General features: G+C 39.2%; 1 protein-coding gene and 1 pseudogene across 2 annotated transcripts; one reads left to right on the forward strand and one right to left on the reverse strand.

The window, feature by feature from the left end:
• The first annotated feature begins 11,226 nt into the window (after positions 1-11,226).
• PELI1 (pellino E3 ubiquitin protein ligase 1) lies at positions 11,227-60,674 on the forward strand. The gene is made up of 7 exons (XM_080926586.1): positions 11,227-11,597; positions 46,449-46,588; positions 50,283-50,412; positions 54,321-54,422; positions 57,348-57,545; positions 57,638-57,826; positions 58,331-60,674. The coding sequence occupies exons 2-7, from the start codon at positions 46,518-46,520 to the stop codon at positions 58,895-58,897; spliced, it is 1,257 nt and encodes a 418-aa protein (XP_080782712.1). The 5' UTR covers positions 11,227-11,597; positions 46,449-46,517; the 3' UTR covers positions 58,898-60,674.
• LOC308434590 (large ribosomal subunit protein uL23-like) lies at positions 51,905-53,702 on the reverse strand (annotated as a pseudogene). The gene is made up of 3 exons: positions 53,691-53,702; positions 52,406-52,889; positions 51,905-51,932 (listed from the first exon to the last, which is right to left on the reverse strand). The product of its transcript is annotated as a large ribosomal subunit protein uL23-like (transcript).
• Positions 60,675-60,948: the final 274 nt, after the last annotated feature.

Genomic DNA, 60,948 nt, shown 5'->3' on the forward strand with positions numbered 1-60,948 from the left:
GTCCTGTTTGACTACTGGGTAGATGGTCTCCAGGCATTTAACATTTTTTACCTTATAGAACTAGAGATAACCTATCTTTTCCTCTCATGTTTTTCTTATTATGGGATTTGGCTCCATTTTCTCTGTTGCACTTACAAAGATAGGTTTAAAGGTTTTTCTCTCAGGCAACCAGTTTGCCAGCATTATCATCATGTACAAGTGTTTGCCTTCTACTCACAAGTGGCCAATGTGTCAACAGCCCGGTCTAAAACTCACCCTGTTATCAGTAAAAGTTCCCAGTGGTTACATTTATAAAGCTTAACACCTTCCTTGTTGTAAAGTATTTGTGTTGCACATTCCATTTCTTTGTGTCCACATATCATCTGTTTGTCTTCATCCATTAGCGCAAATCTAATCCCCCAGTTGAATCACTTATTAGATTTGGAAATGGAGAGGGAAAAAAATGAGGGTGAGTAGTTGTGCGTCTCATCAAATTGTTTGAGACGGTGCGATGATCTCATTAAATGGGATGCATTTGTGGCTGTGTTGAACAATTAAATCTAGAAATTGCATAAACAGAAGTTTGGCTGAGCTGCAGGTTATGAAAGAGCTTACGCTGTGCGTTGTATCAGTCTCATTGCTCAACAGGACAAGGTTCTCACTGTACTGCTCTGATTACTGATCGAGCCTGACTATGCCCACTGATTCTCACATCACCAGGGTTCTAACAGTAGTTTCTGTGTCGCATATAAGAAATGGGTGCATATACCACCTCCTCTCATTATCTCCTTCCCTTGGGCATTTCCCCCAAACTACCTACAAGGCTGTTGGAGGCACAGACTCTTGTTAGGGGTGGTTGACCAGGATTTAGGTGTGGCCAGCTAGAGACCTGGAAATTCAAAGGCTTTCCCACAGAGTAGATAAGAGCTTGGGGAAGAGGGTATTCTTGGCAAGATCAGAACATCCCAGAAGGCATTTGGCATTTGCTCAATGATTACAACACAGTAGACATTTTTTTTTTTTCCCAAAGGGTGAGAGGCAACAGTGACTACCAGGTAAGGACCATTTCCAAGTCTCAGATCTGATCTTACATTTAACGTTACACATAATCTTACTTGTCTAGCCCTTTGTTACTCTTGAAGCCATGCATAGGATCTGTCTTCAGAAGAACTAGACATGTTCTGATTTGACTTAAGTACTGCCTGTTTGTCCATAACTCCTAGCCCAGTCTAATCACACAGTTGAATAATCTGTTGGAATCTGGAGTGAAGAGTAAGAGAGTCCGTAGATCGCCATAGAGAAAAACCAAACAACACAGATTGTCGGCAATAGCCAGAAAATAGTCTCCAAAGCCATGTATAACTCAGTTGCAACAATGAAACTGAATTAGTCAAAGTTCTGAAATGACGTGTTTCTATTTTACAGCAACACTGATACTCTAAACAGAACAAGGTTTTAGCTGAATTGCCTTTTATCCTTATTGATCAGTAAGACTACTCGTGATTGATGGGGTTTTCTTTGATTTTATCTTCTGAGAGGTGGGCATTGTTTATCACAACTTTCTTAAATATTGTTGAAGTAACAATGTGGGCATCTGTTTACAGTGATCATCTGGGATACATGGTTTTCTTTGGGAGAGTTTGCTTTTCAGCACCTTTTCAGTTAACTCTTTTCAATGTCTCTACATAGTCTCTGGAATTCTCACTGCAGAGAAAAACAAACAAACAACAAAACCACGCAGTGAAAGATCTCCAGTGAGAACAGGATACCCAGGTTATTGCTCAGAGTGTGCTGCTGAGGTTGTCAGGACCGGGCAATGCTGTAGGAGGGGATTCTGGTGGATTCTCACAGGCTATGTCTCAGCATGGGGTATAGCTGCTGTGAGTAGAGACCCAGAAGCTTCTGCTAAGATGTTTTCAGTCCAACAAGTACCTCTGACTGGACCTTAAGGGTGAAAGCGAAACAAAAGTCTATTGATACACTTGCTGTTGCTGTTGCCTAAAATAATAATAGATCTAATTCAGAGAGATGATACACGTGGGAGGAGATGAAAATGCTAAGTGTTCTGACATCACCACTGCACATTGTGTAATAGTCAAAGTATTGCTCCATATCCAATAAATACATATGATGTGCTGTGTGTGTGTGTGTGTGTGTGTGTGTGTGTGTGTGTGTGTGGCCAGTGGACAACTTCAGGTGTCTTCCCTCAGGCATTAGCCATTTTTCTTCTTGTGACAAGAGCACTCACTGGCCTGGAACTTGCCAATTAGGCTAGGATGGAAGGACAGGCAGCCTCAGAAGCTGCCCACCTCTTCAGTACCAAGATTGCAAGGCTGGGCCACCACAAGTGGCTTTTTTTTTTTTCCAAAATTAGGGGTTCTGGGGATCAAATTCAAGTCCTTGTGCTCAGGGTAAAAAAGGCACTTTACCACCTAGGCTGTATCTTCAGATCTTGATTTTTATTTTTAGTAATAATAACAATAAATAGGTCTGGCAAGATGGCTCAGCATGTAAGAGAATCTGCTACCAAGTTTGATGTCCTGAGTTCAAGCCCCAAGATCCATATAGAAGAAGAAAAATATGAACTCCAGTAAATTGTCCTCTTCTACATATTTACCATGGTAAGAAGGGAGAACACACACACACACACACACACACACACACACACAGGAACAGAAAAATAAAATATAATTTTAAAATAAAAATATTAAGATCAAGTAAACTACAGCCTGTGAGTTAATTCCAGCTACATACTTGCTTTGATAGTAACATTTTATAAGAATCACACACACACACACACACACACACACACACACACTAAGAAGTAGCAATGGGAGTCAGAAACAGGCAATAATAATTGTTCCACAGATGCATGGAAAACATGGCCCTTATGCTATATGTCATTTTTATTATAGCTGAATTTTTCCTAGACATTCGTGCACACATGCATGTGTGTATATGTGTGGTGTGTGTGTGTTTGTGTGTGTATGTGTGGGGTGTATGTGTGCATGCATGTGGTGTGTGTGTGTGTCACTGAGGATTAAACCTAGAGCCTCATACTTGCCAGGCAAGCACTCTGCTAACACCCTCACCCTCTTTTTAGCTTTTATTGTGAGACAAGGACTCACACTGGTCTTGAACTCATTCTGAGCCGTCCCTGAACCTTGAATTTGTAATCTTCCTGCCTCCGCCTCCCTAGTAGGATTATAGATCTAAACCATTAGGTTTATTTGTTTCCAAGAAAAATGTAATATAATATATATTTATATATTTATGTATGTATGTACATGTTCTCTTACTTAAACCTAAAGTAAAAAATCGGTATATTTGAGAATATTAGGGAGTTACTTGGAGTTTTTATTTTTAGATGTGATAATGATATTATACTTTGAAGGGGCTGTTTTCTTTTTCAGAGTGGCATATGCAGATGTAAAAGACTTTACACAGCATTTGGAGTTTGCTTTTAAATAACCAGTGGGTGTGGTAGAGGTAGAAACAACATGAGGTTGACCACTATGTGGAACTGTTGATGGTTGTGAGGGACATCTGTGGGTCGCTGGGCTATAGGCTTGCTCTTACTGCATATGTTAAATTCTTCAATAATGAAATGGTTTTAGAAGAACACTTTGGGTTTGTTTGCTTTTAAAGAAAATCGCCCACCGGTTGTTAAAGCCCAGGTTGGCTAAGTCTAGCAAATAGAACCGCCTGTGTGCTAATCTGAGACTGATTTTTATCAGAAATAGAAATCAGGCCTATGACAGGAGCTGCGGCTGGTAACAGCAGAAGTGGGCATGCGGTGACTCAGGACGGTGGGAAGGCTGGGAGTTTTCTGTGTCTCGGTAGGTGGAGTCTCAGCGGTAACTCAGGCAGCACTTCTAAGAGAGGCCGTGAGTAAGGCAGGAAGTGAAACTGTTAGAGACTCCCTGGAGGAAACAGCAAAGCTGGAGCTCCAGAAAGCCTGGACACAGGGAACCAGAGAGGCGCAACTAAAATCTTCAACCTGCAGGAGTCGCTCCTCAGGTCTAAGGCAAGATTAAAAAGAAATAAACGAAAGCGTTCAAGGAATAGCTTACCGCTTGAATTACTCAAGGAGCAGAGAGCTAGTGGAAATTAACAGAAGAATCGGGTGATTTGGATCTCCGTTTAGCTGCAGGATCAAACTGAATCAGACTGTCATGAACCCATCAAATCTAAGTAAGGTAGTGTGTAGCTGGAGTTTGGCTACCATGAGTGTTCGTCTCTCACCTGTACCGTACTACCTCCAGCTAGATCCCATCTCCTAAATTTCTATCAATGGACTAATCCATTGAATCCCAAGGTCCTGTCTGCAAATGTTGCTGTACTGGGGACTGGACCTTGAACTGGGGACTATGAGCCTCTGGGAGACATCCCATGCTCAACTATAATAAGAACTAGATGATCTTGATGGGCGCGTTCTACCATATATAACCAGACCATAATATGCCGTTGTACTTCAGACACAGAAACCATTACTATTTGTTTGGTTTTCATTCGTTTTTTGAGACAGGTTTTCTTCATGTAGTCCTGGCTGTCCTGAAACTTGCTGTATAGATCAGGCTGGCCTGGAGCTCAGAGATCCACCTGCCTCTGCCTCCAAGCGCTGGGATTAAAGGCATGCGTCACCTTAAGCAGTTCTGTTGCATGTTCTTAGTCACTCTACTGACACAGAGATGTGATTTGGTATCTCTGTCAGAGATCTTTCCACAGGGCCTATAGCCAAACTTCTCGGGATGCGATGATGCGCAGAACTTCTGCGCTGTGCACCTCGGTTTTCCCGGGTACCGTCCACGCTCTCCTGGCTCAGCTCGTTCAACAGCAGGAGCTGTGCTAACCTTCCTGTTCGCCCCCTGCCGGGTTAGCCCCTGCTTGTTTTCTAGGGTCTCCCGTGACTGCTACCTTCTCTTTGACATGGTTTGATGAGTGCATTCTCAGTCGAATTATTTTCTTCTGTACATTCCTGCTATTCTCTAGGTGTATTTCTTAAAACACGTTACTTTATTTACTCAATTAAAAGTAAAAGCTTTGGGGGAGGGGGCTGGAGAGCTAGATGATGGCTCAGGGGTTAGGATCCCTGACTGCTTCCAGAGGATGAGGGTTCGATTCCACATGGCAGTTTGCAACTGTCTTGTAACTCCGAGATCTGACACCCTCACACAGGTATACATGAAGGCAAAACACCAACGCATGTAAAAAAATAAAACTAGATAAATTATTTTTTTAAGGGTTTTGAAAGGAGCCGACAACAAACCAGTTTCTCTATTAATAATTTGAAATCATGGTTTACAATTAGGACAATTAAGACAAATATATTTGTGTGTGTGTGTGTGTGTGTGTGTGTGTACATAGTCAAGGGGACATCATTCCTCTTACTATCTGGATGATTTGCTTATTAATGTACTGAGTAAACTTTTTTGTGCATCAAGAAAAAAAAAAAATGAGCTTTTGTATTAAAAAAAACAGATGTAGTAATTAATGCTATTACTTGGGAAGAGGAAGCAGGATGATCAGAAATTCAAAGTTATCTTCAGGTGCACAAGGACAACCTGCATTGCATGACACACTATCTCAAAAAGAAAAAATAACCAATTAGTCCATGGGGGAGTCAATTTTAAGGATGGGAAACGATGTGTCTTTGTGAGTTCGCCACTCCTCTTGTTCCATAGTTCATTTTGCTTTGTCTCTTGAGACAGGCCTAACCACATAGTCCAGTCTGGCCTCTGGTTCACAATCCACTTGCCTTTGCTTCCCAAGCACTGAGATTACTGGTGTCTCCCCCCAGGCCCAGCATCATACTATCCCTTAACATTCTAAAACAACTGACCGTGTACATATTATTTTTTTCTAGTGCTGAGACTATCCAAGCTATATTACTTGTTGTACAAGAATTTTCCTTTAAAACATTAAAAATCTTAGCGAGCTTGTCTTTGACATTTTCCAAATATATCTAAAATGTCATAGCCAGCATTTGGGGCCTACAAATCCTTTGAGCAGAAGCCCAAGTCTTCAAATTATGTGCCACTCACAGGTTTAAAGTAGGAGCGTGCTCCATGCTGACCACGAGCTATTTGGAAACTGTAGATATTAGGAGGAAACAATTTTATTTTGGGAAGCAATGTTGGAAGGCTGAAGATGAACTGCTTGCAATTTGAATATCAAAGTGAACACAAGCGTCCAAAATCATCACTCAGCAGTTCAAGAAGCTCAACAGAATGTGATGCGTGGTCTTCATCATCCGGGCCCCAAAAGGAAGATGTCCACTTGGGATTTTTTAAATTGTAAATTTGGGAAGATAACAAAGATATGTTCAATTGCACGAGATGAAACATTGCCACAAAAGAAGACAAGGAAGTTTGCAATTATTTCCTCAAGGTGCAAGTTTACCAGAAAATTCTACTCGACGAGTGTTGTTTGAGAGTGATTTGAACTTTGGTGTCTCCTCAAGACCCACTGGGCAAATGCTTGCTTCCCAGGTGCAGTGGGGGTGGCACTGTGACTCTAAGAGGTGGGACCAGCAGCACTTCCCAGGGTTCAAGTGAGCAGCTTTGCTGTGAACCATGTGTGTCTTCACACAGGCTGAGAAGCAACCAGGCCAATACATCACAGACTGAAACCACCAAAACCATGGCCCCATGAGCCCTTTCTCTTTCCAGCTGCCTTTCCCAGGATTTGCTGTCCTTAATGGACAGCTGAGCAGTTCCATCCACATGAACAACCTTTGTTCGTCTCCTAAACATTGTTTGTGTGTTAGTTTGAGGACAGAGTAGAGACAGGAATTTAGTTGACTCTTACATAGCACCACAAAAGCAGAGCTGCCTTGGCTAAGGAAATAGACATGAAACTACATCTGGAGTCTGAACAGACAGGGTTTGGGTGTATACTCATTTTCTATTACAAAACTGTTCTGCATTCAAAGGCTTGCCTTTTGGGGGGGGGAGGGGACTGGGCTTCTTGGTGTAGCCCTGGCTATTTGTAGATCAGGCTAGCCAAAAACTCACACAGATTTGCCTGCCTCTCCCTCCCAAATATTAAGATTAAAGGGGTGCACCACCAAGCCCAGCTCAAGGCTTGCCAATCTTGAAGAGCTGTATAGAACTATATTGTGAAGGTAAAAACCTCACAGATCTTGATATACATATAAACATATGGACATCACCTTGGATTCTGCTCCTGTGTTTATAGTACAGCTATTATCAAATTGTGTTGTATCTACTTTAGTACTGTGGCTCAGACCAAAGTACTGTGAAGTGCTATTCACGGTCCCTATATCCCAAGGACTATACTAGGCATTGGCAAGTATTTTATCCTTCAAGAGAAACCAGAGTTAGGTATCATGGCACATGCCTGCAATACCAGTCTTCAGGCGGAAGTAAGAAGATATCAAGTTTGAGGCCAGCCCGGGACTGGAAACAGTCTCTGTGTTTCTGAAACAAGTGTAAGACACACGAAAAAGCACCGTGTCAAAACAAAACAAAAAATCAAAAAGGAACAAGAGGGTGAACTCAGCATGAAGAGGAGCTCACTCTGATTGCATGTGATTCCTAGAACCCATGGGAAGATGGAAGGCAGGAGCCAATTTCACAAAGTAGCCCTCTAGTAGCCATGCCTACGCACACAAAGAATAACAGTAAGGAAGAAAGGAAAAGATAGAAATAAATGTGACATTTATCTAAGAGACAAACTTGCCTCTGACTGTACGAGCCTCAGAGTGAGGATGAAGTTGCTGGCAGGGCAGCCAGATTCAGCGCAATGTGTGGGCACACCTGAATCTAAGGAACAAATTCTATTCCACGAAACTGCTGTAGGCTTGTAGCTACTCTGCTTAGATTGAGCTGTGTAGGACTGGGACCAACTTTAAACAGGATACAAATTTGTTTTCTTTGGAATCTTAAATCAGGAGGCAGACTCCAGAGCAAGTGTGTCAGCCCCATGGTCACTAGCGACATAACTTCTGTGTTTCTGCTTCTCCACCCAGGGTTTGCTTGTTTTAGGGTTAGACTTTCATTTTATCTTCACTATTGTGTGTGCATGCATGTCTTACTTCTGACAGCTATTCCAGGTTCCAGAATATGAACTTACCACAGTTCACTCCAAACAATATGATTCCATTTCCCCCTCCAATCCTTTGAGTTATTTGTTGCAAAAACATTTTTACTTCTGCACAAGCTATGGTCTTATCATACAGTGTTGTTGAGTTGTGGAAAATACCAATCCCGACCCAGGTTTCTACCCCACCTTTTTTATTTAGTTCTCATATAAAACACACACACAACCTTTATATGTAGCGTGTAGGTTTTGCTACCCTGCTTTAAGCTCCAGGTGGACTGCACTATCAGCCTCACTCAGGTTCACACACACACACACACACACACACACACACACATTATTTTGACCTGGCTCTTCTAAGCCTTCCTTGCTATCACACCCTTTTTTCACTCCTAGCTCAACACCTCTAATTCTGCCCTTTGTCGCTCAATTATCTTCTTGTTCTGCACCCTAAATCTGCCCTCGACTTAACTATGTTTCTAATATCTTGCCTGCTATCCCAGGCCCAGTCAGGGGAAGCAATGGCCACTCTGCCTGAGATTTCACATGGCTGGTGGCACTTTTTCCTGCCAAAGCATGGCGAATCCTTTTCTCCTCCTTGAGTATGCTAGCCTGCCTGGGGGAAAACTTCAAATCTGGCCTATTCTGCCCAGCTTATTGGCCACTAGCATCTTTACTGATCAACCAAGAACCAATTGGAGAACAGGACCTTCGGGGTTCACACACAGATTCCTGACCAGAACATCAGAATGACCCCCTACATTTATACTGACAATAAGCCTTAAACAGCACAAGAGCTGGGCAGATATCTACCTTCTGTGTTATTATAATCTACTTTCCTATAGATAACTTTGAGTTATTACTTAATATTTACTATGTTTCATCTGGGATGCTCTTAACTCCCACTGGACAGCCCCCAGGGCCACATCTTTATGGCTCACTTAACCCATGGTGGCTTCTCCTTCCCCTCCTGCACACACCTTTATCCCTGTGGTTCTCCTTGGACCCCAAACCCAAGAACATAGCCCCACCCCATATACCTTCTGCCCAGCTATTGGCTGTTGGCATCTTTTTTTACCCATCAGACATAACTTGAGAGCAGGGCCACAGGCATATGTGCAGACTCCAGGTCTTGGGGACCTGCACTTAGCATTACTATACATAGCAAGACAGCATTATTCTTGTTGCTTTAAATTATCTTTAACTTGTTTTTGATGAGGGGGAATCATATATTTACCATTTTTTGGCATTCCGGCTGCTAGCATAGGAGTGAGTACTCAACCCACTAACCCATTATGAGAGTCTTGTGGTAGTTTTATATGTGTGTGCATTCACCCCGGTTGGGGTTGAATTTTTAGAAGTTCAAAAGCTTCTCAAATTTGTACTTTCCCAAATACATCTTATCAAAAGATTCCTGTTTGATACTGCTTCCAGAGGGAGGAGTGAAGATGACGTTCTTGAGTATACTACCCAAGACCTTTATGGGCTCAGCTGTCTCCTTAAGGAAATTAAGAAGTTTCCTCTGGCCTCTCTCCCCCACGCCCTTCTGCCAGTGCCAGCAAATGTGCCCATCGGCCTTTGCAGCCTTGCGTTCCTTGCTCTCCTACATTTCTTTCCTCCACCTTTGCCAATCAAAAACACAAACGTGAAAATTGTGAGTCAGCCCACATTCAAATGATCTTTGAAGCACTTCCTGACCCTGCCCAGGTCTGAGGTAGTCCGAATTTTCCTATGACAGCATGGATGACACTGAGTCCATTTATTGTCTCTTCCTTGGCAGAGAAAGGGGAACACTGAATACAAAGAGTGTCTTTTTTACAGCTCTATTTGAGGCCCAATAAGTGCCTGGCACATAATAAATATCTTTACTTGGTTTTTGGTATTTCATTTAAATATCTACATTAAATATTTTAAACATAGGTGTTTTGCCTGCATATATGTCTAGGGGCCAATGAGGCCAGAATTGGTGCTGGATTCCCTGAAGTTACAGGAGGTTTTGAGTGTCAGGTCCTCTGAAGGAGTGGCCAGTGCTCTTAACTGCTGAGTACTGCTGAGCCTCTCTCCCGTCCCTGTGTACTTGTTTCTTAAATTACTTGTTTCTTCAATGAGTAAATAACTATGTGGTCTGTGGGCATCCAGACTTTCTGATCCTATGATTATCTGAAAAGACTTTGTTTCCCATCTTGAAATATATGTCTGATTCCTTGGGATTCTTTTTTTCTTCCAGAGTGTGGGGTTCTAGGTTGTTTATTAAGAGAGATTGAGGCAGGTTACCATTAAGCCTTCTGAAGAGCCAGTACTATATCCTGGCTCTCTCTGTGCTTCTCACCACCACCATACATGCATACCTGGGTATTTAGAATGGGCGTAGACTTAACCGAGCACCCCAACAACATACCCATACCTTGGTGCAGGTTTCTCATTATCAAATTAAAATTGGCAAATATAAACATTAACAGTTCTGAACTCTCTCCACTTATCTTTTGAATTTATTTTAATGGAATCTGGATGTCTGAAGAATTATAGATTTTTCAGATGAACAGACTGCAGTAGAATAATCCAACAAGGTTATTAACTCTGAAGTTGGATTGAAGTTAAGTGTGACTAACCGAACAAAGAAATTATGGCATTGTTAATGGTCATGCTCACTACAGTTTTATAACCTAATTGTTAAAACACTAAGAACAAGTAGAATTTCAGAACCTTGGGTAATTCACTTGAAGGAGGCAAAGGAAGGGGGTATTTATGATTTGCAGAAGAAATCTAAACAACCAGGGAGACTGCCATGTCGGGAGGAAGTGAGATTTCACTGGGCACTTGCAAGTGGTTGGGGGTGGGGTGAAGAAAGAGAGAGTGGCTGTGGGCAGGAACCCAATGGCACCAAAGACACAAGACCAGCCTTGTTTAGTCAACTACAGTCGCGAACCTTCAGGCTTAGTGAATGGGTGACTATGGCAACAGTCCCCGCCCACCCCCCCCCCCCCATGCTCATGCGCTTCGCAGAGCCAGCAGTAGGCTTCTCCACAACAGATGCTTTTTTTCTCTCAGTCAGAGAACTACAGTTCCCAAGTGTCCTCTCGGCACCACCTCCCGATGTGGCCCTGCCCCTTACCCTTATGCCCCGCCCTCCCGCTAGTCCCGGTCCCTCCCTCCCAGTGTGTGTCAGTGACCCAAAGGCGGTTCGAGGCGGAGGGACGGTCGGGGGCGCCGCCGCCGCCTTCTCCAGCGCCAGCAGCAGCAGCAGCAGCAGCAGCAGCAGCAGCAGCGGCAGCGGCAGCAGGGGCGGCAGAGACAACAGCAGCGGCGGCCGTGCAGCATCACTGGATCTGCCTGCAGTCCGGGGAGCTCACCACAAAGCGGGCCCGAGCCTCTCTCTCGTCCGCGCTCCTCCGCGCTCGGCTCCGTGTTCCCCTCGGCCTCCCGGTGCTCGGCGGCTGGCGGGAAGGCGGAGGGCTCCGCCGGTGCCTGCGTTCAACCGGTGCTCGCGCCGCCCCCGTGCCCCGGGTGTCCGCGCGGCGGGCCGAGCTGGCGTTCCTGCCACCAGCAGTCGTCCGGTGAGTACGGCGCGGGCGGGCAACGGAGGCGCCAGGGCCGGCGGCGCGGAACTTCCTCCGAGCCTCCGCCGGTGGCGGCGCGCGTCCGCCCGCGGGGAGGCGGCGGGGAGCAGAGTTGCGGCGCCGCATCCCGCGAGGTGGGAGGAAGCGCCTTTGTGAGGAGCTGCCCGAAACGCCCTCCCCCATGGCTGGAGCGGGCTCGCGGCCGAGGGGAGCCCCGGCCCGGCGGCCCGGTTCTCGCGCCCGCGGCCCGGCTGCAGGCTGGCGGAGTGGAAGGGGAACAAAGGGGCGGTAGGCTTTTCTTTTGTTTGTGTGGATCTGATAACTTCTCTTCTTCCTTACATAACGCAGACTTCCAAGTTAGTCATTCTTTTTATTGTTATGATTATTGTCATCATCTCTGCGTGCCTCTATGTTTCCTTTCATCTTGGGATCTCAGAGCATTTTAAAAACACTAATTAATTTCACCTCCCGGCCCTTGCCAAGCCCGTTTCCGTAAGTGGGTAAACTGAGGTCCAGAAAGCCCTCAAATTGATGGATACGCTTGATGTACCGCGCCTGGTGTCTGAGGCTCCGAAAGCGTTTATGAGTAATAACTCATTCTCCAAATGCCCTGTAGAAAAGTTAAAGATGCTCATTTTACTTACAAGTTAAATAAAGTCTGGAAGAAGTCTAGGTAATTGTTAGGTTGTTGAAACAATAATTCTTTTTAAATAGTGTTTGAATCTTAAAACCTCAAAGGACTCTGAAAAATGTTCTGAGTGGTGAAGATACTGTAAGTCATAAACTCACTTCGACATTTATTATGTTTCTGTGTGTAAGTCTCTTATGAATTCAGACAGCAAAGACGAGGGGAGAGGATAGTTTTTACTTAAACTATATTTAGCATGTTTAATCATTCCACACAATATACGCGGTGGATTGAGCCCCAGCATTCTTTCCATCAACAAATACTGAGCATCTCATCCACAGGACGCTTGATTTATACCAAGAACTGAAGCTTTTGTGTATCAAAGGTGGTCTGTTTTGATTCAAAGGCTCTTTACTTTCTGGCAGTAGAATGGTACTTTGTCTTCGTTGCAGGTGATCTTTTGTGTCAGATAGGACAATGTCTTTTCTCCACATTAACCGAGTTTGCCTAGTAGTGTTTATTTAAAGTTTTTGAATTGTGGAAAGGGTACAGTTCCTCAATTTCTTCTGTTTCAGTTTATGATAACATTTTCTCAGAGTACTCAAATACACACACTTAAAACATTCTCCTCATTGTCTAAATACAGCATATAAATTCTTGTTGGTTTTTTTTCCCCACAATTAACATCTGTAGTAAATACTCTGAAGGCAATTAATCTTTTAAACACTTTTGGTACCAAATGGAAGGTGCGAAAAGTTTAAATCAAGTGTTATTTCTACAAGTTCTTTCCCTAAGTTGTATGAGATTTAGAAGTGTAATAGTGTTATTTTCATTTACATACTTAATTTTGTAATGCCCCCAGATTTTAAATCTAGTGGGTGTGTCAGAAAACGAAAGTGAGACTCTAGGTATTTTTTTTCCTCTGTTCCCCAACCTATCTACTTTCTGAAGTTTGTTAAGAGATCTCTTTAGCAATTTGAAAATGGAACAGTTAGGTGTGTGGAAAATTGCTTCTATAGTTAAAGTGTCTTATCTGATAAATTTAAAGAAACTTACCACCTAGTTTTTTAGTGTAAAACAGTAAACCAGAAATCGCCTTAGTTGGCAGATTTGGGGGTTATGTATGTGTTCCTTAAAAGTTGGCATTTAAGTAACCTTATATTGAACTTTTTCCCTAGTACTTACCAACAGGTTTTACCAGGGCCATTTGTACTTTTAAGGAAACCACTAACAGTTCCTTTGCTCTGTCTGACTCCAGAAGTCCAGAGGCAGAAGTTAGTGAAGTCTGGCTTCACTGCTTTCCTGAGTTCTTTGGGAACAAGAAATGTTCTCTTTAAAACAAATGGCTGAACATAACCGGGCAGGAAATGGAGCTGCTGAGGCCGCTTTCAGGGGGGAAGCCTCAGAGGGTCCCTTCACTTAGTTCCTGCTTCTGTGTTGCTTGTTAAGATGTCAGTTGTATTTTAGAATCGCTCCACTGTGGTTGTCTGTTGTGAAGGGATGTAGAGTTCTGCTCTGGGAAGTTTTTCTGTTCACAGAGAAATGTAAAGCAGACTGAAAAACCAATGGGATAGAACCAAAATTAATAGATAAAAAAACTGAAAAAGATTTTAGGAAATATAAAATTAAAAATTCCTGGAAACATTTATAAATAAGGAACAAAATTCTAGTTGAAGTCCCAGAGAATAAATGACACACACAGCACAATCTTTTAGTTTATAGATTTGTAGCCATCTTTCTCGTTACTTCTTCTTATAGCATAGAAAAGTATATAGAATATATTCTTTCAGATGACTCAGGTTGTTCTAGAATTTCTTACTACACTTTGTGGTAGAGATTTTACACTTCATTGTTAAAGTCTGACCCTGCTAGGGAAAGTTCACCTCAGCCTACACTAATTAGTAGGACCTTAAAACAAGAAATACAGGTCACTCAAAAATGTGGATATGATCTCTAGTTATCTATTAGCCTTTTTTGCGTTGTTTTAGTAGATCAGTGGTTGGAAATACTGGCTAATATGCTGTACTTAGTAAATTCTAAGTCATCTTTGTTCCGGTGAAATGAATGTGCTAAAGAGAAGCATGAGGTTTCTTGGGGGAATTTATAGGTTTGGTTTTGTTTGAGAGTTTTTTTTTCAGATCAGATTTTGCCTTGTACTGTTTCCCACCCTAGTCTGGAACTGAAAATCCTTCCCCAGTCTCCTCGCCAGTGCTTCATGCCTGGCAGAGTGGAGTCCTTTGATGGTAGAGGTAGCTACTTTCAGAACTAATTTACAGATAAAGAGCTCCATTGGATGACTTAAGAGAAGTGAACTACACATCATTCTCAGAACATTTTTCTCCCAAGAATGTTACTCGGGATATTTTAGATGGTGATGGTGGTGACGGTGATTTCACCACAGTAAATGCCACTTCAGACAGAGGTTTGTGTTTCATTTATTTTGTGTGTGTGAGCAAGATGCTGTCTGCACCCACAGAAGCTTTTTCTTACAGGTAGATTCCAGAGAACCTTTGTGGGAGTTGGTTCTCCTCTTCCGCTGTGTAGGTCTAGAGACTGAATTCAGATCTTCAGGCTTGGCTGAGGCCTCATGTACCTTTACTCATGTATCTTGTAATATTACACTTAAAAATACCATTTACAGAAAAATACAATGTTACCGATGCTTATAAATGAGCAAATTCTGATTCAGCATGCATGGAATTGACTTCCTTTTCAAAGCATTTGTTTTTGCTTGTATTTTATAATGAGCCTCTTGGGATGGGACTAACTAAATATATGTAGTTTTCCATGATTTTCTCCTTTTTTTTTTTTGCCACAATTTGTTCTCCCCCACCCCAACTTTCTAGAATAAGCAAAAACATATTTAGAGACACTTAAACACCCTAATTTATTATGCTAAACGCCAGCTGAATTTCAACAAAGTATGGTCAGCTGTTCTAGAAGTAGAAGTATACTTCTGAGGGCATTAAAGCAAGCAACACCAAATAAACACCACGTTATGATCTAAATTCTGATTGCTTAGCAGTGGCTGTTTGTTGTACTGTGTTTAGAAAACTGGGGTTCTAGGTTTCATTTATTGCTATTAGAATGTGATAAGAAAGCCAAACTATTTCTTCAGTAAATACTGGGTTTAGGGAAGGGTCTAGTTGACACATCACACTAAGTGCTCACTGTTACCTCATGTTCTAATCACAAGACTCAAACAATAAAATGAGTGCTTAGCAGTTGCTAGCATCTATGAGGCTATGGGTTCAAACCCCAGCACCACCAATAGTAAACATTTTAAAGTATTTCACATTTCAAAAGGGAATTACAAGCTTATTTCAATCATATACTGCAAAAAATAAGAGAGTAATAAGAAACTTAAGATTTAAAGTTGATGTAAGAGGGATAGCAACCAAATATTTGGACTTGAGTTGAATGGTGCTTTGAGCAAGTTAACTGTGAAAGGGAGTCTGTGGGGATAATGACAGTTAAAACTCTGGATGCTTAATGAAGAACAATTGTCAGTTTTTCTTTTAAGGTATGATAATCTAAATCTTTACATTGTAGAGGTAGTTGATAAAATAATGACTTTTACAGGCCGTGGAGATGGCATAGGTAGTAGTGTACTTCTTGAAAGAGCACGAGGGTCCCAAGTTTGATCCTTGCATTCATATAAAAGCCTGGCATGGTGTCACCTGCCTAGTGTTCCAGAACAGGATGATTCCTACAGCTTGCTTGCCAGGCTATCTAGCTGAATCAAAGAGCCTATCTAGAAAGATTAGACCAAACCAAACAAAAAGATTGAGATGGAGAGCCTTTGAGGACTTCCTTCATATATTTCCATATGTGTACTTTTGTGTAATACTTGTACACATATGGAAATATATGAAGGAAGTCATAGAGGGACTATGGAGAGGAAGGTAAAGGGTCATCAGGAAAGACCATACAGGGAAATATCCTGTGTAGATAGATAACACTCCTCTCGGAAGACTTACATTATTAAATGAAAGTTCCAGTGTCGGATATGAGATGCCACATTATGTCATGGAGGTCCCAAAGGTCCCTAAACAATACAGGCTACAACCAGTTGCTCTTGGTTACCCACCAGAACTGGATAAAACCCTAATAATGAAATCACCTTTCACCTTGGTTGCAGGACATAGGGAAGTCATGCTGTAACTGAGCTCAAAGTTTCCCCTGCTTGACCAGCTTTCACAGTGCTTGAAGGAGCTATATAGGTTTCTAGTGAAGAAAAATTTATCAATGGTCTTAAAGCAACTGTGAACTATATCAACTACAATTCTGATCTGCCAGGCAAGATGTGCCTACTGCTACAATAGTGACACAACTGTTACAGTAGTAACCAACCATTTTTAGGTTGTATTATAAGCCTACAACACAGGGATAGTTCATACTATTCTTGACTCTGTCAAAAGCCCTGGATCAGGAGGCCATAGGCTCTAGAGGAGAATATGAATATGAATTTGCATACACATACATTACAGAGTATCAGGAGAGAATGTCAGAATGGTAAAGAGTGTACTGAATAAGTAGGGCTCGCTGTCCCATTCTTGTTTTAGTTTTGTGTGTGTGTGTACATATATATGTACATATGCACATATGTGTATGTATGCATATATACATACATATATAATTAACTGTCTTTAGAGTAGCCATTGTGAAAACCATGTATTATTTAACATTAAGATTGCTCAGAATAGTTTTAAAAGTTTTTTGTAATTTTCTTAAAAGCCAGTCTAACAGCCACATATGAAAATAGTTCATTACTTTGTATTTATTCTTTGACAGAAAATAGGAAGTAACATGAAGCATTTCTAAAAATCCACTCTGAGAAGGCACTTACTATTTCTAAAACTAGAACTACCCATGGTTCTACAAGGAGATTTAATAATGTCTGGACAGTTACAGTATTTGGAATGAGGCATAATATGACTCTGAATATGACTGTGAAAAGCAATAAACTTATTTACATATTTATGTTCTAAATATTAAAACATAAGTACACATGGCCTTGTACATTTCTTGATGCTTAAGTACTCAAAAACAGTTGTTGCACATAAGTTTCATAAATATAATGTAGTTAAGGCTAAACATAGACATTTAGTGGTGACCAGTTAGTAGAACTTTCTTGCTGATGCAGCATACAGTTGGGGAGTTGGGAGACTAACAAGTATAATGTCAAGAGATAAGTGTGGGGCTTGGGAGATGGCTCAGGCAGATGTAAGCATGAAGATGGGGGGGGGGCTCACTGGCACCCATGCAGCAGAAGCAAGCTTGGTGGCACGTACCTGTATCCCAGCACTGCGAGGTGGAAAGGGGATCTCTGTAGCTCACTGACTGGCTTTGCTGAAGTAGTGAGCTCCAGGCTCTGGAAGAGATTGTATCCTCAAGGTAAGGCAAACAATTGAGGAAGGCACCTACATTAATCTCTGGACATCACACATGAACATGTGCAGATGAATCTGACTTACCAACTGTGGATTCGTGCTTAATTTCTGAGATCAGTTAATAAATTAAATATTAGAACTATAGGAAAATCAGATCTTTTCATGTTTGTATTAAACCTAAAGAATTTTTATACAGTATATTTGGTCATTATTCATTCTCACTGCTCCCATATCCACCTCACCCCATCTCCAACTTGGTATCTTAAAAAATAATAATAACCCATCCAGTCCAACTTGCTGCCCATATATTCCTGGGTGTGAGACCTTGTTGGCCTACTATGGACCACACTCTAGAAGAGACCTCACCCTCTCTCTCCTAGAAGCCATTAACTGCCAGTAGGCTTTCAGGTCTAGGGGTTCAGGTCCCTCCACGTTGGAATGTTGACTGGCTTGATCTTGTGCAGACAGCTGTATCTATGCTGAGTTCATGAGCACATCTGTCCTGTCAAGTCCAGAAGATAGTCTCACTCCCGTGCTTCTTGATTCCTGGCTCCCTGTTTCTGCTTACCTGATGGGGTGTTTATTTTGTCTTTGTTTTTCCCCATGTGTCAGTTAGACTCTATACAACTATTTGACCTGAGGAATATATATTTTTAGGTCAGTGTAGGAAACAAATAGGTATTACTAAATACTATGTTTAAGTAGAACTATATGTTATTAGAACTACATTTGGTAGCAGAATTCATAGCGGAATAGAATTTCAAAGGGCATCTTCAACTCTTGGTATTGGTAATCTTTTCCAAAATTGTACAATTGGAGACTTAATCAGCACTGATATAATATAATTGCACATGACTGTAGGGAGAAATGTCTGGATTTCATTGAACTTTTTTTCATATTCAAGCAGAAGACAGGAGAAGATGGTAAGGTGACGACCTTCCTTCCACAAGAATAAAATACAAAGTGATTGGCTTTGACTTTTTTTTTCCTGCTTGTTTTCTGTAGTTTTCAGCATATCAATGGGATTGCTTTTTTGAAGGCTCAATTAAGTTCAGTTTTATTTTTTCACATAAGTGGAAACATTAGAAGGTACTTGGTTGGTTCTTCAAAACCTTAATGCTGTATCTTTGATTCCTAGCAGATCCCTTCTTTAGCGCTTCAGTTCCTGTGGGGTTATTGGATGAATTGATACTATTGAAAGTTGATTTTCTTCATTTCAGGCTATGATTAACATGATGAATTTTCTTCAGATTGTTTTCATTACCATTTGTATATTTACCATAAAAGGACAAGAACATCCAAGTTATAAACCTAATTAAGTTTATTACTCATGGGAATATGTGTTAAGCTATGTGTCTTTGTAAGGTAGTAGCTGTTTTTAATTAGAAACCACAGCCTTGTCTATATGTAGACTAAATCCATGTACTTTACTGTAATTCTCACATAAAGTGGGATGATTCAGTCTCTGAACTAGTTCTCGCAGTTTAACCAAGAGCTATGACAGATGTTGAGGAGGCTCTTAAACCGTTGAGTATAGGGCATACACTGACTTCAGTGATCTGAAAATCAAAAATGTATCACTGACATTCAAAAAGAAAACATTTCTGCTGAAGTTTTCTAGTGGTGTGTCTTTAAATAAATAAGAGGTTGGTTTTCTGGTATGTAGAATAGCTCTTAAAGAATTTGCCCCCTAAAGCTGCCTTGAAAATGGTTTCTAAAAAGGATTTGCTGTGTTTCATAACTATGTAGGCTGTTAATGATTCAGTAGGCCCCTCATTCTCCTCCTACTCCTTATATTGAAAGCTCCTTCATAGCATCGAAGTGCCCTGAGTCATAATGGTTAAACTCCAAAGAACTGTCATATGGAAAAATTCATCATGTGAAGTGAAATTATCAGGAAACAGTTTGAGTCAGAAATTCATTGATCACAGTGATAGAACCTAAAGATTGTGAGCGTCATTTAAATCTTTGAAAGTACTTACATCAACATGTCTTTATTATTGGATTGCAAACCCTGTAGTAGTCTAATAAAACCTTCAAAGGTGTGTGTTCCCTCCCTTTAAATTTTAATTAGTTTGGTTTTTATCGTCTCTTACATTAAAGGAATATTTTATTGTATAAATACATTAAAGAGGAGAGACATGATATTGCTGGGTTGAAATTAGAATCCCTAAAATTGAGGAACATGAGAATTCTGATATGTTTACTCTTTGGCTGTGTTGTATTTCATTTAACCCACCTTAACTTTAGTTTTCTATCTTTACAAAGTCACATGCTCTGTAGTAGTTACATTCTCCATGGAACCATTCATGAAAGCTACAATTCGTTGTTGATCACAAACCAGCTTCAGAAAGCTTTTGGCTTTTTGAATCTGAATGTTCTCTGTGTTACCTGGGCTGACTTTATGATCATCCTGCTTTGACTTCCTGAGTGCTGTGTGGGCATTATAGATATTCACAGCAGTACTCACACAGACTCCTTTCTTATACACTTAATAGAGTGTGGGCATTTTAGATGAAGTCAATTTGTCATCTTCCAGCTTCAAGATTCCATGACTTCAAATAGTTTGCCTATAGGGTGTCTCTCTTCTATACTCATTTGCTTCTATAGAGACAGTCTACACTGTTGTCTCTTTGCATTGATTTTTTTACGCTTGACATTATGTGAACTTAAGAATTCTTTATATTCAGTGATAGCATTTTAATGTTTTATAAAAGTATATTTAAAGATTGAAGAAAATTTACAGGGACACTTCAAATTTCAAAAGGGATAGAAACAAATTAAAATACTTAGCAATGACGTGATTTAAATTCATGTCAAGTTCTAAAGACTCTCTAACATAAATCTTATGTAAATGAAATTCAGAATGATGTTTGTAGACAAACTACGAAACCAAAGATTAAAATCTTGCTTTCCAGCTCTCTGGACTGGCTTTTGATGTGGTTGTCTTTTTTATCTGCTTAGCAGAACCAGACCATTACTTCTCAGGTATTCTATGAATATGAATACTAGGGGATCATTCTCAGTATATATGTCTGGGTAGAGCTAAGGTTCTTATTTGTTTACTTAGGATTTTTGAAACATGTTCTTATGGCTTTGAACTCATCTTCCTCCTCTCTCAAACCTCCCATGTGTTAAGATTATAGGTGTGCTGTTACAGTGAGCCTTGTTCCACATTTCACTTAATAATGCAAGTAGTGATTCCAAGGCTATTTTGATTTGGTGTGAGAAGGGAGCTCTCAAAGGCACTCTGTTTCTTTCTCCCCAGTTCTCTGTCACCACTAAACTGTGTTTGGAAGTCATTTCTGGACTCTCCCCATTTTTCAGTCTACTACTAGTTCCTTTCACATTGGTCTTTTTCCCAGTCTTGATAAATAGTCACTGTGGAAAGAAACTACTTTCTATATAAATTATTTTAAAGTGATTGCTAGCATAAGATGCTAGTAAATATGAACTTTTAAAGGGGCACTAATCATTAAACTGTCATACTTCTACCACTGTATTCTAGGTGTTCAATATCTTGTAACAATACTTGGAAATTAAGTGCTATTGTAGGACCTAATGGTTGCATATATAGATTCTCAGCCAAATTTCTCATGGTATAGTCCTAAATCTCACATTATGTATATAAATGTTTTTCCTGCATGTATGTCTATGCACCATGTGCATGTGTTACCTATAGAAGTCAGAAGAGGGAATCAAGTCTTCAAGAGCTGGAATTCCAGACAGTTGTGAGCCACCATATAGCTACTAGGAATAGAACCTGGGTCTTCTGGAAGAGCATCCTGTGCTCTTAAATCACTGAAGCATCTCTCCAGTGTCTCTTAAATGTCACATTTTTTTAGTTTTGTAACCCCAGGTAATTAATTGAGCTGATTTAGGTCTTGATTTCTTCATCTACAAAATAACAGATAATACTACTTTTTATTATTTACTAACTACAAATATTATTAAAAGTGAAAGAACTAACATGTAAAATTCTGATGCTTGGCGTTTATGATACAGGCTAGAATATGCCAGTTATTTTTAATTCTATCTCAAGTTTACAAGAAGAAAATTGATCTTCAATGGAAGCTAATCCAAGTCGTACAGAAACTAAATATGTCAGTGGTCAGACATAAGACAGTGTGGGTCCTGGCATCTCAGGTGATAACTTATCCCCTTGCACACAGACTCTATATTAATGGCCTCCCTGAGATGAGAAGAGTGTTGTGACTTATTCAGGGATGCAGAACTGGTGCTTTAAGATGTAGACGCTTTAAATGTGTAACATCTCATTTTGTGTGATCTGGGAAGCACAATGCATACCATAGTTCCTTCTTATTCTGTGTGCATTGCTTGCTCTTCTCTCTTTTAAGTTTAAATTGTCAAAACTCTAGAAAGTGTAACTGCCATAGTTTCACAGTATTATTATAGTGTGATTTACTTTGTTGAGCCTGTTGCTAACCATTTTCAGGACATCTTGGATACTCAGTAACATGTCATAAATCCCAGTGTGCATAAAATTAAGGATTTTTATTTTACGATTAACAGTTTTCTCTTGAAATTTTGCAGTGATTTGCCTGGTTGTTAGAGGTTTTTGTTTTTGTTTTAGTCTAAGACATTTTAGTTTTTGAAGTTTTTTTTAAGTCCCAGGCTATTTTTTTTTAAACTTTTTATTGTACTTCACTCCAGTCCCTTTCATTTCCTCCTATCTTCCACCTTTTAACCTCCCCACCCAAAATCAAACACAACCAAACAAAAGTAAATAAAACAAAGCACAGAAAGCTTCTCATCGGGGAAGTAGTATGTCCCACAGTAAGTGTATCATTCTGTCCATCCATCTTCACTTGGCATATATCATTGCAATGAATTCACTGCTCTGGTTCAAGGCTTCTGGCTTCTGTGACACCATCAGTACCGGAAACTCACTGGGACTCCTCTCAGATATACTGTTGTTGCCCTGTGTCAAAGAGTGTATCGTGGAGTTTTTGCTACCACTTTGTGCTCCTGGCGGGTTGAGTGCTTCTAGCCACCTTCCCTGGAACTCTTTGGATTCTTGGATGAAAGGCACACACACTAGATTATTTTTAAAATGCCTTGACTAACTCAATAACTGACACCCCTAAACCTTCCCCTGCTACCCTAGACCCAATTGGGGAAGTGGCCAGTGGCCACACACCCAAATTCTCACATGGCCGGTTGGCTTTCTCTCCTCCAGCTCTTGCATCCCATCCTTCTTCCCAGACTCATGGTGATCTCTCACTTCTCTCCACTGCATCCTAGCCTGAGGAACTCTAAGAGTACTGCCTCATCTCCCTTTGCCCAGCCATTGGCCACTAGTATCTTTATTAATCCATCAAAAACCAACTGGGGACAAGAACCTTTAGTGTTTGGACACACAGATTCCCAATTGAATCAAGCATTAGAACCAATCTCCAAAAATGGAGATCTGCAGCTTTGGATCAGCCAGACTGTCCCTTTCAGACATCCCAACCATTTGAAGCCCTGCACCCACAACATCTCATGGCAGATGAGTGGTAGGGTCAGCTTTCCTCTGGGCTGGCTCACCTGTATCTCCTCCACCAGGGATAGCTTTACTGTACTGCCCAGGTGAGGGGTAGGGCCAGCTTACTCGCTCTTATGACCCAGCTGCTTTTTACATTGGAACTTTGAAGTTAGTATTTGATGTCTTTGTATTAAAATTGTGTCATTAAGTTTACCATAAGTAAAAGCATACCTGTTTACAACATAGCTAGACAGTTTTCTCCCCTCATTTTTTCCTCCTATTACTTGCTACTTTTTTTTATTGATAGTTTCTTTATTACATTGTAGGAAAAAATTCTGTTTATTGATAATATAAGACAGAAAATACAAAGCCCCATGGCCTTGAAAGGAGGGCACACAGAAAACACAGAACCATCTGTGAGGAAAAATGTTTTTATCTTTTCTTGGAACTGAATTCTATGACCTAATATATTTTCTCTAAGGAAAACAAACACACTTAAAATCGTTTTTGTATTAGTTAACACCATTGTAATAAAAACCCAGCTTAAAACAGAATTAAGTAGGATGGGAATGCATTGCTTTGTATAAATTGGAGTTCCACCAGAAACTCAAATAATGTTACCAACACTGTTTCTATTCATTAAAAAGTTTCATATAATGAGTTTGAATCAACTATACGCCTTATCCTCTCTTCTACTTTTTTAAAAAATATTTATTTTATATATGAGTACATCACTGTCTTCAGACACACCAGAAGAGGGCATCAGATCCTGTTACAGATGGGGTTGTGAGCCACCATGTGGTTGCTGGGAATTGAACACAGAACCTCTAGAAGAGCAGTCAGTGCTCTTAACCACTGAACCATCTCTCCAGCCTCCCTCTTCTACTTTTTCCTACCAACTTCACATGTTCTCTCTCTTTATATAAAATACTCACTGAATCCGTTTGATGCTGCATGTATAGACATGGGTGTGAGACCATTCACAGAAGTATGTCTGAATCTCCAAAGAAAACTGACTCTCCCTTCCTCAGCAACCATTCATTACCAATAGCTCCTCAGATAGAGGAGAGAATTTATGCGTCCCTCTCAATCCGGTGTGGGATTTTGGCTGGCTGGATCTTGTAGAGGTCTTATGCATGAGTCATAGTCTCTAAATGTTCGTATTTACAATGGTCCTGTCATGTTTGGCAAATACTCTTCCTTACAGATGTGGCTCTTACAGTCTTTCCACTTCCTCCTCCATGAACCTTGGCAGGAGAAGGTGTGATATAGATGTCCCATATAGAGATAAGCACTCCACAGTTCCTTATCCTTTACGTAGTAACTGGTTGTGGTTGTGGCTTCTGTATTTTAAGCTTATCTACTCAGATAAGAAGATGTCTCTGCAGACATTAAAGGCTTTCAAGAACCACAGTGGGATCCCATATACTGCCCTCAGACATGCCAGGCTATTACTGTTGCTCTGTTACTTTAGAAGTTGATAAGACCCTATTGCTAAAGACAAGACATGCACAAAACAAGCTAGTATCAACTTGAAAGCTTCATCCCCACTTCATAGCTTTCAAATGTTGTTAGCAGGTTTCTGTGCATGCTACTAAGGGAGAAAAGTGTTGTGTGAGCTACAGCTGACCTGGCAGGTAAGTAACTGAGTAACTAACCTGGCAAGATAGATTTGCTGATGTAATAGTGGCGTGGTGTTATGGGAGCAACCAACAACTTTCTGCTTGGATGTCAAGCCAGATCTTCAGAGATCAGCAGTTTATGTTTATTGTTTGTATAGGCCTTGTGTTTTTACAAAATTTTGATGCTTTGTTTGAAGTGGGCTTAAGTGCTTAGTGTTAGAAATTTTATAGAAAGTTGGTGAAGAGCATTTTTACTACCATAAAAGAAAATACATTTCATAAAGTCAGAAAAATTCAAGTCTCCAAGTACAGTAATTTTTGTAGTCATTAAGAACAGTAGACAAGGGGCTGGAGGTATGACTCAATGGTTAAGAGCACCGACTGTTCTTCCAGAGGTCCTGAGTTCAAATCCCAGCAACCACATGGTAGCTCACAACCATCTGTAATGAGATTTGATGCCCTCTTCTGGTGTGTCTGAAGACAGCTACAGTGAACTTATATATAATAAATAGATACATCTTAAAAAAAACAATAGACAAAAACTGTTTAAATATGTTTGTATTGTAGCTTATTGAGTAGGAAAAGAGCCATATTGATTTAAACAAATAAGATCTCCACATTTATGGCATTGGGTACCTAGAAGTTTTGCACTGCCAGGTAAAAGTTTTCCCATTTATGTTTCTTTGCAGAAGATTGTTCTGACTCTAAGTTAATGATTTTTACAATTTATTGCTGTCTAAAAATTTCCCTTGACTTCACATTTTGTTCTGGATGTCTTGGTTTCTTCCTCCCACACAAGTGAAGCAAGAGTTGCAAAGTGACACTGAATCTGAGAACCCTGGCTTTTTTCAAAACAAACTAACTTTAAAAAAAAAAATGACTGCTTTTTTATTGAAACCAAAAAAGGAAAAGCTTGGGGAAGTGTTCACTAAATGTATGAATAACCTAATTGATTTTACCGGAATGAATAAGAATCTTTGCTGTTGGACCTAATAGATATTTGGCTCAGTAGTTACATAATAGTGAGAGATCTTTGCTGAAAAGCTATAGATGCAAATTTATCAGTTTCGAGCAATTTTATATCCATGTTTCTTCAGAGAGAAAGGGCAATATGGTAATTAGGATCTTGTTATTCTGTTATGAGAATAATCATGTAAACTTATTTAAACTCAGTGTTTTGATAAGTTTTAATATGTGAAAATATCAAGAGATTTTTGCCAAGGATTGTGAGGTGCATGAAATTTAAATATTAGACATTTTAAGATTTAAAGTTTAAACATACCATTATATATTCTGCAGTAAAACTCTAATAAAGGGGCCAAGAAGTCATAATTAATGCAAAAAAGTAGATAAACATATATTAAAGTATACATTTAAAAATTCATTACAGGTATCACAGTATTCCAAGTAACCCTCAGGTTACTAACTCAGGTTAAAATATAGTATTTTAGGAAAGAATTTGAGAGCCCATAAGGAAAAACCCACCTGTGGTGCCAGAATGAGGTACTGGTGCTAAACTAAACCCTCATGTTTTTAAAGTATGTCCTCAGATCTGGGTGTTTAAAGACTGGTCACTGTTAAGGCCATTTAGATGGCTAAAAATAGGAAATCACAGAAAACTTCTAGAAGGAAAATTGTTTTACCTAGTTTTAGTAGCTCATACAAGATAAGAGCACTTCACATTAATCTGTCAAAAGTACTAGAACCATAGTAGGTATTCTGCAAATATTTACTAAGCTAACCTGACTCTTAAGATAAAGTGTCATGCTTTTTCTGGGCTTTTAATAGCACTTTTAAAGCACATCTCCTTGTATCTCAATTTTGATATAAATATAGTCTCTGATTTGAAAATGAAGAAAACTGGTTGGTATTATTTATTTATCAAATCCTGGTCACAACAAAAATTACTAAGAGGGAACTTAATTTAGGTCTTATTCTTTTAGAATATCTAAACTTTAAAATAGTGACTCTAAACTTTATGAATGAAATCTGTATAATTAATGCCTGAATTATAAAATAAGGTATAGAACTAGCTTGGAAACAAGAAACATATATTCCTAACAGTATAGTTTTAAAAAAGCTAAAATTCATCCTTTAAACATTACCTAAAGCAAGTATAGGTCTCTAGGTTGATGACATTTTCACGTACAGTAATCTTTTACAGCAAGGAAAAGAGCCACTCTGAGCAAAGATACAGTGACACAGTCAACAATGGCGCTGGGAAGTGTGGGGAAGGGTAGTTAAAATGTTTTTCCGTGAAAAAATACATACATAATATATATGAAGGAGGGATTTCTCTGTGTGGCCCTTGCTGCCCTGGAACTCACTTTGTAGAACAGGTTGTCCTCTTACTCAAGGACTCACCTACCCTCCCTCTGCGCCTTGCAAGTCAACGAGTAAGGGCATTGCCATCATGCCAGTCTAAGGGATATCATTTTTAATGCATCAATATTTTCTAGAAGACACTTCATTAGGGGTATAAAAATTTTCGTAAGTTTTCAAATAAGATCTGAATGGCTTAGAATTTCATGGGTTTGGTGCCTTTTCCTTCTACCCCCTTTTGTTATTTACTAAGTAACAGCAAAATTATTTAAACAAGCTAGTCTCTCAAGAATTAATAATATACTTTTAAGGGTGTATATTTTTCAGGTTTTAATATCTATCAAATATGGTTTTATAGTTTGCTTTGCAGATTTTTTAAATTGATTAACTGTTGATGAACAACAACTTAGTTTTGTTCCAGATTACTTCATTTTCGTCATCTGTAAATAAGCTCACGTTTGATCAATTTCTCCTGGTTCCCAGTACCTAAGATTATAAATTGCTTATTGTGACTTTTAGTTTTTAGCTTCTGTCTCATGCATTCTGTCGAAATGCACACATAGCATACTTTCTCTCCACCATTGAAATCATTGAACCCTTTTGGTCTCTCAGGTGGTTGCTGTCAAAACTGTCAAGAAACAAAACCAGCTTGCCACAATCAGAAACAAACAGAGTAAAGTTTAATTAATGTTATATTTTGTCTGAAACATTGTTATTTTTGGTTTTGATGGCTTAATAAGCTTGTTGTTAGTTTATTTGTGCAGAATAGAAAATTACTGCATATGCTTGAATCCAGTCCTTTACTAACTACTTTTAAAATTAACACAAGCAAATTCTTAGCCTATTTTCTATCTGTCATGGACAGTTTTAAAGGTTAATTTTAACATATGTGGAGCTTTTACTCCCTGCTATGTGTGTTTGCTTTCTTTCTGAAGTCTTAAAGATTGGGTGATATTCTATCTCTGTTCTGATTCTTAAGATTCACAATATCAGGCGATTTTTACCCTCCAGGTACATCTCATTGACTTACACATCTTGTGTGTGGCTTTCTAGTAGTCTTCAAGCACAAAAGCATGGCCCCTTCTTCTAGCCAAATCTGTACTCCAGGAAACCTAATGATTTGTCCTTGTCTAAACACACTAAATGGTTTTTTGTCCGTAATTTTTCTGTCTTGATGGCAATTGTTTCTTCCACTTAAAAGTGCTTTCCCCACTGTCTTCCAAGGTCCAACTCAAATACCCCTCTTAAAATGAAGCTTTTCCTGGAACCACTTTTCTTAGACATCATATAGTATTTAATATTAAGGAGCATTGGTATTGTATTTGGGGGTGGGTCAGATGACTCAGTGGGTAAAGGTTCTTTGTACTTAGCCTCAAGACCTGAGTTGTATCCCTAGGACTCACATGTTGGAAATAAAGAATTGACTCTTCCCAGTTTCCTCTAATCTCCACACCTGTTCCATGACACAAATGCCTCTTCTATACAATAAATTATTTAAATATTGTATGTCTTATGCAGATTTAGTTTGGGCTGATTGAGATACACCTTTTTTCATAACAATGTTAATGAACGTTTTTGCTTCAGTTTAAATTCTTGTAGCTCTTGGTTGTGTAGTAAATGGTATTTGTTGAGTTAGTGATTATATTAGTGAAAACTCTAGAGGGAAAAAAATTACAAGTAGAGATGTCACATTTCATAATTTGGACACTACTTCAACATCCAGGCTAATTAAAGTAGAGGGAGAACCCAGAATTGTTCATAGAAGTCATGGTAAGAATTTATTGGAAATGCTGACCTAGACTCTTAGTAAGAAGGCTGGTTTATATCTTCCAGTGGTAGAGGAGAGTCAACTGGTAAACTAGAAATACTAATCATCAGAGGACTTTAATTTTTAGTGATCTAATCAAATAATATCACTAAAGTAGATAGGTGGTACATAGTTGATAGGCCTGTTGTTTATGCTTTGGATCTAATACCAGGTTCATGGTTTGATATAATACCTTTGTTTTAAGTCATATTGGTCCTATCCCTTGGCACCTTTTCACACCCAGGAGTTTGCCTCAGTTTCTCTTAATAAACCTACATTTGTTCTACTTTAAAAGGGCTGTGGGGATTAAGTCAAATAATTTTGACCAAGGGTTTATTGAACTATTTATTTGACTATCCAACCTAACGTGATAGCTATAGAATGCTACAAGTATGTTGAATGCTTAATGCCCTGCAGGGTTTCTGGCATAGAGCTAAACCTAGCCTTTGTTATTCATAATATGAGCCCCTTTTAGGTCAACCTTGAAGTCATGTACTTGACTTAGAATGGAATCTCTAATTAGCCTCAAAATGGGACTGGTCACCAGAAAGACCAAGTGGTAAAGAAGTGTAAAACTGGGTTTGGATCAGTGAACACTTTTGGGCCCTGCGAGTGGCATGTCTGAACTGGGCGTGCAAGCTCCCCTGCATACCGTCACTTTCAGTGCTTTGCCTGTCCATCTGACTGTCTCTGTACCTGTGACTGCTTGCTTGCCTTTTTTGTTTTTAAATGGCTCCTGGGTTCAAATGATCTTCCTGCTTTAGACTCCCAAATAGCTGCCTTGGACTTGTCTTCTTTAGGAAACATTCTTTTGTTTTGTGAGTTCTTCTGTAAACTGTACTAATAGATTGTGGAACCCAAGGAATGGGTAAAGGAGCCCCTCAGTTTATATCCAGTAGGTCAGAAGTATGGGTTGTCTGAGGCTTCTATTGTTGTGACAGTCTCACTGTATAGTTTGTAATCCTGCTGCCCCAGCTTCCTTCTGTGATGGGATTAAAGTTTGCATCAACATGTCTAGCTGACACGTTTGGGGATTTATAGTACTATGAGACTGAGCCCTTTATCTAGTTTTCCTTTTGTCCTGTTAATTGTTTATCTAGTGCTTTATCTGTTGACCTGTTATTCTCACAGCTGTATGGAGATCTAATTTACATGCCTTCCAATTTGCCTACTTGGGGTGTAGTCTTAAATGGTTTCATAGATTTTTGTAAACCATCATTGAAATTTTAGAGCACTTATATCTCATGAAATAAATGTCCTTTTGCTGTCACTTCCGTCTTCTATTTGCATTATACACAGAAGGAGAGAGAAGGTGGGGGAAGGAAGGGAGAAAGAGACTGAGACAGATGCAGACAATCCACTTACCAACCCACTCTCTCTATCTCTGCTTGTTCTGGGCATTTCCTGTAAGTACACTCAGAGAAAATCTGTGCTTCTAGTGACTGACTGCTTTCACTTAGCTAATTGTTTTGAAAGTTCATTCATGGTGCAGCATATCCAGGATTGTTTTCACAGGCCACTAATATAATGCTTCATTGTATGGGTGTGTACATTTTACTTATTTACTTAGGCTAGTTTCAGCTGCCTCTTAGCCATTGCTTTCACACACTGACCTCCACAGCCCAGTAAAATCACAACTCAACAATCAATAACTTATCAAACAGACTTATATATTAAAGTCTTAATTCACGATATATCTAAACAATAAATTCACTACTGATTAATAATACAAACCGCCCGCCTAAACAAGATTAAACCAGTCTGATTCACCTTGATCTAAATCATCCTCTTCTGCCGCCTTTATTGTGAATCTCTCGCTTCTTCCTCCTCTTCTGATTTTCCAAAATTTTGTTCCCACCCACTTTCTACTGTCCAATCATGTATCACCTTGACATCAACCTACAGTATAACTTCAAACAGATTAGGCTGGAAAGATAGCCTATCAGCTAAGAGTACCTGCTGCTATTGCAAAGGACTGTGTTTGATTACAGCACCCATATGGTGGCCCACAACCCTCTGCCACTCCAGTTCCTGGGGGTCTGAAATTCTCTTCTGGCCTCCCTGGGCACCAGACATGTACATAGTACACACACATAAATTCAGGCAAACATAAAATAAAAAGTAAATCTTTAAACCTATAACAAATATAGTAAGAGTAGGACCAAATACTTCTCTCCTGTTTAATATCACGTAGTGCTTTGTAGTTGCTTGTTGGCTGACAGCTTTGTTCTTTAGTGTTTGGGATGTTTCGTAAAAATAAGTTCTGACATGGGAATCCAGTGTTTTATTGGTTAGATTCAGTACTTAGCACTCCAACCTTCATCAAATAACAAATACAGCTACATACAGACTTCTCATCTAGAAAAGAGCAGACTTGAAGGAAACAAATTGAACAGTATATTCATTGAAGTTCTTTTTAGCTTCAAAATATAGTTTCACTAGTGACTTTTTTCTTATTGCTCCTAACCAGGAAGAATTATGCTTTGTTAATAAAACTTGGACTTAATGAAAATTTCTCAGAGATTGGAGTTACATTGATTTGTCAAGTAAAAAACTGGGCATATCCATACAGCCTATTAAAAACAAACAACAGCAACTTACAGTAGAATAGCAGATGCCATCTAAATGAGCTGTACTGTGGCTAGTTATACATGACCAAAGCATCACCACCAGGAAGGAAGAAATAATTCACACACCTGTGGAGGGTGTGGCTAGAGGCACAGGAGCTATGAGGAATGAGTCCAAGACTGGAGCCTTGCAAGTATGCTTGGCTCATAAGAGAAGCAGGTTCTCAAAGGACAGCTGTGTCCAGAGGGGAAGCCGAAGCCTGGGCTGCAGCACATGAGAAATAAAAGAGGACAGTAAAGGAAAGAAACACCCGAGACAGGCCTGGACACTGAGGTGAGTGTACCGTGTTTTGGTTACCCATGAAGGATCATGATCTTACAGGCCTTAGGGGACAGTGTATCGCTGGTGCTTGAGTTCAGCTGAAGTAGATGAGTGAGGTGAGGACATGGAGCTCTCATAGTCCAAGCCAGGAGTTAGAACAGAAGAAGGGTGCTGGGATTCAGGCCCAAAGCTTAGTAATTCTATTCTCACCAGCCAAGAAAGCTACTTAAAGGTAGGTTTGGTTATATTTTGTTTTTGTACTTGGCCGACTTCTTTGATGTTATTAATCAAGCATCATTATAAATAAAAGCAAATGCCAGAAATAGAAATGTCTTGTTAAGTAGTCAGAAATTAGACTATGGAAGAATCTAGAGAATTAATTCTATCCATTCTGTGTTATGGCTATGTCTTTAGCCCATTCTGAAGGCAGTTCATCACAATCACTGAGAACACTGGGAAGTTTTGTTTTAAGTATCTTCTCAGAGCTCTTTTTAAAGAAAAAATGTATTGCCTAGGATACATAGCCTGAAATAAGTAAGAATGGGCTGTTTGATAAATTGGTTCCCCTAGGAATGAGCAAGAAACACACTTCCCAACATAACGAGAGTGAGTTGGTGTGTTAAACCAAAGAGTGGCAGGCAGATGTTTGGGTTCTGTTATGGTATTAGGCATCACAGCTGCAACGTTCTGTTTGGTGTGAGTAGTGAACCTGTCATGTCCGGTTTCTTGAGCAATCCTTGGCCTAGAATAAGATGACAGCTAGTGCCCTCAGAAAGATTGCAGCATTCAGACTGAGTGAGGCTTAGGGTCTGGGCGTATCTGTACTGGACATAAACAGGATCCTGAGCATATTTATTCTCTTATGTCCCATGTGGTCCTGCTGCCAGCTGAAGGATCAGAAACAATGATGTGAAGATGCCCTGAAGGACAGTTTTGGGACATGTTGACACAGTTATGGAACGCTGGGAGGAATAGATATAACTCGTCAGCTCTAAGGGCCGCTCATTTTGTGCCATGGCACTTGTGATTTTTGACAGTATTGTCTTAAGTATTATAGACCTGCTATGAATCAGAGCTGTTGTCCTGTGGGTGCATTGTGAGAGAAGGCTTCTCAGACAAAGGGCCAGCAAAATTATTTTTATGACTTCAATAAAGATAAACTATTTCTAGGCAAGACTTGGTTCTAATTAAGATTAATATGAGCACTCACTAACTTTGAATTGTGTCACTAGTAATGGTACTATTCAATTTAATTATTTAATTTAATTAAATCTTAGGTTGTCAAACTGGAGAGCTGTCTCCGTAACAGCTCTTAACTATGAGGACCAGCATCATTTGGGGCAGTAGAATGTTTACTAGGGCTGGACACATGAGCACTGCTAAAGAGCTTTATTATAATTCTTTTATATGTATAGGTTTGGTTTTGTTTTCTACATGTAGGTTTGCAGCCCATGTACACCTGGTGCCTTCAGAGGCCAGAAGAGGGCATCAGATCTGCTGGATTTGCAGTTACAGTGTAGTTTATAAGTGCTGAGAATCAAGCCCAGGTCCTTGAGAAGAACATCCAGCACTCTCAACCTCTGAACCATCTCTCTAGCCCTGACTAGAGAACTTCAGTAAGAGAATGTCAGTATGTAGGTTCACATGGAACTTGGGTTCAGTGGGTAGGGTGTGTAAATGACTTGCTTGTGCAACTTAGTGAGCAAGTATAAATCTGCATTTTTCTTGATTTAATTTTACCAATTTGGAAAAAGAAAAATATGATTAATCATGTATAGAGAAGTAGACTTGCTCAGCATAGTCCATTTCCTGGTAAATAAAAGCTTTTCTGAAAGTGGAATGGAGGAGGGATTTGCAAGTGTGGTGATCTTAGATCAACAAACGTTACATAGGATTCCTCCGTGGGGATCCTATAAAACTCAGTCCCAGCTTACATCAAGGTAGTGCTGTGATTTCTCCATGACCACAAACAAATCTGATTTGTTTATTTGTTTATTCTATCTCTTCTTGCTTTCATGAAAATTCAATCATGTATGTGCTAGGCAGGCATTTTACCAAGAGAACTTACACCTTACCATTAATTTATTTTAAAATATAAAGCTAGAAAGTAACACTTGATTTTATACCCTGGGTAATATAGGATTTTGTGACCAGATCAGGAGGAAAAATAAAAATTTATTTCATAGTACTAAATAGATATTTTGCACATGTGAATTCTATTGATTTTGGTTTCTTAAGTGGAGTGTTTAGCTGCATCCGTGTTTTATAAAAGCAGGCTATTTTAATTACTATCATGAGCTAATAATTCACCATCTTAATTATATTTTCAGCATTTACAGAGCAGGTACATAGTTAATCTCAATGGCTTTTTAAGAAGTAGGATATTTTTCTTTTGAAGTGCTTTATTCTATAATTTGCTACCAAGCCTGTGTTAAAAATTATTCTCTGCTTCCTCTTACTTCCGTTTCTTCCCCTTTGGGCCACACTTGGAGAAGTGAATTCTGGATTCAGCCAATAGAAGCTCAATTCCCATAGTGTTTCCCTACTTTGTGTAATGCAGGGCCCACCCACACACATTCTGAGGTGTTTCTGTGAAAGAACACTGAACAGACTGCTCAGTGCAGTGTGTGGTTCCCAGTGCAATTAGCAAATGCCTTATACTATCTGGATTTTATCTTCTAATGAGAAGATAAAGTGGTTTAGCATGTGGTGATAGCAACAGAATTAAAGGTGGGTGCTCTGGGGCTTGATTTTAAGGTTCATTCTGAGCTTAGGGTAAAGGTAAACTTGCAAAAGGAAATTAGCTGAAACAGACTGCTTTTAATTGTCTCTTTTTTCATACTTAGCTCCAGAATTGTGTTGTATATGATTAAATTTCCTTCTGTCTTAGGAAAAATGTTGGATAAATCTCAAATCCAAAGTTTCTGTGTTCTTAGAATTTAACTATTAAACTCCTATCAGCAGTGGGAAAAGCCTGAGAAATATACTAACTGAAAGTGACACGGCCTGTTGATTATACACCAGCTGAAAATAGAAAGATGTTCTCATTTTAATGTTTGAAGACTAGCCTACAGTACTTAGTTTTCCTATGTTGTAGAGCCTGATGTCACAATCTCTGTTTTCCTTCCAAGTTTGAGAATTTGTTGTTCTCTGGAGAAATTTATTAGTAGCTAAAGTAGTGCTGCTGTCATTGTGCATTGGTCATCTCTGCTTTACAGGGATTTAAGTAGTGAGTATCCTAATTGTTCTTACCATTACGGTAAACTACTCAGTTATTAACTGCGGGCAAGCTTTCCACCAAAAAGTAAGTCATTGTTTCCCAGCAGGGTTCTGTTTTCACCAAAAGAAAAAATATATTTGAGAAGTTGTTTTTGTAGGAAAATCACAAGCAACTAGGTGTAATCTCGATATTGGTATATATGATCATTACTGTGAAGAAGTAATTTCTTGTACATTAAAAGATATGTAAGACAAGTTGTAAAAATTAATCATAATTTAGTTATTTGGGATATTTGCAATGTGTTCATGTAACAGTAAGCAGATGGAAGAACAAGGAATTTTGTAGGAACAGCCCAGATATATGCATTTATTTTCCCCTTTTTTTTTTTTTTAGCTCATAGTACATGTTTATTTATGATGCATTTATTTTCCTAATGAAGGGGGTTTTGTTTGAAAAACAAAAATGTTCTTAACCTTTTACACACAGTGTCTCTAAAGTACTATTACAAAGTTCTGGAGAACACAGTATGATTTGGCCAGAGAAAGATCAACTGCAGTTCCTCAGAATGAAACTACAGCATTAAACTGTCATCATTTGCTGAGAGTAGCAGTAATTGTCACTTTTTAGTAAGACATTTTGAAAAGAAAATACCTAAAAAGTTAACATCTATAAGAGCAGTAAAAACATGTTCAAAATCATCTGATTTTCCTCTTTAAAAAGAATAAATAAAAATAAATTTTTATACACACACACACACACACACACACACACACGTATATATTAGCACTAACGAGATAAATCTTAGCATAGGTGCCAAGAAACACAGTTCAATCAGAGAAATGGTTAGGTCTTAAGTGATGGGGTAACACCTCCATAACAACAAAGTATTTATTAATCCCTACTTTGTATTCTTAATTAAATACTTAGTAGGCATTTAATAAGTAAGTACTTGAGTTTTTTACATTATCATTGGAAATCATTATTTTAACTTGTACAGTTGAAAAACATTTAATTTTCATAGACTACATTTTGATCATGTTTTTCCTCCCATCTAACTCCTCCCATATCACTCCTACCTCCTTACTCATCCAACTTTGTGTGTGCACTCTTTAAATAAATAAATAAATAAATAAATAAATAAATACCACAAAACAAAAATCAACACAAACCAAAAAGAAAAAAAATTCCAAAACAAACAAGCAAAAACACCTCCACAGAGTTTATTGACCAACTACTCCTGCTGTGGGGTCTGCCCTGGAGTATTATGTATCCAACCAGTGACACTCCAGTGGGGAAAACTCATTTTCCCTTTGCCATTAGGTATCAGCTTCTTGGTTAGGGTTGGGTCTCTTTGACTCCTTTGCCCCCACACTGCTGGGGCCCTGTCACCCTATACAGATGTTGTGTGTACCACCATCTGCTGTGAATTCATTTTTTCATTAGCCCCATTGTGTCTGGAAAACACTTTCCGTGAAGTCATCCATGGCTCTGGCTCTTACAATTTTTCTGCTTCCTCCTTTGAATAAGGCTTTGGGGAGAGGGTTTAATAGACATCCCACTTAAGATGGGTCTAAGAGCTCCAAAGTCTCCTGCTCTCTGCACATTGTCTAGTTATGGGCATCTTGAGTTGTTTCTCATCTATTTCAAGAAGATGCTTCTGGTAAGGGTATAGCAGTATGTAACTAAGTCATTTTTATTGCTCTATTCCTAATAAATAGTAGGTTTTCTGCCTGGCTGGTAACTACTCTCAGGTTCTTGGCTATTTAATAGTACCAGGTATAGTTTTTTTTTTTTTTTTTTTTTTTTTTTTTGGCTATTTTATGGGTTCTTCTACTCTGCTCCACCCCCTTTTCTTCCACCCTTTCAAGATAAGCAGTAAGAAGGAGTAGAGAGAAAAGGAAAGAGATCTCTGAATCAAGGCAGCAGTAGTAGAGGGGGCAGTGTTACTGTTAGACTGCTTCCTGCTGATCCAGGGTGTCCCTTAGGGCAAGTTCTACCTTTAGCTTTTAGCTTAAGATTTATATTTAAAAGCTTTTTTAATGAGAGGTACCAACCTTACCTCAGAACTTCTGCTTACACTTCATGCTTCCTCCTCTCTGGGCTCCGCTTCCTAGGTCATCCTTAATTCTTGCTTTCAGAGTAAAATTTGCTGAGATTACATACTTGGCAAGACTGAAATAAATGCAGATATTTTTAAATTTTCACTGTATGACACTCACTCAGAAGCTATGATACTAGTATATAGAATGGTGTTTAAGACTACCCAGAGCTTAATAAGACACCTTTATGTGTCTTTTTTTCTAAGAAAAAATACAGAATTCTGGCTGTTGGTAGAACAGGAGGCACTTGATGTCTGTGTCACTCCAGTGGGAGTGGGCCCCTTGGTTAAAGGATATGGACAGGACAGTTCATCTTAGTAAAGACGTGGGGGCTAAAGAGAGGTGTGATGGTTAACATTACAGGCAATGTCTTAGTGGTTAAGAGTGCTTGCTGCTCTTGCAGAGGACCGGAAATGGGAAGCCAGCACACGGTGAAAGGGCCATGACTACCTGTTATTCCGGCTCCAGGGGATCCAACATCTTCCACTACAAAGGTGCAGGGAACTGAACTTGGGTCCTCTGCAAAAACACTAGTGCTCTTAACCCCCAAACAGCTCTCCAGCCCAAAATAAAGTAAATCTTTAGAAAAAAAGAAAAGGACAAGAGACCTGGAAGACATTGTGATTTGGCAAAAGTATGGGTGCAGTCTTGAAGGCAAACTTTGAATCTTGAACTTATTTTAGAATTATATTTACTTGGGGAAACTTTTAAGAGTTTTCTCCTACGATGTGAGTCCCAGAAATTGTGCTCAGGCTTGGCCACAGGTGTCTTTACTTGCTAAATCATCTCACTGCCCTTGAATTTATTTTTTAAATGCCTTGTATTTAAGGATCTTACTTTGCTTTCAGTTTTTTTTTCTATTTTGAAATAGTTTGGTAAACTAATACAAGCTCATTCATATACCGGTTACTCAGCCCTCTAATGTTAGCAGCCCCTACAACCAGACATTTTTGTCAAGACCAGGAATTTGACAACACTGGTGCAGTTCTGTTTGCTTCACCATATGGTTTCACTAGCCTTCCTCCAGTGTGAGTCTTCTGGCACAGGATCAAGTTCATGTTCCCGTGTTGCGTGTATTTGTTGCATCTTAATCATCTTTAGTCTCTGACAATTCTGTTTCTTTCCTTTTGTGGCTGTGAGGCCTTTAACAAATTTTCAGTTATTTTATAGGCCCGCCACTTTGGATTCGCCTGGTGGGTTCTTGTAGTTGGATTGAGGTTCTTTACAACACACCTCATTGCATCACCAAAGAACATGAGGACACGTCTTTTTTTACAGATGTTAGACTTGATCAGTTGGTTAGTGGTAGTAACGACTTCATTTCTCCACTGTGTATTTAGGGTTTTCCCCTGGGTAACTAATAAATACCCTCAGGGAGATATTTTGACACTTCGGTTGCTCTGTGTGTGTGTGTGTGTGTGTGTGTGTGTGTGTGTGTGTGTGTATGTATGTGTGTGTGTGTGTGTGTGTGTACATATATACACATACATATATGTGCATACCTGTTTTGTTGAATGTGTCTAATATGTACTCCACAGGCAAAAAGAACATTTTATCCTTTGAGATTTTATAATCTAGACAAAACATTTGTCACTTCAGCACTGTTCATGAAGATGGAGAGCAATTAAACATATCTTAAGAAATTCTTATTAAGGAATTAAAACAAAAGCATGTACTTTTATGTTTCTGCTCTTCAGTTTGATTTAATATTGTTGTGCATGGGCATGTATCATGCATACATGCGTATGTGTGTGTGTGAAGTTCAGAAACCAACTTTATGAAGTCAGTTCTTTTCTTACACCTTTAAGTGGGTTCCAGGGATTGAACTAAGGTCACTAGGCTTGTGCAACAAGCACCTTTATCTGATGAGCCATCTTACCAACCATATTTATTATTATTATTATTATTATTATTATTATTATTATTATTATTAGCATATCTTCTTTGTACAAAATGATGATTTCTGTTGTGACTTTTTGTGCATGTATAATCATATACTTTACTCATAGTTACCCTTTTCCAAAATCTATCCTCCATCTTTTCTCAAATATTACCCCTTCTACTTTTATATCTTGAAAATATTTATAATTATTTATATCTTTTTAATCTAAGAGGAAGAGGGTGGCTTATCTAATGTAGCATGTCCTCCAGTGCCCCATTTTCCTGTAGGTGACATCATTTCATTCTGCATTATAGCTGAGTGAGGCTGCATTGTGCCAAAGTAACGTTTCCTTCTCTGACTCACAGAAGGTGGCTATTGTTGCTTTTCTAAGCAAATGTTTGTAACTTAGTTCGAAGTAATTTAACTGCTCAGAATTATCATTTAGTGCAACTTTCTTTCATGGCCTATTTTAAAATTATTTTTATGCCTGAAAAATATAACAATGGCAATATAATACAGTATATTACTTGGTGTTCTAACTTTTAAATTTCTTAAATTGATAATAGTTTGAAGTAGTTGGGGGAAATCCATTTTATTCATTTTCCCCAAGCTTAAATTTTATCCCTTGCACATTAAAACTCAACTTAAAAAGGTTGATGCTTAAGATTTTGCCTGTGTACAATAGAACCAGTTAAACTGGCTGTGCTTCAGTGTGCAGTGTTGAGATGGTTTGGATTATTGGTTAACTTACTTTGCAAGTGTAATTCCCCTCATGTCCTTTAATGCACAGTATTTCCGAAATCTACAGTGGTAGAGCACATGAGCTGTCACTTCAGTGTTCTTCCTATTAATCAAGCCTTAGAGTAGCTACTATCTCTTATGATTGTTGTGGTGTTTAAATCGCACGTGTCTAATGCTTAGAATAGTACTTGGCACAGAGACAACCCAGCATTAGCTATTGTAAAGAGGGGGTGGGGCAAATGGTATTGGTATGTTGACTTAGGAGCTAGAGTTTCCTGTACTTTTCCTATGCATATATTCTGAATAGCTGCTAAGTCCCACCAAGCTTTCCCTTTCTGTAAAAATGTTGTTACTTCAATAGTTAATAGGGGAATTTCTGTCTTAATGTTCCATAAGCATATATAACCACTTCAGCAATTTAAGTAATCTAAAATTGCTGAATACAGGCTAGAAATAGACAGAGGACAACAAACGTATTTGAGTTCCTAGTTGTTTTAAAAATACATTTCCAGTAACACAGTGAGTACAATGATTTGGGGTCGGAGTGATGATCATTTAAGCAAATCCTACTTCCTTCAATCATGAAGACTTCCTGCAGCTTCTTGACTCACATTCAAGGAGTACATGGAACGTCTCTTTCTGAGCTGTATGGACTCACTTTTTAAATATATGTTTTTTTTTTTTTCCTGATGGCACCAAGAATGTGCTTTTGTGTGATACTATCTCCCCCCACCCCTGCCTTAGGTTCCTTCTTCCCTCCATTATTTAAGTAAGTATTTATTGTAGATTTTATTGGTAGTCACTACCTGGACGTAGGGTTGACAGATACACTGAACTTGGAGGAAGTGACCAAGGTTCAAGCGATCTCTAAAAGCACTAGTCATGGTTGTATTTCCATTACTAGTTTACACTATATTGTAATTGTTTGGGGTTTGTTTTATGCAGCATGCTTTCTAGTTTCCTGAATGAGACCGTAACAGGGCATCTTGATCCTTATGAGGGAACTTGTCCGATCCGCCCCTTCTCTGTCAACATTGGGTTAGAGAACTTGAGACTGCCTTCCTGCTGGGAGCCACAGTCATTTCTCCTTCCGTAAGAGGAGAATGACTGCAGTCATAGTTAGAATAGATTGGACAGGTTGTGTTTCTTGAGTTAATGTGGATTTTAGTCCCTGACCTACTTGGTTTCTTTGTCTAGAAAATGGAAATTAGTAAGATTTTTCATATTCCATAGATTGTCCAAAAGCTGTTTGTATTTTAATGTTAAATGTACTTCCCCAAGAAGGGTTGCCTAGTCATGTGCTTAAGAGGTGATTTCATCGAAACCTTCCCATTTTAATTAGTAAAATAAAGGAAAGCCAGTGACTGGGGGGGGGGGGGGCATGAAGAGAAGAAGAGGTCTAAGAGGACAAGGGTGGAAGTCATGGCAACATGGAGGTTGCTAAGGACCAGCTAGACCCAGGTGAGATTGATTGGCGTTAAATAGCTATGGACATTAAGGATTTTATAGGTCTACTATCTCATACAGAAGGGCAGTTTGTATCTTTGTCTATTTGATGTAATCTTGTTGTGTAGAGGGTTTGTGGATTGAGAGTTGAATATATAAACCTAAATGAAAAGCTATCAGGCTGTAGAGTTGTATTTATGTGGGATTTTGGGGTAGAGAAACACCCCAGGACAGAGGCAGAGAACAGGGTAGAAAATCACCAGGGAAGGGAGTTTCGTGGACAAGTTGGGCCATGGTGGTGACTCAGACTGGGCTCCAGAGGTAGGTGTGGCTCCGAATCAGGGTCAGGTCTGAGGAGTAAGACCTCAGGGCCAATAAAGAGATAAACTGATTTTTATATTTTTTAATATTTACTACAACAATATTAAACTCAAATATTTGTTAAATAAACTAATGTTATGTGAAAGCATTTTCTTAATTAGTATTCTGTACAAGTGTGTGATAGGCCTTAACCCATGAGTTGGTTCAAAGTGACGTTCCTTTTTACTTAAAAGGATGTTCTCATTTTTAACAAAGCTTATTTTAAGTTTTACATATGTGAGTGGAGGTCCAGAGGATCTCCTTGTCTGCCTGTAGCACTGGCCTTGAACTCATTTTGTGGTCACCTCAGCTTCGGTGCCTTTGCTTTAAACATTTGAAGAGACACTGCAAACATTTTAAATCCATAGAAATGATTAACTTCTATCAAGACAAGGGAGTCTCCTGATCTCATTCAGTCACATGTTAGCAAAACAGTGGGACTGACCGCAACCACGTTCAAACCATCCCTTTATTAGTACAGGTTTAATATAAAATCTAGAGTAGAGACTACAGTTAACTCTACACTAATAAGCAAATATTTTTGAGTACTTTTCTCTGTTCTAAAGATTTACATTAAAATCGGGCAATTTTCCTTTGTTAGAACAGATTCATTTATTTTCAACTAAGATTAAAAGAGGTGGTTCCTCACATGATTAAATGAAGCCGTGACATTTGTGTGTGTGTGTGTGGTTATGTTTTTGAGACACCCTTAACTCTCAGGTACTGAGATGGCTTGGCCTGTACTAACTACCATGCCCAGTACCACGGGATATTTTGATTATCACAGTTATGTGTATTTCTGACTGCTAGGGAATGCTCCTGACGCTTCTAAGATGTGCAGGCCATGCCACTATAATACCCAAATGTTGGTGATACCCAGGTTGGATGGAAACCCTAGTTGAGAGAAACAGATTATATCTTTAGGAAAAATAGTAATTGCTTTCTCGTCAGGATGAAATGCACTATGCTTGTGAATGGTAGGACTCTGGATGTCATTGGCTGATCTAGAAGGGGGTTGGTAGTGCACACAGTGATGCCCCTTACTTATTTGGGACAGGGGCCTATGGACTTTCCTTGTCTTACTGCTAAAGACAGTAAAAAATACAGAAGTGCTAACTTCCAACCTCACCTCTGACCCCATTATTCTCTTGTGTAAAAAGCTGCTTGTTCATCCTACTGATTATGAAAGAGCAAAGGTAACTGGGCACCCCCACCTTGGTCGGCAGCCGCACTGCGTCCGTTAGGCCACCCCACCACACATACACCTAAGCAGTTCTTTCTGAGTCCTCCTGTTGAAATCATGCACAGGTGAACTCTAGTGGAGAATAGAAATCTGTCCCACCAGAGATAATATATTCAACCTGCAATTTTTCATTACGAAGAATTACATTTTCATGTTTTAAAGCATTTCCTTTGTCTCGGCACAACTTTCATGCCTACCCATTTGCTGCTGAAATAGAAGTGACCAGAAGACTGTAAGCAGCACACTTGTTTGTTCCTGGCTCAGTATGTGTCCCGCTTGTCTTCACTTTCAGAGCAGGACGGTTAGCAGTGCAAACACCCAACAGTCTGTACTACAGAAGTCTGTCTTTGGGAGGACTTAGTACGAAAACAGATGTCCTTTACTGCACTGTTTAGAACAAGTGGCTACAGACTTTGAGCAGTCAAACTAAAATTTAATATGTTTTGTGGTTTTCTATTCATTTTCTCCCACCCCACACCTCAGATGGTGCTGTTCTAGAGTTTGTTTTTTGGGGAGGACTCATTTTCTTGGGAAGGCTAGTTACTCCCATTGAAAGCAAAATGTGTAATTTTCAACAGGTTAGCAGAACCCCAGTGTAGCAGCTGTTGCAGTAAACAGCCTTTTAACATTGTGTGTGTGTGTGTGTGTGTGTGTGTGTGTGTGTGTGTGTGTGTGTGTCTTGGCAGAATTAATGCAGTGTTTCAATTTCTTAGTGCTATCACATTAGGATAAGACTGCATGCATGGTGTCAGCTTAGCGAGCATAATGTCAACAAGCAGAACTGGCAACAGGCTCTAGGACATTCTTGGTGTCCATACCAAAATGGCCATCATGTAAAGATTCTGGTAATTTCTATTACAGCCATCAATATGTGCAAGAATCATACTGAAAGAGAAATGGCAGTTGTGTCACATTTTATTTGCAGTTTATTAATGCTAATTCCATGTTCATTGATTATATTTAAGAAAACTTAGTCCCAGTCAGGTGGTGGTGCACCTTGTTGTTGATCCCAGCACTCAAGAGGCAGAAGCAGGTGGATCTCTGAGTTCAAGGCCAGCCTGGTCTATACAGTGAGTTCCAGGACAGCCAAGACTACACAGAGAAACCCTGTCTCAAAAAAAAAAAAAAAGAAAGAAAGAAAGAAAGAAAGGTAGGAAGGAAAAGAAAAGAAACTTAGTCTTGTACCTTTTAAGTATGTACGTGTTGATGGCACTGAATTCTTTAGGCACTAGGGTATTGGAAGTGAGTAGAAGTTGAGTGTGAGCTTGTTCCTGTAACTGCAGCTTTAGTGTTACTGATAAACATTTCCAGTCTTAACAGTAGCAGAATTACAGTTATGAAGTAGCAGTGACATAACTTTACGTTTGGGGGTTCTTCACTTGAGGCACTGTAGTAAAGGGTCACAGCATTAGGAACATTAGGAAGGCTAAAACCCACTGCCATAACCTATCCTGAATAATATGGTGGCACACATTTTACTAATAAGTTCTCAGGCCACGTGCTTGCTTATATTTCTCCCAGAATCTCCTTCATTCTACTTTATTCTCTTTCTTCTTAGAGACAGAGAAAACAGATTGCTTTGGTTCACAGGCTAACACTGTAGCTCTGCGATCTGCTCAGTCAAATGTGGGCATTCGTGCAACACTCTCAGAGTTTAGGAGTAACCATGCTCTACTAATGCTGTAATTTGAAAAAAATTCAAAAGGAGAGGCTTTTTTATATTTACGTATATTTTTGCTACCTTTCTGTTGAGAAAACTCATTTGGTCATCCCTTTATGATACAACACTGGCAGGTTCTGCTTTACATTTTTCTCTACCTTAATTCCTTCCCTCTGGTTTTATTAGATACAGATTCTTCTGTTGACAGTTTGTACTATACATACAAACAACATTAAATAGATTTAAAAGGTTGTATTTGTATATTTATGTGTATCAAGAATTAGAGAAATAGAGGCCATGGGGTTGATAGCTGCAAGAGGGTGTGCTGGAAGACCTGGAGGGAAGAACTGGAGGGAGGAAAATGGTATGTTATATTTTAATTCCAATAAACAAATAGCTTAAATATATTAAGCCACTATTTTATGGACCCTGTGGTTTCTTGTGAAATATATACTGTCATTCAAATAGCTTTTTCACTGTAGACAAAATATTTTTTTGTTTTATTGTTTTGTTTGTTTGATTTCCATTTTTAGAACTTCTGATGCTGAGATCTTTGGGTTACCTAGAGGCAGAATTGTTTAGTTTCATGAATCTATAGTTTTATTTCTTGTCCCAGATTTGTTATGTTTTCAGGTATTGTTTCTTTGAGTAATGTTTCAGCTCTGCACACTTTGTTCTTGAGCTTCCAGTGGTGCACGTTTACCTCTTGCTGTAGTCCTGCAAGCCAGAAGGCTCGGCCTACTCTGTTGTCCAGCCTACCTACAATGCTCTTTTTTGTAGTTTCATATTTGTCGTAGTGTGAAGGCTTCTACTTCCTGTCCTGTTTGCTTGCTGAGACTTTGTTCTTTATCCCCACTGTCGCAGATGTATTGTAATTGTTTCTTGGAACATTTTATCATGACTGCATTTAAACTCTGTTGGATAGTTTTAGATTCCTCATCTCAGTCATGTTCCCTGTTGTCCCTCTTCTGTTTTAAATCTTTTTAGTTGTTGGTGTGTTGGGATGATATGTTGATCCCTGGGTAGTTTCAATTCTGTTTTGAGACTGTATATTATCAAAACCTTCTCTTTGCTCTGCCATTTCCTGACACTGCTTTGTCAGCGTGCTGGGTGTCTTTCTGACTGTTACTGACAGCAGATAACTTGTATGTTCCCTACTTAGCCTCTGTGGGCCGGTTGCAGGAAGTATCCTTCATACTACAGTTGAGTGCATGTAGAAATGAGATTCATCCTTGTAGTCTCCAATGCTGTCACTGGGATTGACCACCTAAGTGTGCTTGTGCACCTAAGTAAGCATCTTGGCTCCTTCCCATCCTACTATGAGTTTCAATCTCTCTTTTGTGGTTACAATGATGGTCAAGGCTCCACACTCAGCTCTGGTTGGGTAGAATGGGGCAGTTTCTGTAGTATTTGGCTATAGTAGAATAGCTATAGTCAGAACTTTCTATCTACCAAAACAAAAAGCAAGCATGTTTCTGTTTTTGTCTGTACTAGTTCATATTTCTTTCTCAATTCCACACCTGGCGTACATTAGCCAAAGAGAGCACAGAGAATTCAGTCTTGTTCCTTAGAACCCCAAGTCCCCACTGTCCTGCCTCTCTCGGCTTTTTTATCTTCTTATATTTTTTCATGTTTATTTGTTATGTGCCTACCTGTACCATGGTGTGCATGTTGAGGCCAAAGGACAGTGTGCAGCAATTGGTTCTTTCCCTTCACCACATGGGGTCCCAGATCAAACTCAGTCACTGAGGCTTGCTGGTAAGCACCTTTACCAGCTGAACCATCCTGCCAGCCCCCTCCCTTAATAGATTTAGAAAAAAACTTTCTATATCTACTTACATTATTTTATCCAGGGTCTTTAATTATACCTTGTAGAAATAATAGGGAAATGGACATTATCCTGTAAAGTGACAGTATATTTAATCTGTTTGTGTCCAATACAGAACCATTTTCAGGGTATATCACATGCTGTGTTCATGAAGACTTAGAAAATACTCTTTATTTAAACTGTTCTTTTCATGTTATTAACAAACCCTTTTTCTCTCTAGGAAATAATGCAAAAGGTGTCTCAAGGCTCCTGACCAGTGAACAAAGGTTTGAGAAAGACAGCCAAGCTCATGTTTTCTCCTGATCAAGAAAATCATCCTTCCAAAGCCCCAGTAAAATATGGTGAACTCATTGTCTTAGGGTAAGGCTTCTGCACATTGAAGCATAGAACTCAATACGATGTGGTCATTTTGGTCTGTGGGTTAGAATTGTTGTTATTTTGTTTTTAAGAATTTGTGCCTTACTATGTCCCAAAGAATTCAAAGCTAATAGTGTTAGCAGTTTAAGAAAAATTTTACTGGATTTTTTTTTTTTTTTTTTTTAAGAATTGAGAAGTTTATTTGTATCACAGTTTCTACATTCCCTCTCATTTGTGGGGTTTTTTTGTTTGTTTGTTTTAGTTTTCAAGACAGGGTTCTTTTGTGTAGAGGTTCTGGCTATCCTGGAACTTGCTTTGTAGACCAGGCTAGCCTTGAAATCAAGGGACCAGCTATCACCACCTAACTAATAATTAATCTCTTTTAAGACCATGTACAATTAGGTAGAGATACTGAGTCTTAAGTCTTAGAGGGGCCTCCATCCCTAGTGCCACTGCCACAGCTGGGCCATGCCTGTGGTGCTGATGTAGGACAGCATCTTCAGGGCAGTTTTAGTGACCATATTTATGCCACTCTTGTAAGCATTGGAATACTACATAAGGGCTGGAGAGACACTCAGAGACTAATAGTAACAGCACTCACTGCCCTTGACTCCAGTAGACCTGAGTTCCGTTTCCAGCACCCACATCAGGAAGCTCACAGTGGCCTGTAACTCCAGAACCAAAGTATATTAGCACCCTCTTCTGGCCTGCAAGCAACCACACACATAAATAATTATTTTAAAAGTACTGGAAAGGCTTTACCTTGTCTCACCCTAGGAAAAGAGTTTGCATTTCTTGTCCCATTCTTTTGATAATTTTTCTTTAGCTACTTGGCCAACTACCAAAAGACCCTTTCCCTTTCCTGTTTCAGGTAACTTTGTGTACCTTAGTGGATATTTGTTCTTTTGCCCTCTGAGGTAGTATTAATTTCTGCATAAGGACCAACTTTGCTTACTTGGTAAACAGACTTGTATAGACTTAAGGGAGCAGTAAACTTAAGTGTCAACAGTCACCTCATTCATTTAAACTCCCAGAAAAGCAGTCTTCAGAAGGAAGGAGAGGAGATTCCATTACTCCAGTTACTTTCATCTAAACCTGGAACAACTGTGAAACATAGATTATGGACTTTCCTGTCCACCTGGTACTTATTTTTTGCCTAAATGTCTGGCTCTCTAGACTTTGTTATGCTTTTGAGACTCAAGCTGTTATAGTTTCTTGTTTATTTATGACCTTTTTAAAGATTTCACTTCATATGTGTGGGTGATTTGCTTTCATGCATGCCTGATGCTCACAGAGGCCAGAAGGCAGCTTTACATTCCCTGGTACTGGAATTAGAGAAGTTTGTGAGCCACCATGTGAGTGATGGAAAGGAGCTAGGCTTTCTGGAGGAGGAACAGTGCTCTTAGGTGCTGGACCACCTGCCAACTCCTATTTATGACTCTTGACTGGAGGTCATAGCTCTCAGGTTCCATTGTTTCTCCCACAGTACTAGTGGTGTTCCTGTAAACAAGTCAGCCCTACTGGCCAAACTCAGCAAACTTATGTTGCATATGGTGGTGCATACCTATAACCCTAGCATAAACTTCATTTTATTTATTCTTATTTATTTATTTATTTATTTATACACAAATTTACAAATTTGTGGCTACATAGATTTTTAATCATATTAAATGATTAACAGCTTTTAAGAAAAAGTATTATGGGTTAAATTACTTTGCTATCAAAGTGTGGTATAAATTTTTAAATATAATTTTACATTGTCCTTTAATTTAGAAATTTATCAGCTAAGCTTTAGCAGTAGTAATTACCTTTGTATTTAGTACTTTGTAGCTTAAAATGCAAATATGATTCTAGAAGTGAAATGGGACAACATTGTCTAGAGGCGAATAGTTGTAACCCTTCAGAGGACAGTATGAAGAATAGTAAAGAACCCACAGTAGGGCTGCGTATGACCTAGAATAATGTCTTAGCCATGAGATCCTCCCTTCTAGAATCTTATAGCAAGACTCTGAGTACAGAGCTCATTCTTTCTGTCTCCCTTCCTCTCTCCCTGCATTTGTGGTACTGGGGACCAAACTCAGCCTGGCACATGGTAAGCAGGGCTCAAATTTATGTAATTTCACATATGGCAGTCACTGAAGGAACTCCTCGGCTTTGAAATCTGATCCTTTTCTTTGTTAATTACTGTTTCAGGCCATTTGTAATCATCTTCATCATCCTCAAATCGTTCCCTATTTTCTGCTTTGTTTCTGCTTAGATAGAGCAGCTATATTTGAGAGGACAGAAATTTTCGTTAGAGTGAAAAACAGTAAACAAGGAATAGTACTGTTGAATTGCTGCTTACATCTCAACGAAGCAGTAAGGAATGGCACACATACAGCCCCCAAGGGCTTGGTGTTCTAGTTAATTTTCTGTTGCTGTAGTCACACACTGGCCAAAAACTGACTTTGTGGCATAAAGGGTTTATTCCAGCTTAAACTGTACAGTCCATCGTCACAGGAAGCCAGGGCAGGAGCTCAAAGCAGGAACTGAAGCAGACTGTGGAGGAGTTCTGCTTACTGGCTTGCTCAGCTTGCTTTCTTACGTAGCCTAGGACTACCTACACTGGGCTCAACCCTCTTGTATCAATATTCAACTGACTCAACTCCATTTCCCTCAGATGCCTCTAGACAACCTTGTATCAATAATCAAGAAATGCCCACAGGACACTGGGATGGGGACAGTTCTTCCCTGAGTTTCTTTCCTGCAGATGACTCAGTCTGTGTCACATGTAGCAGTCATACTTGGATTTGTATTCTGCTTTGCCAGTGTCATTCTGGGACTTCAGAAAACTAATTGCTCAATGCCTGTTTAATCTAGTGGGTTTGTTTGGTTTTGCTTTTGAGTATAGGCTTGATTGGTATGAGGTGGAATGCAGTGCTTCCTGGTTGTGGTGCATATTCAGAAGTTTGTTTGTTTTCACTTTTCTAGTTGTTTTAGTTTATTTCTTACTTGCTTGCACTCTAGAGAAATGATTGGAAGATTGAACCAGCAGACGTAGGGATAGAACTCAGTTGGACAGGAGCTGGCAGCACAGCAGTGTTCTATTCAGGTAGCTAGGACAAGTCCAGACACTCTTATTTCAACTGTCAAGCATTTGAAGTGTTGGGTTCACAATTAAAGGAGATTCTGTTTCAATTACTCCTGCAGGGGTGGGGGGACCTTAAAAGGAGGTTGGAGAGATGGCTCAGTGGTTAAGAGCACCAACTGTTATTCCAGAGGTCCTGAGTTCAAATCCCAGCAACCACATGGTGGCTCACAGCCATCTGTAATGAGATCGGATGCCCTCTTCTGGTGTGTATGAAGACAGTGACAGTGTACTTATATATAATAAATAAATCTAAAAAGAAAAGAAAAGAACAAGAACAAAAAAATACTTTAAAAGATATAGTTACAAGGAATCAGATAATCCTGTCACTCAGTTCTTGCTTATATAGATAACTTAAAGCTGTGTATAACACTTCTCTGTGGTTCAAAACATAGCCAGAAAGAGTCTCGTTTTCATTCACATCCAAGCTGTTCTGGAGATCAACAGTTGCTAAAAGGAATCTGAGGTAATTAACTGAGAACTGAATGTACATGCAAGGTAAACTATAACTTTGTTTTGTAATTGTGTGATCCTTAAAGAGACAGCTAAACTTTTTTCCCTTCCTATCAGGTATAATGGGTCTCTCCCAAACGGTGATAGAGGAAGGAGGAAAAGTAGGTTTGCTTTGTTTAAAAGACCTAAGGCAAATGGGGTGAAGCCTAGCACCGTGCACATTGCATGTACTCCTCAGGCTGCCAAGGTAAGATAAAGTTTTAAAGATGTTAACTTGGAAAATTGAAATGTTCTTATGTGTGGTGTGTATTCTCTAGTGCTTCACATTTCTGTTTCAAATTTTCCTTTTGTTTGTATTGATGGTATTTGAAAGGCTGCCATGTGGATTTCCCCCATCCCTTTTAATGATAGACCAGAGGCAGGTAGGAATTAAAAGAAAGTCTTCTCGTTCCCTAAGGCTCTATGGGTGCTCTGAGTTTATGTTCTTCTTGGCATATGACATGCTTACATTTTGTCCCAGCACCGTGTACAGTGGAAGCACATTTTCAGTGGGGCCCACAGTGTAACCTCTCACCCTCTGTGCCTTGTCAGTCCTCCCAGTCCCGTTTTAGTTCCTCACCAAGTTTTGAGGCTAGACCTTCAAGGCACTGTAAAAGTAGAGGACCTTTTGAATCTTTATTTTGCCTTGGAATTTCTCTCTTTTTAGTTTATAGCACAAACTAGATTAATTTAGTTATGTGGTATCCAGGAAGAACAATTCCAGAGTTCCTTGACTCCTAGAGATTATCAATAGCTAAGTAACCCTAGGTTGTACATAAATATCACAGCATCTGTGTTAGGTCCTTGTTAGGATAAATGAGCTGCATTAAAATTAGTATATGTTACTTGTTTTAGGTGCCTAGTCCTTGAAATTAATTAGGTTTCAGCCTTGTTTTATATCAAGGTAATCAAGCCTTGATTTGGCTGCTCCTTGATTGCTATTTGCAAGTCAAAAAGGGTGTGGAAGGGCTGGTCTTTCTAAGGTGTTTCCTCCTGTTCCTTTGTAGAGGAGTATGTTCAGTAGTTGGTGAGACTTAGTCTGGGTTGCTCTGTATTTGCCCATGGTAGTGCTCTTTGCATCTGGATTGTACCAATGCTTGGTTATGCAGAACTGTCCCACAGTGTGTGCTAAAAGTCATTTAATCTCTAACGTTGTTACAGGCAAAAGCATTTAAATATTTTCAGATGCCTTTTAGCTGTATAATACCTCTGGTTGAGGACCAGTGTCACGGGAGATGTTTATAATCTACCTCTAAAATACTTTCTCATTTTGTGTGTGAACGTGCATGTGTATGCAGTGAATGCTTGTGTATGTGCCTGTGGAGGCCAGAGGCCAAAACCTGGTGTCTTCTTCATTCAGTCTTTATCCTGGTTTTTGAGTCAGGGTCTCACTGAACAGGGCTTTGATCACAGTGCACTGGCAAGCCAGTGAGCTCCCGGTGTCTTCTGTCTCTGCATCCTCAGCACTGAAATGCTCCAAGCCCCACTTTCTCATTTTCTTATTTACCTTGTCCTTCATGTTTTTATTGTTAGCTCCTTTACATCCCCAAGCCTCCCCCAAAAAAAACAAGGACTGGAAAATTATTGTGTCAATTTTTAAATTTTTCCATATAACATGAAGGAAATTTCCTTATATGTGTCTAACAGTTATCTAGGATGGATAACTGACTTTCTACCCTGACTTTCAGTGAGACTCAGACTTACCCAGATGTGGTTCTTTTTCCTGATCTAATAAAAAAAAAAAATTACAACCTGAACACTTCGCTAACTCTTTAGAAATGAAGAACTAATTTTCAGAACTAGAGATGTAACTCCATGGTGGGGTGATTTATTTCCTAGCCCACAACAGCAAAGCTAACTCTTAGCCTTGTGGCATATATCTGTAATCTCAGTGCTTTGGAGGCTAAAGAAGGATGGAGAGTTCTAGATCAACATAGGCAGCACCTTAAGACTCTGTCCCTTGCCCTCCTAAAACAAAAAGATTCCAGAAGTTAGCAATTATTTGAAAATTAATCTCTTAATGCAGAATTGTGTAGACTTTAAATGTGGAACATGCACACTTAAATATAAATTATAAATACTTATGAATACATAAATATGTAGTAAACCATTAACACTGAATTATCTATACTACATTTTTTTTTTTTTTTTTTTTTTTGTGGTGAAAAGAAAGGTGTATATTTAGAATTAGCCATCTGGACTCAGTTGAGATGATCCCAATCTTGTTGGCAACATCTAGAGCATCATAATCAGGAACCAAGCGAACATACGTCTTCTCTCCATCAGGCCTTATCAGGGGATTGACTTTGGCCATATCAATGTCATAGAGTTTCTTCATGGCCTGTTTGATCTGGTGCTTGTTGGCCTTAACATCCACAATGAACACAAGAGTATTGTCCTCTATTTTCTTCATGGCTGACTCAGTGGTCAGTGGAAATTTGATGATAGCATAGTGGTCAAGCTTGTTTCTCCTGGGTGTACTCTTTCAAGGATATTTTGGCTGCCTCCGGAGCAGCAGAGTCTTGGGCCACCGAAATGTGGATGATGTTTGGATCTTCTTTTTGTGACTGTGGACGCCTTTCAGCACTGCCTTCTTAGCTTTCAAGGCCTTTGCTTTGGCTTCGGCTTTGGAAGGGTCAGGAGCTTCCTTCTTCGCTTCAGCGCCATCTTGGCGAAAAGACTATACTACATTCTTGAAGGCCAGCAAGATAGCTCCATGTGTTTATGCACTTTTCAGTAAACCTGGCTACCTGGGTTGGGTTCCTGGAGCCCACATGACAGAAGGAGAGAACTGACTTCCACAAGCTGTACTGATTTCCACCTGTGCATGTGCCACACATGTACACACATACACAAACAAAATCACAAATAAATAAATGTAACTAAAAAACATGGGTCTGTTTGATCACCCACACCTATATAATCCCAGCACATGTATTTAAGATGGGGGACCAGAGTTCAGAGGTAGACTGCATTGAGTAAGTGAGGTATGAGAGCCGGATGTGTGCGTGGACCTGTAATCTCAACACTATAGAAGTTTAAGGCCAGCCTGGATTCTATAGCTAGACTCACTCTCAAAACAAACAAGCAAGAATGCAGAAGTCCAGTTTGGGGCTCATATCCCAGCACTCAGGAGGCAGAGGCAGGAGATTCTCTGTAAATTTGAGGCTAGCCTGGTCTACATAGCAGGGCCAACCAGGGCTATATACAGAGAGAGATCTTGTCTCAAAACAGTACACAAACAAGTGAGATGGTAAATTTGCATTTTAAAGCTTTCTTAAAACAAGGTAGTTGGTGCTTAGGTATTACCTTTAGATATTTGAAAAATAACTTTTTTGATACTAGAACTTCAAAAGGCCTTACCCATTACAGATTAGGTAAAAAATGAAAATACTTTCCCCTTTTTTGCTATGTGGAGTCACTCTTGTGTCTTTTTATCTTGTGCCTTCTTTGTGCAATAACCAGGTTTTTCTCTTCCAGTATTACCTTCCAACTCATGAACATAGGACACCTGAAATAACTGAGCACATTTTTAGTAGGAAAGCAGTTCAGTTTAGGATAAGTCAAAAACACGGCCATCAGAACTGCATCTATTTCTTACAGTGTTAAATCATCCTGTACACTTTTCTGTATCTGGTCTAGCGTGTGGTAAAACTTGAAATCTGTAGGATTAGAAAATGAGCTGACAGTTCTAGCTTAACTGTATATGTAATTTCATGTCACTTTAAAATAAAGTTTTTTTATTGCAAGATTTGGAATTTTTTTCCTTATCAGAGAAATATTGAGTGTTGGTTTTAGTTTCCAAGTGGTATTTGATATTACTTCCCTTAGAATTTAAAATGTTTTTAAGAGAAACACAGATTCTTAAGAATTCTAAATTCATGTTTTTGTATTCTGTAGCCCCTCAACCTGATGAAGACACAATTGAGTTTTATGGAGTCTCTTGCCTGTAACCTAAATTACAGAAAGGAAATGTATACGTGTGGTATATGTGTGTGTGTGTGTGTGTGTGTGTGTGTGTGTGTGTGTGTGTGTGTAATGAATATTTTACCTTCCTTTAACAAAGATTTTTCTGAGTTGATTGACTGCTAATATTTACTGTTAATTCATTCACAGGCAATAAGCAACAAGGACCAGCATAGCATATCATACACTTTATCTCGAGCCCAGACAGTGGTGGTTGAGTATACTCATGACAGCAACACTGATATGTTTCAGGTACTGTAACATGATTTTTTTTTCTTTAAAAGTAAAAAACTAAAAATCTCTTGTTGGTGAGTTTGCTATGATCAGATTAAATATTATGCTTTCATGCTGTTTGTTTAAAATATGTATTGTTTTTTTAAACCTCATATCTAAACGTTACTATAGTATGGTTTAAAGGTAGGCTCTGAAGTTGAAGAGTTAAGAGCAATTGCTGCTCTCGAAGAGGACCTGGGTTCCTAGCACCCACATTAAGTGGCTCACAACTGCCTGGAACTCCAGTTCCAGGAGATCTGATATCTCTTTTGGCCTCCAAGGACACTAGGCATATGCATGGTGCACATATGTGTATGCAGACACTCAGTCATATACATGAAATAGAAAGAAAAGAGACAGGGGAGGGACCCTGGGACCTAAATTTCTGGTAAACATTTCTTAGCTACTCTGTGCCTCCATGTCCTCCTCCTCTGCAGAGTGCAGAAGGTAGTCTTTCCCTCGTACCTGTGTGTGAGCACACATGGGTGTATGTGTTATGTGTGTTTGGCTACCACCTCCTACCTTTCTCTCTGAGCAACAGAAATTACAGGTAATTTCTAACTATTGACATCAGTCATAGGAATTTGGTTTTCAGCACACCTCTGGGCAGAACAACTGGTATAGTAAAATCTCTCCGTCTGGCTCCCATTCTCTGAACCAGTCTGGTACTGATACTTATTTTTCTATGCTGATTATAGAGTAGTGAAGCCTGAAGACATGAATTCTTGGTATTTTTCTGTCAATATTTGATTTTCTAAAGAAACTTATCTAGAATCGACGATTATCATTCAATTAAAATTATTGTCCAATTATCTTTTTCACTTTTCTTCATAATAGTCAATGAAAGGGCCCAGAGATGTATTTGATCATTAGCAAAATAGTTTGGAGGCTGATCTCTCCTCTAACCCTGAACATGAGCCATAGATTTAAAGGAAAAAGAAAACAATAGTATATTTACAGTTAGTATTAGAGTATGGGTGTTTGTTTCTCTTTGTTTTTACTAAACTAAACAGCATCCTTACTAATGAAAGATTAGATCATGGATCATGGTAAAATAACATAATAGTAAATGTTTTTCACATCTTTATCAACAAACAATTAAGATGAATATGGTTAGCTTTTTTTAAAAAAAATCAAGATGATATGTATGATATGGTCATAGATTTGAAATTTAACTTCCAAAAGTACCTTGTATTTATTTATGTCTTATCTTTCTAGTTGGCTCCTTGTTTTCCTAAGTTAAATTTCTAATACCAGAAATTAATTTCTACATGCATCATCCCTATGGAAAGTTGAACATATCTGTACTGTGAAGCCTAAGAAACCAGTTTATTATTAGTAAATTAGCTCCTCTTTGAGAAGTGATCATAGTTGCCTTCTGATCTGAGTATTAACACTCCTGTCGAGTCTGTCAGGTAGAAGTTCAGATTCCAGTCCGGCTAAGTGTGGAGGTGCTGCCCTCGAGGAGCGAGGAAGGCGCACAAGTCTCCATAGCCTTCTGGTCATCTGTACCTCCTTACCACCATCAGTAGGACTTTTGACAACAACCCAGACAAAGGCATCATGGGGGAAAAAAAGAAAAGGTGTCAGGGAAACAGTATGAAGTGTGGTAGATTGACGGTTCTACTTATAGCTAGAACATGGTTCATGAAATAACAGGAAATTAGTTTGGATTAGCTTTTTTTAAAGGTCTTGTGTCAGCTTCTATATCTTGTAGAAAAATATAAAACATGCACTGTGGTACAAAGTTGTAATCCCAGCTACTTAGGAAACTAAGGCAGGAGGAAGTAGAATTCTAGACCATCCTATATAGCTAGGGACTAATAGGTAGACCCTGCCTCCTCCCCAACACACACTCCTGTTTGTTGAGAGTATACAATATCATTGAGTTGTATATTGCTGTGCTGTAATACATTAAACAACACACGCTCCTGTTTGTTAAGAGTATACAACGTCATTGAGTTGTATAATACTGTGCTGTAATACGTTAAAGAACTGATGGCTTCTAAATGTTTCTACCTAGCCAGTGACATACGTTGTTTTTATTGTATGCTCCATTCAGTTCCTTTTCCCTTCTACTCTGAAGATGCAAGTAACTTCCTCGTGGACTAGTACTTTAATAATGGCTTAGCCTGACACCTGCCTCACCCAGGGCTCCAACTAGAAATCTTACTACTCAGAATTGAAAAACTACCTGGATATATGACGAATCCTACAGCCCACATAGAATTCCTCTTCTGTACTTCCTTGGGGAACCTTGGAACAAAGTACCTTTGAGGCACTGTTCTTTAAAGTTGAGTTATTTTATGTCTCTCTCCTTATCAGCCTGGGTTAGAGGGGAGAGGCTTGTTGCTAAAAGCAAGCCCAACCAAAAGTCAGAACTGGCAGCTGGTAGCCTAGTGAGAAGAAATGGAGAGCTGTTCCAGAGACTCTGAGCAAGGCTGTGTACAGCCCTTGACAAGGGTCAGTGCTGACGCATAGTTCCTGCACACAGCAGCACGTTGGCTTGGACTCAGTGCTTTCTCTCCACGGCCAAAGTGATGCTCAGCATTTTCTTGTGTGCGGTGGGTTCCATTAAGGTGGGTAGTTTATGGTAGAAATATGATAACACTTCTACCTTAAAAGGGTTAAAGCCTAGAGCCATCTAGGAATCTTGGCCACATTGGATTCTTTATTCCCTGAGGGTTGTAGAAATTCCATCACACATTCCCACTTAGTTCTATGCTCAAAGTAACTGCTGTATCAGAGTGTGAGGGATTAGTTTTCAAAGGTGTAGATGTCTCCATAGTTAAGAATTGTTAAGAGAAATTTCAGAGGCTTAATGTGTTTTATATTATCCGTTCTTAATGGATCTCACTGTGTTCAGTGAATCAAGTCTTATGTTCTGTTCTTTTCTCCCTTTAGATTGGTCGGTCAACTGAAAGTCCTATTGATTTTGTAGTAACTGACACAGTTCCTGGAAGTCAGAGTAATTCCGACACGCAGTCAGTACAAAGCACTATATCAAGATTTGCCTGTAGGATCATATGTGAGCGTAACCCACCCTTTACAGCTCGGATTTATGCTGCAGGATTTGATTCATCAAAAAACATCTTTCTTGGGGTAAAAAGCTTTTTTTTTCACTAATGCGTTCTTTTCTACTAGTTTCTACTTCCAAATTATACATAAATAGAAACTCACTACTCTTTTTATAGGAGAAGGCTGCCAAATGGAAGACATCGGACGGGCAGATGGATGGCTTGACCACTAATGGAGTTCTTGTGATGCATCCACGAAATGGGTTCACAGAAGACTCCAAACCCGGAATATGGAGAGAAATATCAGTTTGTGGGAACGTCTTCAGTCTGCGTGAAACCAGGTCAGCCCAGCAGAGAGGAAAGATGGTAAGTACTTACACATAGCTTCTTTTTACTAAAATAGAGAATAAGTTGGTCTGAATGCAGTGTACATGCATGTTGCTTTGTTTCAGCAAAGCTCTTAGACATGTTGCTTACACAGGAAAACTGAGACCTTCAAACACAGACTTGCAAATACTAATTCTAGAGGGTAGTGTTTTGTTTCAGTTAGGAAAGGTTAAGCTTCTGTTCTTTGTGTCCTTGACTGTACTTAACCAACTAAGGTTATCCAGGCTTGTTGATTATCCAGATGATTAAATCATAAGTTGTCTTTGGGCTAGAAAGAGAGAAGTTACTATTCAATGTGTTATTGTTGATTTTCAAATTTAGCACTTTTATAACTGCTACTTAAAGTTCTATTTCCAAATTACATACAAACAGATACTTTCTAGTTTATCAGGTAACCCTGAAGGTCTCCTGTCTTGTTAGGACATGCTGAAGATGTAGTGTGAACACAGTTGTAACTTTGGTTTTGATTCTTTTCTTCTTCAGGTGGAAATTGAAACGAATCAGCTACAAGATGGCTCCTTAATTGACCTCTGTGGTGCAACCTTGCTGTGGCGTACTGCAGAAGGCCTTTCTCATACTCCTACTGTGAAGCACTTAGAAGCTTTAAGACAGGAAATCAATGCAGCACGACCTCAGTGCCCTGTAGGGTTCAACACACTAGCCTTTCCCAGTATGAAGAGGAAAGATGTTGTAGATGAAAAGCAACCATGGGTATATCTAAACTGCGGCCATGTTCATGGTTATCATAACTGGGGAAACAAAGAAGAACGTGACGGCAAAGATCGTGAATGTCCTATGTGTAGGTCTGTTGGTCCCTATGTCCCTCTGTGGCTTGGATGTGAAGCTGGATTTTATGTGGACGCCGGCCCTCCCACCCATGCCTTTAGCCCCTGTGGGCACGTGTGTTCAGAAAAGACAACGGCTTACTGGTCCCAGATCCCACTTCCTCATGGTACGCACACTTTTCACGCAGCCTGTCCCTTCTGTGCACATCAGTTGGCTGGTGAACAAGGCTATATCAGACTTATTTTCCAAGGACCTCTAGACTAGCAGCTGTCCTTCAGGACTGCATTATAAGTTTATAAGCTAAGCGATTGGGTTTGCTGACCCCTTGTCCGTGTCAGTTTCTCTGCTCTGTTCATTTGCATTAAGATGAAGAATTTTTTAAAATATTTATAATAGCAATTTATGAGAAAAATCTGGGAAACTCAAGCAAAGGAATTTTTGAAAGTTCTAGACTTCTGAATTCTGAGTTTTGAAAATCTATTTTGAGGAGAAAAAGACATAGTCTAATTTGATGCCTTCATTTAGTGTTCTTGAATCCCTGCCCACCCTCAGTGTTGAGAGGTCCTTCTGTAGAACTGAGGGTCTGTTGGTTCAAACTATGTTAGTTTACAATTTGTTGCAAACATTGTAAAATACAGCAACATGTACATTAATGTTTCTATTTATCTTTTATCATAGACAGTACCTTAGAGTGTTTGGATAGCTAGCATGGCAGTGGCGGTGTCACCGCGGTGTGAGTAGTAGGTTAGTGGGCACGCAGCTCAAGGACTCACAAAGTTAAGAGAAAGAAGGGAGAGCTCCCCCAGCCCCGTATAAGTAGGGGATCTGATGAACTAGAATATTTCATAAAACCAGATTCACATTAATTATCATTGTCTAAAAGGTGTTTGTTTTTAACCACATTGAAGTTAACCAGAAAATGTTTTTTTTTCTTAATGTTTCTCTCAAGTGTAGTACTATAGCAAAAGTTAATGCTAAGAAACGTTTTATATGCTCCTTTGAATATGCAATTTAATCTAGATGATCTATTTTTCTCCCATGATAACTGATCTGTTTTTAGTGCCAGCAACATTTGGCAAGTTTATTTTTTGGATATAAACTGTGGTTCATCTGTTCACTGTTTCTAAAAAAAAAAAGAAAAAAGAAAAAAATTCTATGAGAAAGTCAAGAAATTAACAAGAAATTAACAAGAAAATTACTTGATTTGCTCTAGAAAAATTAAATAAGTGTTTTTGCTAATTATCTATCTGCATTTGGATTATTGCAGGCAGTAGAGTATCTAGAGCTAAAAGGGTTGGCTGCACTAGTACCTCCCTTTGTAACCCAGCAGACCAGCCTTAACTGTGGGCTTGACTCCTAAGGAGCAGCCTCCGGTGACTCGTAGAAATGTTTGGTTAGCGGATGAAAGCGAGGACGCACCGCAAGGGCTGCTGTTCTCGTCCTCCAGTGCTGTGCAGGACAGTTCCTTCTCACCCTAGCCTTTTTAAATGCACCACAAGTACAGACAGTTGCACTACACCAAACCCTTTGAACACTTGTAGAAATCAGTACACTGTAGATTAGACAAAACCATCTTTCAAACCTTTCACTTCTTTTCCTTTAATTTGAAAAATTGTATAATAATTGACTATTGTCAAATTTTTGTATATGGTAGAATAGCTTTAATTTATCTTTAGTACATCAACGTTTTGATTTTAAAAAATTAAAACAACAAAAAAAGTCACTTAGAAGCCATGAACTTTTTTTTGATTGTCAGATTTTCTTGTTTTGAAAATTATCATTTGGGTTCACTCAGGAAATGCATGTTGAGATTTGTATTATAAGTTAGCTGTGATGTATCAGTAACTGCTGGTTATTACCCTTTTTATTTTTCAAGGAAATTTAATTGATTTTGAACTTTTCTGGTCACAAACTTTGTGACTAATGTAAGGAAACCAAGTCCTGTGCTGTGTTTTGTCATTTCTGTTGAGGCTCTATATTGTAGCTTAATTTTTATTTGCAATTAATTTATTCAAACTAAGTAAATACTTTTCAAAATAGATTTGCAGATTTGTCTGTGTGGGTTCCTTTCTGCACAGTTGAGAACAGGAAGCCAGGAGTGGTGAGTCCACCCCAGACTAAACTGCTCCTCCATCTTCTGACATAGGCTATGACGTGTATAGGAATTTCCAGTTAATCAAACACTGTAAATACCTGTCCCTCTCATAAGTCATCATAGCCGCAGCAACATAGAGCCCTTTTTATGTTGGGCCTGTTATGGTAACTGAGCTACCTGAATTGTACTCATGATGATAAAGATATGTTCTTCCCAAAAA

The sequence above is a fragment of the Micromys minutus genome, assembly GCF_963924665.1.
Source record: "Micromys minutus genome assembly, chromosome: 1".
NCBI lineage: Eukaryota > Metazoa > Chordata > Mammalia > Rodentia > Muridae > Micromys > Micromys minutus.

Coding starts and splice junctions, on each gene's coding strand:
- PELI1 (XM_080926586.1), top strand. CDS start 46,518: ATGTTTTCTCCTGATCAAGAAAATCATCCTTCCAAAGCCCCAGTAAAA. Junction 50,413..54,320: donor GTACTCCTCAGGCTGCCAAG/GTAAGATAAAGT, acceptor ATTCATTCACAG/GCAATAAGCAACAAGGACCA. Junction 57,546..57,637: donor CAAAAAACATCTTTCTTGGG/GTAAAAAGCTTT, acceptor CTCTTTTTATAG/GAGAAGGCTGCCAAATGGAA.